At 44.7% G+C, this 71,598-nt stretch overlaps 2 protein-coding genes and 1 long non-coding RNA gene across 9 annotated transcripts in view; all 3 read right to left on the reverse strand.

The window, feature by feature from the left end:
* Nucleotides 1-2,943: 2,943 nt before the first annotated feature.
* Nucleotides 2,944-31,239, reverse strand: VILL (villin like). Its single transcript, XM_026072287.1, has 20 exons — nucleotides 31,160-31,239; nucleotides 28,783-28,864; nucleotides 26,443-26,517; nucleotides 22,944-23,140; nucleotides 20,899-21,007; nucleotides 20,258-20,368; nucleotides 18,597-18,796; nucleotides 18,430-18,508; nucleotides 16,907-17,005; nucleotides 14,556-14,709; nucleotides 13,370-13,470; nucleotides 12,547-12,684; nucleotides 11,786-11,944; nucleotides 10,485-10,664; nucleotides 9,736-9,881; nucleotides 8,872-9,016; nucleotides 8,034-8,222; nucleotides 5,569-5,637; nucleotides 4,391-4,645; nucleotides 2,944-3,123 (listed from the first exon to the last, which is right to left on the reverse strand). Exons 2-20 carry the CDS (start codon nucleotides 28,849-28,851, stop codon nucleotides 3,010-3,012), a joined length of 2,589 nt encoding a protein of 862 aa, XP_025928072.1. The 5' UTR covers nucleotides 28,852-28,864; nucleotides 31,160-31,239; the 3' UTR covers nucleotides 2,944-3,009.
* A 25,949-nt stretch (nucleotides 31,240-57,188) lies between these two features.
* Nucleotides 57,189-59,625, reverse strand: LOC112969318. The gene is made up of 2 exons (XR_003254693.1): nucleotides 58,937-59,625; nucleotides 57,189-58,077 (listed from the first exon to the last, which is right to left on the reverse strand). It is a non-coding gene; the product is annotated as an uncharacterized LOC112969318 (long non-coding RNA).
* Nucleotides 59,626-64,169: 4,544 nt separating this feature from the next.
* CTDSPL (CTD small phosphatase like) overlaps nucleotides 64,170-71,598 on the reverse strand; it is an 84,651-nt gene continuing 77,222 nt past the window's right edge. For 4 of the 7 annotated variants that reach the window (XM_026072484.1, XM_026072448.1, XM_026072474.1 and 1 more), the window contains 3 exons: nucleotides 70,556-70,741; nucleotides 68,535-68,656; nucleotides 64,170-68,464 (listed from right to left, as the gene is read on the reverse strand). In XM_026072484.1, coding sequence (XP_025928269.1) covers nucleotides 68,410-68,464; nucleotides 68,535-68,656; nucleotides 70,556-70,741 — 363 coding nt within the window. In that variant the 3' untranslated portion in view covers nucleotides 64,170-68,409. Of the gene's footprint in view, nucleotides 68,657-70,555; nucleotides 70,742-71,598 lie in introns of all 7 variants that reach the window. The other 3 variants (XM_026072466.1, XM_026072458.1, XM_026072494.1) reach the window with 2 other exon arrangements.

A 71,598-nucleotide genomic window follows, 5' to 3' on the forward strand; every position in this document is an offset into this window, starting at 1 on the left:
TTCATTTTCACTGGATAAAAAGCATGAATAAAGGATACTTAGGACTTCTCTGTACCATGTAGGGAGCACCTGAGCACAGCCATGACTAGCAGCATTTCTGCCCCCTTTCTCATGTTCACGCCCGGGCTTGTGGGATGAGTCAGATCAGTGGGCTGAGTTGGCTGGGAACAGATTGTTTGGGGTTTTTGCATTGCAAGATTATATTTCATTTAGATCAGTGAGCTTAACTGACCCCAACCTACCAGCTGTGTTCCAGCACTGGAAGAGCAGAGGTGCGGGGGACTGGGAGGTGGGGGATAGGTGTGGGCAAAGGCAGGACTACACTACCCAGGCTCAGGGTGGTCTTAGATGGACTACATGGAGAAGCCAGGGTTTCCTCTGCCTGTTGTGTGTTTAAAGGCAGGCAGGCAAGATTGGTGGGAAGAGAGAACACCTCTCATCAGACAGACAGACAGACAGAGTTGGGGGAAAACAACAGGAGCCACAGGTAAACATCTGTGACCAAGCTGGGATCGGACCAGAGCATGAGGGGGCAACACCACAAGGTCTCCTCTCTCCCCAAAGGAACATGGTCCACACTGCTGCTGAGGGACCTCATCTCTGAGCAAATTAGGAAGTGCTGTGGCCCCACGCTAGGGAAGAGATCTAGTGAAAAGAGACACCAGGGCAGCAGCAGAAATGGGACATGGCCCAGTAGACACTGCCGTGCAAAATAGCAAGTGGTATAAAAAGAAGGATGTGGGTGAGAAACTGCCATTTCCTTTATAAATCGGAGGCAGACAGTAAAACAAGCTCTCCCCACGAGGAGCTCCCAAATATCACAGGGATCTATTATTTGTAAAATCCCATGCTGGTTTCTGAGTCCTGGCAGGAGCACCCAGCACACGTTTGCTGGTGAACATTGTGGCAGCAGGAACGAAAGCAACACATCGCGAACCAGCCTAATCTCCCTAATCCAATTGCATTTCCGTTTCTCTCCGTTTGATTGCATGCTACTCTTTAGGTCCACAATCAGGGCTTATAGATGGAATCGCTGAGTTTTATCAAGTGGCACATGCAATTCATTAATTTGGGAGCTGGCAGGAGCATGCCACAGTGGGGCGATATAAATATTGTATGTGGATTGCTGYTTCCAACTGTGGCAAGGCTGGCTGAAACAGAGAAAATGTGCACTGATTGTATCCAGTGTGAACACAACAGGAACAATCATGCAGATAATTTGGCTGATTTGTGTCTCTGCTTGATTCTTACCTTACTCTGCACAGGGTTTCAATGGATTTTGTGCTGGGCCCTCAGGCATAGATGGACAAAACTGCTGCCAGGGAGCATAGAGGTAATGATGTGGTTGCAGCTTGCATAAAGTAGCCCTGAATTCTTAAATGCAATGATTTCTCCAAAAGATCCCATAACCTAGAAGTGTTTGCCTCCAGGCCAGCCAGATGGTGACACTTCACCATTACTGCACTGTCACTGGTCCTGGGTATTGCGTGAGAGCTCTTTGCTCCTAGGTCACCTGCAGCTCCTAAGCATATGAACACCACATCTCTGTAGCAGGGGTGGACAATCAAGCCAACCGCTGAGTGGGAAGGAAGGGCAGCCAAGTAGCCTTGTTCACAGGTRACGGGGGTCTTCAGGAGCAGGGTGAATCGGCACAGGGAGAGAAACAGTGCCAAGGTGCCTGCTATGTGGTGTTTGGGGACAGAGGGGTCCCCAGCTCCTGAGTTTGTCCTTTTCTTTTTAAAACATCCAAAATCCCATTAATGTCCAGCTGTTTGAAGGAGCTGTGGCCCTGCAGAGCTTTTCTCCACCACCATCCTACCCCACCTGCTGATAAAGGACAATTCTCATGTTGCTGTTGGCTGTTTATTTGAAATCACTGATCAGGCTGTAAATGGAATAAAGCTGCAAAACCAAATCTTTTGGGTTTCTTTAAACATACATGTTTCTTCCTTTTGTTTACAGTTATAACCCTTAAACACTGATCACTTGTATTGCCCCCCGCCCCCTTGATCAGATTGAGCTCACGCTGTGGAACATGCCCTCTCAGCCCCACGGAGATCACAGGGATGGAGCCCCGTGACAAAAGCTGCAGTCGGACAAATTCTGCTTCCGGTCATCCCCCAAAACCTCCTGGCTTCTCCAGGCCTCTGGTCTGTGGGCAGAGAGACCATCCTGCCCACCTGCACCTGCTTGTGGTCAGAGAGGCCAGGTGAGAACGGAGATGCCATCTCAATGGAAGGAAAAAAAAATAAGGTCTTGTCTGACACTCAGAATCCTGCATCTAGCCCTAAATCTCATCAGCCTCTTGAAATAAATCAGCTAATAAATATATTCTAAATATGTGGGTTTTTACAAGCCAGTTTCTCATTTGTTTTTCCCACATCAGGTAGTGCATATTAGTCTACAACTGATTTTCTGTGGTGGATATTTCTTCTGCAAGGTGAGAAGGGTTGAACTGGCCAGTCTCACTCCATGGGCTAGCCCATTATGCACCTGGCTACTCCAGTATCTTTTCCTGACCCCAAGGCTCCCCACCATCCCCCTAGAGCTTTCCTCTCCTCTCCCGACCCAGTACTTACACATCAGCTGCAAGTAGCCCTAGTCCTGCCTAATTTTAAATTTCTAATTTCCTAAATTTCCTAATTTAAATTTCAGGAAGCCCCTGACCTTGTGCAAGTGGCAATTTGCAAGGGGGAGAAGAGAGGACAGGCTGCACTATGGCTGTGTGACACACACTTGTCTTTGCGATTATCAGCAATAAAATGTCCAAAAAAGGCAAGAACATCCTGCAAAGTCACTCCTACAAAAAGTTTTGCCTTCTTGGTTTTGGGGTTTGCAAGGAGAAAGGAGCCTTCCCCTGAACAGTGCCTGCTGGAATAACTGCATTGGGGCTTGGCCTGATTGAGATGAGGTTGGGTTCATTGACAAATGTCATCATTCCTTCCCTGCAGCTCCTAAGAGATCGAGGTTGGTCCCAGAGTCATTAGATGCCAGATGGCCCCTGTGGTCTCAGAAGAGTCCATATTGCTTCTTCTCATTCTGTTGCTTCCATTTGGGCATCTGGTAGAACTCATGCTTGGACTTCCCAAAGATATCGTGGAAATCAGTGTCAGAGAGATAGTACTGCAATGGGAAGAGAGAGTAAGGAGACAGTCAGTTTTGGCTTTTGTAGAGGCTGGGATGCCTCCCTAGGCAGCATCCCTATCTTGCTATGCCAGTGCTGGCCCCTGACTTAAGGCAAACATCTCCTGTCCTCCTGTCTGTCCTCATGGTGGGCAGTGGAACATCCCAGTAACTATTCCTCATCCTGCTTCCCAAAGCTCAGAGGGGGTACAAGCCCACCAGCCCAAAGGTACATCACCGTTTTGCGGTTAGTATGTTCTGTCTGGAATTCTGCCCCATTAGTCACACCGAGGCCAGGACAATTAATGTTATTTGGGAGGAGTTCTGCTGGCTAAAATACTGCGTGGTTTCTCAAGCAGCAATTCACAGTGAACGCACTTCTCCCTCGCACAAGTCTCCCAACAGCATTCTGGCTGGAAATGCTCTCTTCAGTTGCCAGAAAGCCAGAATGTTTCATAGATAGCTGGTTTATCAGTGTTACTCAGAAAAATTCTGTGGGAAGCAGAAATTGGGTTTTTGCTGGCATTTTGAGTAAAAAAAAGCACTCATGTACAGACCAGCTGAAATATCATCACTGCTATATGAGGAGAGCTAGCATAGCTGCTGCAGAGCCGCTGGTCCAACTGTAGATCATCTCTCTGGCTACAGATCTTGGCATTTGCCAGGAGATCTGTTGCTGCAAGAAACTGGTCAATCATGGGTTGTAGAGAGTAAAGAGAATCAGCCCCTGTGTCTCTCCCATGTGCTTGCTTGAACTTAGCTACAGATGTTGGCAAAATCCTTGGGCTGAGCAGAAATGTGGCGATTCTCCTTATCCTTACAAATGGTCCTTGCTGAAATTTAAGTTTTCTGGCAAAAAAAGAAAAAAAAAAGAACCTTTTTGGAAGGAGTTTTGAATGGAAACAGAAATCTAGGGCCCAGCCAGAACAAAACTCCTGGTTTCATTCTCAGCTGTCCTCAGTCATTGTGTCTTGCAGGATTTGTAGTTTTGAGTCTCTGTCCCCCAAGGACAGAGGTCAAGTGGCATAATAAAACAATCTTACCAAAGGTAAATATTTTTAAAATCAGCTATTTAAACTTCATTTTTCTCCCCTGAAAAACATTAGTACTTAAAATATTTGGTCCAACATGGAGTCAAAACACAGGTAAAGTTACTACAATTTCCAGTCCTTTGAAGTAGGATTCAATAGCTTAAAGTACTAGTACACTTAGCTAACACTCAGCACCAGATTAAGCTACAAAGACATTAAACCAGCAGTGCTATCACCTCTTTCATAGCAGGATCCACGCCTTCTGGAAGTTCATCCACCGTTTTGTTGATCAGTACCTCTCGGGAGTAAATTCCTTCGCTGTTGGGCATTGGGGAAGGGCTGCTGTTGTTGTAGTTGCTGCTATTGCTGTTGCTGTTGCTGTCACTGTGGTTGAAGTGTGTTTTATACTCAGAGGAAGCTCTTTTTGTACTTGAAACAGTCGAGTTGATCATGCTGATGTTTCTCTTGTTCAGGTTGATGTTGTTAAGATCCTGCCAAGTAGAGGAAACATGTCAAGACAACATGCTCTATCAGTACAACAGACTGGGAGGTTATCCCAGGTCTTTCTCTCTGCTGGGGTTGGAAGGACTGTTCCTGGCATAGGCCACTATTCGGTTTGCTGCTTTGGAGGACTAAAGCTGCAAGGAGAAGGTCCAAACTATAACATTAGTCCGGCACCTCTGTCCAAGGTTATGTCATGACATTAGGATTGCTAAAACCACAGCACTGATTGTACCCCCTAGAATTAACCAGGGGAACTTGTAATAGCCTAGTTTTTCTCAGGATAATGGCAAGGGAAGGCTCACGTGGGAGCAGAAAGGATAAGGATAGATATCTACCCAGCCTAAAGCTTCAGGATTACTTGTGCACCCCTCGCCGACTTGCTTCCTYGCCTGGTTCAAAGTCGCTGCCACTTCCTTCCAGCCTTCCTTCTGATTACATCCAGGGCAGAACCAATCCCTTGTGACAGTCATGTTTGGGACTGTTGGGACCTTGTTCTAGCCATGTTTTGTGGGATCTCCCATTGGGCTGTGCCTTCCCTAGCCTGTGACACCTGTGTGCCCCTTGCCAGAGTCCAGGGTCTCAGGGATCACAGCTCTGCAAACTGCTCATACAAAGATCCTCACTTACACTTTTAATTGCTAGTGTAGTTTAGAAATCAGCTGTCCAATCTCCTGCCCACGGATGCCTCTGTACAGGGCTGGAAGAGTACCAGGAGATCTGGGTATATTTATGGACTACTAATCACATCTCACTCTGCTTTCCTTGGAGGAACACAGCTCTGATCCTGAGAGCCTGAGGTCCCCGTACCTACTCTGATCATTACACCCTCTCCTTCATGTGACCAGGCTGGGGAGCACAGTGGTATTAATACCCTGATGTTTCCCACCCACAGGGTCTAGGAACCACTCACCACTGTGATCTCAGATATAGCTGACACATCTCCCAAGCTGTTCTTCATCTCCTCATAGGACTTGCCATCCTAAAGGTAAAGAGAGTCATGAGAAGCAAAGGACACCTTTAATGAGCACATGGTCCTGTTCTCCAACAGAGTTGGGAGATCACATAAATTTTAAAGCTGCAGGGATGCCAGTTATGGTGACAGCTGGTGTTTCCTTTAATATCCAACTCCTGGAATCAGGAGATTCTGCCAGAATCTGAGCTTTGATTTGAAAACAAAGAAAGAAACAGATTTCAGCCTCTGCAGTTGTACAATACAAGGTGAAAACAGGAAACTTCATAGAGCAGAAGGCAAACCTGGCTACTCCAGTATCTTTTCCTGACCCCAAGGCTCCCCACCATCCCCCTAGAGCTTTCGTCTCCTCTCCCGACCCAGTACTTACRCATCAGCTGCAAACCTTGTTTACCACCAGATTTAAATCTTCTAAATTTTAAACTGATCTTGCAATGCATGAAAGTTTAGGATAAGCTTTTTTTTTCCCCTGTCTTTTCCTCCCATTTAATTTAGCTAAAGCTAATAATTTTTCAAAACCCAAGCATCTGTCCTAGGCTTGTTATAATTTGTGCCACGCATTACCAGATGATACCTCTTATTTCCTAAAAAGCAATATATTGGATAATTAAGCAAAGCTGATGACTGTGTTTTCCTAAACAACCAGGAGATGTCAGTTCTTAACAGCACCATCTAGAAAAGTTCCCCGAAAAGAACAAACAACATAAACACATAGACTGCAGAGCAAACAGATTTAAACCCAAAACTGAGCARGAAAACACACACCAGGTGTTCCTGGGACGTTAACAGTTTGAACTGCTTGTCTCTAGTTGCTGAAGCTGCCTACAAGGGATATTTTTCAGGCCCCTGTATTTTTTGAGCTGTATATTTGTTTTTCAGTGGTTCCTCAAAAAGACCCAAGTTTTTGACCTATGTTTCAAGCATCAACATTGTTTTAAGGTTCAATGCTCTGGGAGTTACTGTCTTATCTGTCCAAATCCTGCTGTTCAGACAGACTTTCTACCACCACACCAGCTGCAAAGAAAGAGGATGCAAGTTCAGCTACAGGAAAAAATAGCTCTATATGAGATTTCCTGCAGTGTGAAGTCCCCCAGGGACCTTCACCCCTGCTGCCTGTCTGTCCCACCTGCAGGCTCCAGCACGGGACTTCATTTGCAGCCCTTTGGGCAACCAGAAAACAGGAGCACTTGTGAATCAGATGAACACCAGCGTTTGCAGAAAAAACGGGACAGAGAAGGGGTGATCAGTGGCAGCCTGCTGGGTAAAGGTCTGGGGACCCTGCACTGTGCTGACTAAGCCTGCTCTGGGAAAACACCACCTACGAGCCGAGATTTTCCCAACTCTCCATCATCGTGTGGCTTTTCATTTCCTATGTCGTGTGCACCAGTGCCATCAGGTGGCAGGCGTATCGGTGCACAGTCTGGCAGTGTTGCTCCCACCTAGTTGTTTGCTACCAACCAAAATCAGGCCCAATACTTTGGGTAGATAAACCAGCAAAGCCCCTGCAGGGTTGTCCTGTATTCCCAGTACGCTCCGTGCTGCAGCACCCAGCGCCCAGGCTGGCTGGTCTGGTTGATGTGAGCTCTGCACGGGGTTAATTACTCCTTCCTTCACCCAACCCTGATATGCACAGCCCAGGTTGGGGAACAGCACCGACAGCGCTTGGCAGGGCACCATGCACCAGCTGTGTGAGCAAATCTCTGCTGGGCTTTAAACTGCTGAAAAGATTTGAAATCTGTGTGTTTTAAAGGAGGGAGGTGGGAATGACTTCTGTCTTTCTCAGGCAGCTCCTGGGGCAGGTTTCCCTTTTTGTATAGCTGGTATTTGTAAATCAGATTTTGAGATGGGTTGTATGTAGGGACCAAAGGTGACGTCTGTCAGGGCATCCAGTGCCAGGGCTCTGATGGACAGTCTGTGAACCTGGAGAAGAGACCTGTCTGTTCGCATCTTTCATTTTACCGGAGTTTGCCCTTAAAGCTGGGTCAGGAATCTTTCTCTGTGACAGTATTTTGAAAAATGAACATTTTTTTATTCTCTTTATGATGTGGGGTGCTTCCACTGAGACTCTGAACTTTATTTTACTATTGGCAGCCCCAAAACGTATTTTTTGGCTGAAATCCCAAACCATCTGATTTGGGCCTTGATATTTTTAAAAGGAAAATGTGAATATTGTGAATTAAAGCACATTTACTTCCATTCACAAAAGCCCTCTGTTTCACCAAATAGGTACTTCTTGCTGGAGAAGGAACAAAAGCTGGACAGGTAGCCCTGCACCAGGAAGCCACAAAGCTCTAGAGATGTCATAGCGAGGTTTTCCTCTGTGCATCATAGTGGATATTGACAGTGACACTCTTTAAGCACTGCTGTGCACACCTGCACACCACAGGGCTTTCTCAGTAACTTACGCTCCATTTGTAGGGGTCCCAAGCATTGAACCATCCTGTGAAGGTGAGGGGTTCGTAGCCCTGCTTCACCAGTATTATTGGAGTCGCCAAATCTCTCCCTGCTGGATGGGCCTTGAGATACTCCTTAGCTGAGGCAATTGCCTCATTCCTCTCGTATGTGTTGGAGGCTTTGCCAATCCAAAGGAAAATCTGCAATGAGAGAAGGTAATGAAGATCTGCAATGAAGATCAGTGAGCAGTTAGGACCTGTGGAGACAGTTATTTGTTCTCCCTTGCCTACTGAAGCAGCGCTAAGACTGGAATTGTTGTTGCCAAATAGTTCCCTGGGATTTTGATCCTAGATTTGCTCCAAACCAAGAAGGATTTTGCTTTTGAGACAGCCCCACAGCATAAACATTTCAGGAAACAGATCTCACATTTCAAGGTAGTTAAACCTAGTCCCTGAGTGATCAAAAACTCAGATATCCTCCGAGCAAACTACTTGGAGTATGTTTCTGACAGGCTAAAGCAATTTCTCATCACTGGTGCTGGGAAATGAGGGGGAGGGTTTCTGGGTGCCACCTTGCTGGTGAAAGAGCTCATGCCGTTGCTTTCTGTGCCTCAGTTTCCCCCTTTCTGAAACAGGGCTAACAATACTACCTCACCGAAGTGTTTTGTAACTGGATGAAAAGGGTTAGACATAGGCCTGCCTATCAGACGGGGCATGGGGAAGGGTTTGGAGATGGGAAAGAAGGTGTTGCCCTCAATTTCACGTTGAATGCTGGATTATAAAACAAATTAAGCCAGATCTGGTTTGAAAACATTTCTAGAGGGAAGGGGAGGGGGGAATTCGTGCTGACCTCTTCCCAAGTGTCTAGCAGCATGACATCATCTTCATCCAAGTCTTCCTGGCAGAAACCCACCACTTCTGTCATGATGAACCGTCCTGTCTGGTTGGAGCACTCGAAGAGGCGAGGCTGGTAGTGGGTGTTCCGCTCTTGAAACCTTCCTCACACGTGGCAGGGAAAGAAAAAGCAAGAGAGATGGAAACCTTTCCATTGTGGTTTACCGCTGGCCCAGCAACTACTAGTTATGACCATGATGGATGAGGTGGGAACATCATCAGGCCTGAAAGTTAGTAATGTCAGTTCTCAAGGAATTCTTGGACAATTTTAACAGTTTTTAAGGTAACTCTTTCTCTACCCAAAGAAAGCAAAAGCAGAATCTTTCCCTACTCATGGAGATGAGCCTGCTGTCAGGTGAAAGCCACATCAGCCCACTGGGTTGCAAAGGAACTTGTCACCTGCCCAGAGGCCTGGGGAAATCCAGGTTGCTCAACAGCAAGTTTAGAATCTCCTGGAACTGCCCATCAGGCTAGTAATGGGTGGAAATGAATATGCCACTCATGTAGCCCTAGGACAGTCATGTCCTAAGACAGACACTGGATGGATTTACTGTAGGGAAAGAACAGCTTAGGGACCTTTGTCTGCTGGGTTTGCTTCTGGAGCTCCTACTTCACAGAAAGTCTGACCCAAAACCTAGACAAGAGACATCTCAGTGGGGTTTCCAGTAAGGATTGTGGCAGGCCAAGATTTTGGGGATATTCTGACCTAGTGTACTCTGGGGTGAGGACATGGTATCAAATTGCTTTCCCACATCCCTCTAGAAGTTTGATCATTTGCTTAGTATTGCTAAAGCCAGAGGAACAATCAGGTCACTATTACCTCTTTTCACTGGCATAAGGGGCTTTGCCTCCCAGGGCTTCCCAGAACTCTGCTGGCTCTTGTCCCTCCAAAACAGTCAGCTTGTCCCGTTTTGAGACGACATCAGCAACCATCTTTGCCATCTCTCTTTCATCTCCGCTGCAACCCTGTATTCAGGACAGAAGATTGAGGTGGAGTTAGGGGCAGACTGGCAAAACTTATCTGTGGGGCAGAGCTGGCCTGACCCTGCATTCTTCTCAAAAGTTTTAGACTTGCTTTAACGCTTTTGAGGGTCTCACCCTCTAATGGGTTGTGTAGGCAGGAGGACTGAGATTCACTGATTACATCTGAGCTGGTCACTAAAACTCCAAACCTAGTCTCTGCAGGGCCATCCAGCRCTGCCAATGGCATCCAGAGCCCAAGTCATCTCATCATAAGGTAGATGCTTAAAATAGGTTAAATGAAAATGCCCTAATTCCAGCTCATTTCCCCCAGTTGGCTGGACAGAGCACCTGGGGTGGTTTGCTCAGGTGAAAGTGATCTGCTGTGTAAACATCTGAAGTAAGGTGAAGTGAACCCCAGGATGGGTTACTTCTGTGAAGAGAAAGCCATGTTCCTGCTAATCATACATAGAAAGGACCATCCCCTGGGTGCACTGGCTGCTTGCCCAAGGATATACCTCCATGGCTCTGAAGGGTAGAAGACTCAAGCCCTGGGTCAGCAATTTTGGCYCCCATCAGCTGCCTCCCCTTAACTCACTGCAATCTCACCTTCCCACACCACAGGTAGCAGACTTGGCTGGTCGTCAGCAGGAAGACATCATTAGAGTTGAGAGAGGAGGCCCGGGCTGGCACCTCTGTGGCCTTGGTGTTCATCTCATCYGTGCCCCTCACCTGGAAGAGGCGGATAGCAGGTTCGGGAGTGCTTGTCTGACCCCGGCTTGTGCCTCCCTGCAAGGAAACAGAGGGAAAGATGGCACTGGGAGATGAGGATGACATGCAAATTCAGAGTGTGTCTGGTTAGAGGAGAAAGACTTTTGAGCTCGGAGCTCCTCACGCTGCTGCAGTGAGGGACCACAGGCCTGTACAGAGTCTGACTGGAGCAAGCGAGTAAATCTGAGTATGTTTTGATTACAGGTCAGAATAAATCCCACATGTCATAACTTTTAAATTTCTCTCTAGTTATTCTAAGTCTCGACAAGCTCCTGCCAAGGCACTCAAGTTCAATGTAAACAGACCTTAGGATCTACTACGCCTTTGCCATGTAAAAAGGACACAACAGCTGGACTCAGATTTTCAGCTGTGGTGAGTTTAGCTGAATGTCTGCTATGGAAGTTGTATGGTTGAGCCACCACCAAGTGTTGAGGGCAATCCTGCCCTTTTCCAGTCATTTATAATGTCTCTACAACAGATGGCAGCAATGAAAGCAGCAAGTGAAGTGGATTAGAATATAACGAGATGAAATTCAGGCAGGGACAATTCAAATAGTGTAACTTTTTGCAGGGTATTTTGGGGGACCCTCTCTGGAGGCCAGACYCTGAAGGATCATGCTATCTGTAACTTACAGCCCAGTCCTTCTATTGTAACTCTGCAAAATATTTTGGGATAGAATTTGAAAGAACATCACATGTAAATGCTGGACTTCAGTGACAGACAGCTGAGTCCAGCTCGGCCCAGGACTGTTCCCTCTTAGGTATTTACTGTGTTCAGCCTACTGGGMAAATTAGTATGGAGAGCTCAGGTTCAGTTCCTGAGATGTCCCCTCTCCACCAGAGACTTCTCAGAGGCTATGGGAAGTCCTTAGCTTCTTTGTGTCTTAGTTACCCATTATTATGGGGAAGTGCACAGAGCTGCTTCACTTAATGAGAAAGGGGATTTTGCAAACACAACACAGCAGTGGTGGTTATATAAGTACCACAAAGAGAGAGCTAGAAATGTTCCATCCTTTCCCCATGCCAGCCCATGCAGGCCTAGCAGACACTTCTCCTTAACATCAGCCCATTACTCTGAACTACTTCCACTGCTCCATCCTCGGCGTTTGCACCTTGCCCACGCACACAAAGCCACGTTACCTCGTAAATGATGAGTTTGCCCTTGAAGATCGCCAGGAAATGTGATGGCTCCTTGCCCATTGTCACGCGCACCTGCACAGCCTCATCCCCATGCTTTTTGTCCAGTTCCACGGCATTGAGGGCACAGGCCGTGATTTCATCCACAGAGGCATGGCGACCCTAGGGGAGAAAGCGATACCACACATAACATGATGAGGTGAAGGGTATAAAGCTCTGCACAGTGTAACTTCCTGCTAGTCCCAGACTTGCTAGAATCACGATCCAGATCTCTGCCTGTGCTATCATGAGATCAGAAGCCAAATTACATGATTTTAAATTTGCATTCTGGTCTTGGAGCCTTTAAACCTCATTTTCAAAGCTTTTCTCTGCAATCTAGAGGAGGAAAATATATTTAAAAATGGAAAGTAGAGATATTCAAATATGCACATGATCCAGGTCCTAGGAACTCAAAGAAAAATCTGAAAGCCTGCAAGGTTTGACTTCAGCACTGTAAGTCCCACAGTCATTCATGCTCTCTGTTTTATATTCCCATCTTTCAATCTGATGGCAGCTTGGGCTCAGAGAGTCCATGCTGCTTACAAGACAGAGCTTGGGATATTTGCAAGCAGACAGCTTATAAGAAAAGGGCACGTGAGTTCTTTGGGATGTATCAGTTGGATTTTGGTGTGCAACTGCTTCCATCAGTTATAGGCTTCTAACAATCACCAGTTTTGGTCTTCTAACAGACACGGCACAGTCCCTTCTGCTTTGGTTTGACCTACCTGCCACATGTAGAGGACATAGTGAGGCCTGCCTGATCTCAGGTAGGTGTACAGGACCAAGTAGCAATCACCCCCATAGAACTGCCCATATTTCTTGGGATCCACCGGCTGCATGTGCAAGTCCTCAATTCTCCACACCTAGCAAGAGAAACGTCTTAGTGAGCAGCAGTGGAGTCAATGTGAAGATAGAGCACAGCCCCTTTGCCAGCAGACCCAGGTCTTCAGCTGGGAAGACAAACCTTCCTCTCTTCCCTCAGATGCCAGCCTATGTTTCCCCACCTTCAGTAAGTGTTTGCCAGAAAACTCAGGTCTCTAGTGACTCCCACAAGATGTGGGCCTTTAACTCGACTTTTGGCAGTTGGTCACCCTCAAGAAGGCGCAGTATTCTGGTGCTTCACAGCCCCAGGGCTCCTCTCTCAACCAGCTCCATCTTCCATGGGAGGCTGCAAGGACAGAGGAGGGCCTCTGCTCTGCATAAATGTCGGTGATATGGACCTAACTATGAGACAGTGCAAAAAGGGAGTTGAATGTATCAGTCTCACGCCCTGTGCCTGTGGCAGGAGAGGGTTAGAGTAAACTCAGTGACTCCTTTGCTCCACTGGCCACAGGCTGGAGGAGAAATGCCCCTGAGCTATAATAAGTTTTGCATTAGTTAGAGTTGGCAAGGAGTTCATTTGGGCTGCAGCCATGCTTCCCTGGGCAGGAGAGATGAGAAAGCTGGGTGTGCTTTCACAGGTCTATAAGCTGCTGCATGTGAAATGACAGGGGGATTTGGAAACACTCTGAGAATTGCATCGTCTGTCAGAGAAAGGAATTCTCTCACCTCTACATCACCAGAAGCATCATCCACCATTCTCTGCTCAGCAGCTAGCTCTGGTCTGGCATGGAGCTGAGTGGTGTCAAACTTCACCTGCTCCACCTTGGCTGGATGCACCACCAGAATAAAAGCATGAACAGAAGACATTCAATGCATGCAGAGYGTATAAACCATGCAAACCCTGTGTACCACCCTCACACACATACACAATTATTATATACATGAGAGAAACATGGTTAAGAGTTACCTGAAGCCAGTCTTGCCACCAGTAAGAAAATGTTCTTTTTAAAATATACAAGAGTGCACACACTCTGATGTTGTTCTGTGTTACGGGCTGGCAACTGGCCATACTGCACATTCCAGTGAAGTTGTGATGATTGGCTAGTAAAAATGTTAGTTACCTCCTGACTGAAAATTCATGATTATTTTCCAGACCTGTACTTATTTCCCTCCTTTTAAAATGTTGCTTTCAGAAATAAAATGGCTACATTTCTCCAGACCATGATAAAGAGAGAGAGAGTATGCATGGAAGGGAGAGAGAAAGACATGGAGAGAAGAGAGAGAATTTGCAAGGAAAAGAGAGATTCATGGCTATGAAGTTATCACTGATGGAGACTTTCAGCAAGTCTGTCACTATCCTCTCATTCATCTGTAAGATCTCTCTCTTCAGTATTGTTTTCCCTCTGGGGTTAATACATTGCAATATTCACTTCAGCAGCATGATAAATTGAGCTACTGTTTACACCGGTGTAAGTACAAAATAATTCTTTTGACGTCAGGAGGGTCCTGGGTGGATGCCAGTGTAAATGAGAGCAGAATGTTGTTCGACACTTCCTTATCASATTCATTATTAGTCCTTTCTAAAGAAAATTTTGTAAAAAGTTCTGTAAGTGTGAATTTTTGCATATTTTTTTTTCAGGAGAGATTGATCTTCTGCCAACATTTACATTTGGAATAACAGCATTTTGGTTCATATAAGAAGCCTCGGCAGTTGTGAAYGTTGCTCAGTTGCTTTGAATCTACTGAATAAGGTGGAAAATATGGGCGTGAGAAGAACGTGCACTACATTTTCAAGATGCTGAAGATAGGAGACAATTAATGTGAATGATGCTCCCTCAGCTGTCACTTAGCACAGGTGAACAAGTAGTAAAGCCAAATCTGGGACAATTCATGGCTCTGAAAATGTACTCACCAATTTTGCCAGTAGTGTAGACTTTGCCCAGCCCTTGCGTTTCATCCTTTTCTGTCCACTTCTGGAAGAGCTGTTTAAACATGGCTGACTCCGCTCCATCATTTATCACTTCAATGTTGGTGGAAGGAGGGTAGCCTTTGGCTTGGATGAAACCCTAGGGGGGTTGCAAAAGGACTTTAGTTGGGACACATCAAAGTTTTTACAGACATGAGAAGAAGGACGTGGAACTGAGCCAGGCCAAAGAGCAAACATCTCCCCACAGCTGAGCACAGCATGACTAAGGACAGGATTCACCTCAAGATTAAGACACTTGCATGTAGACTTATAAATGGAGACGTCTGCAAGCTTCCACTATGGTACCTATGTTTATACCTGTATCTAGGCAACTGAACCCTGCCCTGAAGTTGGTGACCTAGATCACATCCTAAAAYGAATCTCTAAACTTTTCATCTTGAAGAGAATCTCACCCCACGGGTCTAATGAAAATCATCCTCCTCTATCTCACCCAGATTTGCAGAGAGCTTCTGGTGAGGAGGGGAGGGGAAGAAGTGGTGATGGGGTGTGCCCATGACCTGAGAGCACAGTTCAGTTCTTTGCTTCACTCTGACCTTTTTGTCTCTTTAAAAAAATGAGTGTGTCTTCCCTTTTGCATGTTAAAACACGTGACTTGTCAAGATAGTAAAGGGATGGAAGCAGTTAAGTACCATAGAGTGTGACCTGTTCTGAAGAGACAAACACTCACAAATAGGGCAGCTATTGGGGCAGCTAAGAGACTGCTTCAACATAGGTGCTTGATACAGTCTGAGAGGGAAGAAAATTATCTGTTCTGCCACAATGTCAAAGTCATTGCTCAGTTTTCAGTAGCTGCTTTCGTGTTTATCTCAGCAGGCTCCAGGACAACTCAGAGGTACAGTGTTGACAGTTGTGGTTCAGGAAAGGAGCCCAAGTGTGGGCTTCTGAGCATTCATTTTGTGCTGTAAATACCGCAGCCACACACTACCCTCAGGGAAAAGCAGAGCAGATGGTCTTCCCATCCCTCCCACCTGCCATGCTGAAAGAGATATCTTTTGTTCTACATTTGTAGCTCAAGGCCAGAATTTGCAAAGCTGATTGCCTATTAAAAAGCATCTGAGTTAAGCTTTTGAAAGGAGCACAGAGGACTGAAAGACAAGTTCTAAGGCAAGGTTTGTCTAAGCTTTTCTTCCCTGAGACAATAAGTGTGATCAGTATTGAAGTTGGGTATCCCCAGGTAAGATGTCATTGAAGGTGAGGCCATTTATAGTCTTCAAACAAGTCATTAGATAGTCAATAGGAACATAGTTAATAGAGTTAAAAGCCAAGTTCCCTTGTAGTCTTCACTTCAACATCACAACTTGTAAAAAAAAACAAAAACAAATGTCCTACTCACTCAGGCTCTCACAAGGCTAATTTTGTCTGAAAGGATGTGTTGGGGCATGTTAGACTAGAAAATAACTATGATACCTTATTTGAAGGGGTGKCATAAGTGCCAGTGTGCTGTGCTGGTGTGCTCTACCTTAACGTGATCCCTGGTTTTGTCTCAGGCTGGCCAATCTGAGTTCATAACAGATCTCTTTCTACCCAGTGGAAGATCCCCACATCAGCTTCAAATTCACACACAGAACCTGAGCCMAAACCTATTGGCATTATCTTGTTGATTGCAATGGACCTGAGACTTAGCCTGTAGCACCTACACATAAGACCTGTTTTTTTCAGAGAGCAGCCAAGTTCCCCATTGACTTCCCTGAGGTATCACAGTGTTGATTAGGAACGTWAGAGATGCCTTTCTGGAACAGAGCAGTGGTCCATGCTGCCTTGGGCAGTGGCTGTAGGAGATGCTGTTTAGCAAGCATGTGTGAGCCTGCTGACTATCTGCAGTCTGATCCTTTCACTGTCCCCAGCAGCCACAATATTGGGTCATGGCTGTTAATGGGAACAGAAGATCTCAYCTCCTTTAATATCTCTTTATGGACCTGCTGACCATGAATTTGTCTAATCCCTTTCTGAACCTGCTGATATCACCAGCCTCCACCATGTCTTGAAGCAACAAATTCTAGAAGCTCACCATCTGCTGTAAGAAAGTATTTTATTTTGTATTTTCTTTTATTTTCTTTTCTTTAAYTGATTTCCTCCTAGTTTCAATGACAGGTCCCAGTTCTACTGTGATTTGGTGAAAAACAATTTTGCATTTACATCATCTCATCTCCCTTCAAAGTTTAAGTCCTGTTATTACACAGGCCAGTTCCTAAAGACCCACACTTAATTGTAATGAATGGTCAGATTAGTGCTTAGTTACCCTCCCATGACATTGTTTGCACTATATTACAGCTCACCAAAGCTCGGCTGAAGGCTGTTTTCTTCTCTTCCTTGCTGGATAATTTTCCTCTCCAAACATAGATTTTAAAACCGCCTTGATCTAAAATGTGGCAGTCCTGATGTGAAACAGAAAAGAAAAACAGATGTAAAAACCTTTTTTCAGGGAAAGGTTCTCACTTGTAGCATACCTAGGTTGGCTCCTGCTTGGAGTCTAGATCGAGCTTATTTCCTTGCCTTGCAGAGCTGCTAACCCTGGTGTAACTGTTAGCAGAAGCAACAGAGGATGGATTTTCTGTGGTACATGAATGGGCTATGACTATCTCAACTGTGCAGTGCCTGGGTTCTTGGGTACACTGAGCTCATGAGTGCCTCTATCTCAGCAGCTGCTCTTTAACTCTGAAGAAATAAAATACATATTTTTCCTAGGCACYTCTCCAAACTGGCCATTTCAGCCTCATGAGAGCTGCTCCCARACTAACAGGAACACCAGCTCTGAAAGGCTCCAGGAGAAGCAAGTGCCGAATTTCACCCTCAGCTTGCTGTGCTACAGCACTGCTGATGGTGGTGTTTGTTTATGCTGAGCCTCCTATTAAAGGAGCAGAAAAAGCCCAATTTAGACCTCTTCTGCTCCAGTATTTTGCATCCCTGATCTGGAGATACAGGATGAGAGGGCTGCCAGGCAGCCCAGCTGCCGGGCATCCTGTCTCCATCATGGAGATCTGATGGTCCCAATTGACAACATGCTGTGCGACCAAAGGCTTGGTGATGCTGAAATTGAACTTTGACAGGAAAAACATAACCTTCAWATGCCTATAAAAGGAGGCTGAGTTTTAACAGTGCTGACACCAGGGACTAACTGGAGCATGGGTGATGGGTGCAAGGTGAATAAAGGGGCTGGAGCCAGATGACTTGCTTGCAGCACAGCCCCATTTTGGAACAGGCCACTTTGTGCAGCCAAGAAWCGAGGCTGAGCAATTCTCTGCCAAATTTTAGCCAGAAGGATATTAGGAAGGCCTCTGTTTTCTCAGTGCCTTTAGACAGAGGGTCTGTAAGGAATCTCCTTCCGGGAGGGTCACTGAGTCTCGTCACTTGCTACACCTGGAAAACATCTAATCTTCATAATTTTATGAGCAGAGTGACTGTTTGCTCTCATTTCTGMAAATGGAGGGTTGTCCCAGAACATCACTTTGCAGGTATCAAGAAGCCTGATTTYCATCTGGAATTTAATCCTGGCCCATTTCAACCCACCTCGCCTTGACTCTCCTTTTATAATGATTGCCAAGCTAATATATTTCTCAACTGAGAGGGCTGGTTTGCCACCTTTTGTTAAAGCAGCTTCAATCCACTCCTGGCCTCTGGGCACCAAGACTGTAGGTGGAGGCTAAGGTGCCCTATTTTTAGCAGACATCTGACACAGTTTAAAGGATGTAAGGGCTGATAATTTCTGCAAACAGGTATCTCATAGAAATAGGTGCTCAGCTGAAAACAAAGGAGGCCACAGCAACGTTTCTCTCTATAAGGACTGAGGTCTTTCTCTCACCTCGTGCTGGAGCAGGTCCTGCGTCAGGGGCCGAGTAGCTATCTCCTGTACCACCAGGTCATTGTCCTTCTCGTAGACACTGAAAGAAAGAGTCATTGAGCAGAGTCAGGCTGCACAGAGCCCTCCGTGAGAAGGGCTGGGGTTCGGGGACTCAGCCCGAGACTTACTGGTAGAGCCGGACATTTGCTTTCTGCAGCTCATCTGCTTTTGTGTCGGGGATGGCGTCTTGGAGCTCCCCATGCCTCTCACCCAGCACCATCTTCATGATCTGCATGAGGTCTGGAGAGTCCTTCTCGTTGTCAATAATGCCAATTTGAGCACGGCCGCCTCTTTCGCTGTCCCTGATGCTACGAGCCAACGCGAGACCCTACACAAGGATCATAAGGGGATAAATCCAGATTCAGCCGGCGAATTCAGCAAGCATTGCCTCAGACCTATAGTAATGATGGAGAACTAACAGTCTAAACTAGATTACTACAGTTCTCTGAAGCTGCTATTGTCTTGCAAATTTAGCTGTTAAAAAATGTGGATGTGTCCATTATACCTGCTTATTAACTAACTCTTAGGAAAACATTCCTTAGTAGAGTCATTACTGGTGTTTGCTCCTGCAGGGCACAGGCATCACAACAAGCATTGCATATGTGTGACTGTACATAAGCAAATCCAATAACCTTGTGAGACATGGTCTGGAAGCGAGACGCACACATGCTGAGCAGAATAGCAGCCAGAGGCAGCAGAACTGCAGGACCCTGGATGTACCATGATGGCATTTTAAATTTAAATGTTTCAAGTATTCAAAAAACATGGAAGTTTTTCTGTGACAAAAACACTGTGAAATGTCAAACAACTAATTAGGCTGAAATCTCAATTTTCCATAGATAAATGGATGATGTATAATTTTTTCACCATCTCATGACAATAGTTTTGAAAGGGGCCCTCTTTTTTAGGCCTAGGGAATGATTTGTTTGATTGCCAGGCCTGAGGTGAACCATGGCCTGTTCCTCACAGCAACCTCCCATCTTCCTGCTCCCCTTTCTCTGTGTCCTAGTAGTTTCTTTGTCTCTTCTCCACCCTCATCCAGATCTTCACCTCTTCCCCTGTGTCCTGCCAAACTGCCTTCCCTGTGAACATCCCGGCATCCCAGCTCTTCAGGTGCCACCATATGAAGAGCAGCCCCACCTAACTTTTAACATGTGTGATGGCAGGCTATGAGCTCAACCACCAACTCTGCCTATGACCCAGTGGTAGATCTTGCCTTATTAAATCTCTGTATCTCAGTTCCTCTATCAGTAAAATAAAGACAATGACCCTTTTTAAAGTGTTTTGAGAGCTATGGATAAAACTGTCCTACGAAAACTTAGGATATGCATTCCTGCTTGTCTCATACAGGTCAAGCTGGGATTCCCTGTGATGCTGTTTAAAACTAAAAATTCCCCTACCCCTGGGGAAGTTATTGCAGTTAAACCAACTGTTGCTACTGTTTAGGGCCTACCTCATTCAAACTTCAGGGCACAGAGGGCTGGAGATATACCTTTTCAGAGGGAATTAGATGCCTTTCTGGAGCTAGAGTTAGTGACGTGTCCAAGGCCACCTCTGACACCTGATTTGAGGCTTGAGCAGAGCACTTCCTGACCTCTGATATCAGCAGATGGGGAAGCAGAAAATCTACCAGAATTTTCTTTGTTCATATACGTGTCTCTAGTTTTACTGAGATTCTCACTGTGCAAGCATCTTTCACTGTTTCTTTTTCTTTTCTTTGTGTTTTGTCTCGCTCTAGGCATCAGAAAGTACCTCTAATAAACCAAGGGGCTTTTGTGCCTGTACTCACCCTAGATCTCTCAGCAATGCTGCAACTGGGTCCATTCCACTGAATCAGCACTTTCCCGAGGTCCAGCAAGAAAACATCACCCTTATTAAAACTGTTCCAGGAAAGCTCTACCTGTCACGAGAAAATGAAATGACTTGGGTTGGTGGGGACAACGAGAGCCAAAAGGGTCAAGTCACAGTCATAGGGAACTTGCTCCCAGGAATGTAAGAACTGGTCTGCAATGGCGTGCTCATTTTTCTAGCTAGATTCAGCAATGACACTGGGATTGTAAGACCTGTTTTCCTTTTGAATGGATGTGAATAACTCTACTCTTATTAATGCAGGGGTGATAGGGTAGACGTTTGTGCGCTGAAGGTGTGTCCCTTCCCTTTCTCCAAAGATTCCAGTTTTCCAAATTATTTTCTGAGAACAACCACCACCCTGTGAAAGAAAGTGCCCAGGGGTGGTACTCATCTATTCACCGAGCCAAAGGGCTTCTCTCAGGATAATACCAAACCCCACAACAAGTTCTTGAAAACTGTCCCGTAGTAGGGCTGCTCAAGCAGAGATGAGCTATCTAGCAAGTAAATCTGGTGGAAAATGGGTGCAGGAGGAAAGGCAAGGACAAATGATCCATAAGTAGAGAGGGCTCCTGTGCTTACCTCTGTGGCTGATATGTGCTTCTTTCCCTTGACATGAAGAAGACGCTTGATGTTGTACATATTGGTCTCCACGTGCTTGAATCCTGAAGCTACTCCTCCCTTCTTGTAGCTGGTGTGGAGCAGGGAACAAAGAGTTCATGCTGGTTAGAAAGTAATTGTCCAAAGAGTTCATGCTGGTTAGAAAATAGTTGCCCCTCTGTCCTCTGAAAAAAAATCTATTTTTTGGTGACAAGTAAAAACCTTGGGAGAATATCATCTTAGACTCCCCCAAATGGAATGTCAAAAGCTGCTTTGTTGCCTGACTCTACCATTCACAGTCTCCATTCATACCATGACTCCTCATGGTGTCCTGCCACCTGTTATGGGTGTTGTGTTGCTGTCATGCATCTTGGGAGAAGGTGTGTAGCTGAACGGGCAAGTCAGAGAGGGCAATGGAAACATAACACAACCAAATTGAAAATCTCATCAAGCAAGGCAGTGATTTCTCAGAATTGAAATATTCCTCAGACATTCAATTAAGAAACATGCTTTGCAGAAAATACAGATTTTTTTGCTAAAATTTGGTTTTGTTGAAAACAGTTGTTCTATTCAAAGTAGCTGAGACAGAAAGCTGTTGACGTAGGCAGCACAAAATGCTATTGTAAAGGGATGCAGACACCATCTTCTTCTCAGATTTAATCTTCCAGTTTCACTGTGCTTTCATCCTTGAACATGCACTTTGCAATGCCTGCTGTTAGCACAGTGTTGACTTGCTGCATGATGTCATCACTTCCTTTCCATGCAACTTTGCAAGGAAGGTGCGATCACATTGTGAGGGACATGGTCCCCCCAAGAAAGTTCTAGAGCCCTTTTACTGGTTTTTGGACAAGTCTAACCCCCTTCTACATATCCTAGTGCATTTTAGACAAATCAATCCAATGTTCATGCTTCAGGCCTCTCATTAAGTGAAGCAATAAAACTGCAATGTGTGAGAAGGAGAGGGAATTGCTGGGAGTTTTATAATTTTTAGCCATGTGGGTAAGATATATTTCATCATAGTCTGGAAATGATTGGCAAGCATGGTTAGGCTCATGAGTGATTAACTTGTTTGGTCCAGTAGTACCTACCCACAGAAGGAAACTCTGGTGATTAAGCTACCTACTAAGCTGTAGAAGAAGCTTGGTTTAATCTCTAATTCTGCCCCAGACTTTCTGTATGACCTTAGAGATGTGGTTTAGGCCAAGATGAAGCCTAACTCATATTGATTTTTGGGGCAGATAGGTTTCTAAATAGACTTCTAAACCTCCATGCTTTTGAAAGTCTGAATCTTAGTCCTCCTTTGCCCCTTACTTATCATTAAGGTGAGGATAAAAACACTTCACTGTCTCACAAAGGTTCTGAAGAAACTCATAAGATATAGGGGTGCACAGTACAGTGGTATTGGAAGCCAGACTAGGATATAGGATAGAGACCAAGGATGGATTTTCATCTGACTTTTCTTCAGCTGTTTAAAAGTGAGGCACTTAAACTGTTTATTGYCAGTGGAGAGAGACAGGTCCTCTTGGAGGGCAACTATTGGAGTCACCTTCCAAAGACTCTGAAGGGGGCCAAGACCACACAGTTGGACAAGACGATATCTTTTAGATGTCTGAAGTTCAGTGAGCCAAATTTCCTTTCACTACAGGAAAATTACTCCTAGCGTGAGCCAAATCATCACTTCTCTTCTAAGTGGATATTAGTCTAAAGTGCCGTGAATGGACCTACTGATCTAAAGTGTGTGGAGGAGTGGAAAGAAGACCCTAGAGTGAACAAAATGGATGTTAAGATGCATTTACAGCAAACATCTTGAAAAACGATCAGTGGAACAAAACAATATGGTTCCAATCTCAGTAATTAAAACTAAGGTTTTTTTAAATAGGAAATTTTTCTTTTGCATTTTGACCAACTACAGAACTGGTCCATGTTTTTCAGATTTTTGAAATGTTGATGCTTCTGGGATAGAGAGAAGCTGAAGGAACCCCAGGGACTGTGACTTGCATCATTGTGGGGTATTTTACGCTACTCACATAATGCCGTTCCGGAAATAGCTTTGGAAGGTCTCAGATTCATGTCCCTGCACTTCCCGGTGCTGCACAGGGTTTCCCCCAAGTGCATCATCCATCTGGATGACATACAGGGCCACAGCACCTTGTTCATCCTGGGATGAATCCTTGCCAATCCAGTAATGCAAGTCTGTAGAGGAGCCACGAGAGGTTCTTTTGTGCTGGAAGAGGTGGGAAAGAGGAGATTCAGGATGCATTTTCCCTCACCGGGAAGATGCAGCACATACAGGTTTGGCAAAAAACACCACTGGTCAGGGAGACCTGGCAGGAACAAGCGATCATGGAGCCCTTTCCCAGGGGCTTTTTCACTCCTGCCTTTCTCCTGGGCAAGAGGAGGCAGGACTGAGCCCTACGACGCTCCTTGGGAGCTCAGCCTGGGGTCTGGCTGTCCCTCTGGTGCCTTGGCCTCTGTTACCATCACCCTGACCGTTATGTCGCTGCTTTCAAAGGAGTGGCATTAGGGACATGAAGAGCTGTGTCAGCACAAGGGGGTTCAGAGCGGACCAAAGCTTGGGTGGCGCAGTGACTCCCAGGCAAGGTAGAGTGGAGAGTCAGCTCAGCCCCCAGGGTCCTGATTCGGGAGAGCACCTATGGGGCTTGCATACATACTGCACTGAAGCATGTTTCTGTCTTAGGTACTTTTATGACTCTTGTTATTATGGAAATGGAGCACCTGTGAAATTCCAAAAAATCATGCATTCAACCTGTCCTAYTTTTGTGGAGTTTAATATCAAAACTTAAAGGATATTCTTCTCATAGATCACTTTTTTGAATGTAATATACACTCGTATGTATTTGCCTGGAGGTACTCTCCTTTCTTTCCCTTTCTATGACACCATTAAGTAACACAAACTGCCTCTGAATTCCTGCTGACTTGCAAAACAGACATAACTCCAAATGAAGCTGAACCTATGTGTGCATGCTGTGATTCATCTTATTACAGAAAAACCCAATAGCCTAGAAAGAAGAGGCAAGCGGTCTGAGAAGAGGTGTGCTTATTGTTATGTGAGTTGTGCCAGCTATTTTTCATCACCTACTGTGTTAAACCCTATCATCCATGCCTGTGAAAGATAATAAAAGCTCATTTTATAAACTGGATTTGACACTAAGTTCTGTTTATTTGCTTTGTCTAGTGGTATCTAGTGGTACCACAATGAAAAACACTCGAACTTGAATAAAATACAACTCAGTTTCCTTCAGCACAACTGATTAATTTGTGGCAAAATCACTCTATTGAATTGACTGTCACTGAATACCATCAAAGTCCCATTGTCCTGCAGACAGCCTTTGTTTGGAGTGCCCCCGGTCAAGAAGCAGAAAGATGAGTATTTGTACCCTCTTTTATGCAAGGGGGAGGGAGAGATGTGGAGTGATTAAGGGCTTTTCTACCTGGGGAAGCTTTTGCAACATAAGCTGAGTCTGTGAGCATCAAAATCTATAGTGATTATGTTCAGCCCCTTGCAAGGGCACTCCTATTCTGCTCTAAGCATGTCTTTGGGTGGCTGCTACCAAATCAGTTCCCCCAAAGCATTTGAAAGGTAACGTAAAGGCATCTGCATGGTGAATTACTGCAGGAGAGTCATTCTGCATAGCTATCTCAGCCTGCTTTCCCAGCTTGACACACAGTGGATTCAGCTTGCAGAGAAAGATACATACAGGAGAATTCATTTGCTTAAAAATTGGCATTTACGAGCTTTTTGAGACTTCCAAGGCTATCCAAGACTTCTGCACTGGGCAGATGTGACTTAGGACTTATAGGGCATGTGTGCTCCTATGAAGTAGCAGCTGCAAGGCGGATGAGACACTCATAGCATGTATTTAGGCATCTCAACCCTGCCCCTAAATTTAGGTGTTTGCATGTGAGAAAGGTCTAAGCTCCCACTATAGTAAATGGAGATCTAAGACCCAGCTCAGTAGCTGTCAGAGACGGCCTAGATTGTCTGGGTACCCACATGGGGATGGTGGAGATGACATAATACTGGCAGGTTTTCTGTGTTTTCACCTGTGCCTGGAGGTCAGGTGGGACACACACCCTACAGCAAGTGCAGGAAATTGAATCAAACCCATAGAATTAAGAAAAGGGGATTCTTCAAGAAATCTTCCAAAAATTGTTGTCTGTGGCACAGTTAAACACCAGGGGGTCAATTCAGTTGCCTCAGCCAGGACCCTAGGGACATTTGAGGTGTTTTGGGTCACCTAGGATGGGCTTCAGGTGCTACCCCAGAAGGGTGCAGGTCTCATGTGTCATATCTGCTGGCCCTGTGTGGACATCTTGGATATTCCAGCGCCTATAAAATGGCACAAAACTCTTGTGTTTGTGGCTGAATCCATCCCTAGAGGCATACGGACAACCATTTCTCTATCCTGTAAACATTTCTGAGGGTTAAAAGTAGGTACCCTACCCAAATAATCTGGGCACGAACTTGGGGTCTGGAGGAGATCTACGTTCAAATCTCCTACCTAAAAAATTCACACAAAGAACATAAATCTAGCTCACACACATCCTCACTGAATATCCTACCCAATGATCTTCTCAGTGGTTAGATATTTCATGAGGTATAGGAAACCCAGGTTGCTTCATATGATTCAAGCACTGCATGAACTGGGCTCTGCCTTTGTTGCATTGCAGACGTGCGCTTATGTATCTTTGGTTATTGTGGGACAGCRGAGGCTTTGCTGTCACTTGACTAATGGGAATGTTTGCAGAAGGAACGCTCTGACCCAGGAAGTGGGAAATGCTTCTGGTTTCCACAGTGTGGACATCGCTTGATGCAATGGGGCCTGGATTGCTCTGTGCAGATGAAGAGATTTGGAAGGAGGTACAGGAGCCCAGYGAGACACATCATCCTCCCAGAGGGCTTTAGGAACGCAAGGCACTTTGTACAGCCCAGACTGTAGAGTTATTCTCAGAAGCTCCTCATGCTTCTGGCTAGACTGGGTTCAGCTGGCTGTAAGTAGATCTGGAGCAAATTTGGGTGGGATGGATGAGGTGTCCTAACAGGGAGATGGAGAAGGACTACAAAGCCTCTCTGTTGCTCATGTGTCACAGAGTAAGTGGCACACCTCCATAACCCACATCATCCACTGAAAACAAGGCCCTCCAGCTGGCCACCTCTCACACTCCCAAACTACTCCCATGAGTCATACAAATTTAGGCCTTGCTTTGGTTTGTCAGGAATATACTGGCCATTTTGCCATCTRTGTGCATGATTCAATTGATTAGAAGATGAATCATTTTAATAAATTGCTGATTTAATGGCTCTTATGGCCTTCTGATTATACAAACACAAAATATTGTTGCAACGATGACAATGTTAAATTCRGGTGCATGATTAGATGACAGTGAACACAGAGGCACAACCATTTTTATCCCACAGTGCTTCTCTCATCTGTGAGAGTATCTGGGGGTAAAGTCTGAGGTAAAGAACCTGTTTGCCTACCGATGCTTGTTTGCCTTACTTACGTGTAGAATTATGTAACAGTCCCCTTCAAAAAAAGTCCCATAAGCCTTTTCAGGAACAGGAACCATCTTCATATTCTGTAAAAAAATGAGCGTTTATGTCATTGCTAGAACTCCAAGATCCAGAAGAAGATGAGTGTGAAACAGGGAAGCTGGGATGCATGAAACACTAGGGTGACAATTAAAGTTTGGAGAAGGAAGGACCAAGGACCTCAAGTTGAAGTTACATGTTCCATGGCCCCCAGCCAATATCAGGGAGTTTCCTGGGGCAGAGAGCTTGTGTGTCATTTTGGAGAAGGAACTAATAATCACACTTAATTGCTATTAGGGTGACAGATAGGGTTTGAGGATACAAATACTGCTTTGCCTCATCATATTCGTTGACAGTTTTTTGAAGGCTATTTATTTAGAGGGGGATGAATCATGGTTTAGTTTGGCAGCCATACGCCAAAATGCTATACTGGCACCTCAAACATCTCTATGTCAGATTTGCAACATGTCATGCTAAGGAAACTCCTAACTTCCCACTTCCACCTCTATGTATAACTAGGAGTAATTGGAAGAGTTCAGACAGGAAGGACCGAGTGTGGAAATGAGGAGGTGCCCGGATAAGGTCACTCATTAGTGTTTGTGGAATAAGTCGTAGAGGGAAACCATGCACACGCATACTGGCTGGGACTCCTTAGACCAGAGTGAATGAAGATTAAGTGCATTGCTGCAACATTCTGGCAAGGGAGATTAGAGGGAGACCAGGATGACTTCAAAGATCAGCAATGGCACCAACTGGGAGCTGGGCTGGTGCTGTCACCACCAGGGTTATTGCTTTTTTTTGGGKTTTTTTTTCCAACACACTGGATGACAGATGCCAAAGCAGTTTGCCCTTGCTCATCTTGATCCTTGGTGGCACTGCCAGGGCTGTGTTCACGGGCTGGGAAAAGTCACTTCTCCTGGGGGAAGTTCTGAAAGTGCTAAGGGTTGAGAAGAAGCAAATGAGAGCACTGTATGCTCAGACTGACAAGGATTTTCACTCTCCTTGCTCCTCTGCAATCCTGTAGATCTAGCRCTTGAAGACCAGTAGGTCAGGCTGAAGTGCACCAGAGCTTGGGTTTGTGTGGGAATTGTCTGGGGGATTGAGCATGTCTTATCCTAGGTTTAGTTTTGGGGTATGTTTTTTACTCAGCACCCATCAATTCAAGGACCCCTTTCAGCAGCTTTAACCAAYTATAACTGCTTTGTTAGGGATACATAGCAATTAGCAGTGCAGAGAAAAGATAGACTTGAGGACACTGATATGTCTCTCACCCTTCTAAACCGTAATTGCACACTGCACTTGGTGCACATCACAGTTAACCAGCCATGCCTGCCCAGCGTGCCTGGGTGTGCCACACATCAATATACACATGGCTCCTGGGCCTGATATGTCTCTGTGGCTCCCTAGAATAGATACACACATTCTTCTGGTGGCCTAACTTGTTTCCCGGCTTACCAGCCTGGCCTTTGTGAAACTATGGTTCTCTAATTACAGATCCACTAGAAAGAAGCTTAATACAGCGTTTGGGAGAGAAAAGCAAAGGTAAAGACCCTGGACTACTTGGAACATAATTTGAATTTGTAGAGGACCACCACCATTTTGAGACACATGTAGGAGACCCTTCCCACTGCTCCCCTGGGCTGGCTCTGGACCTTAGTCTATGTCCCCCTCTTGTTGCAGGGGAACCTCCTCTGTGAAACTGGCCAGAAAGAAGAGGCAGGATTGAGCCCTGCTCCAAATCACAAAGAAAGATCACCCCAAGCAGGAGGTGATCTCACTTGCTGCAGTATCTCTCCCTGCAATGACCTATYAATCAGAGTGGACAAGGTGGGGGTGAGATGCATATAGACACTGTGGGAATACCTTCCCTGCAAAATTGTGTGCCTTCCTCATGGCAGCTTCCCCACTGCTGGTACAGATTAAAGTTACTAACCCATAACACCTCTTCTTGATGCAACAGGCAATTAACTTTAAATGTGCTAAAACAGCTATGCAACAATTCCCAAAGTGGGTAAGAGAGCCTCCAGTGCTGGAGGAATGCGCTGCCAGAACATATTCAGTCCCACCAAAATTAATGTTTCCTTAGTCACTATTATCCCTGTTATACAGAGGAGGGAACCAAAGCACCAAGCAATAACATGATGAAAGTTGCATAGGGAGGAAGGCAAAGCCAGAAATTGGGTCTCCTGTTTCCCACAGCTGCATCTTTCCTGTAGGACCATCTTTTGCTACCCAGACTGCTTCGAGAATATCTCTTTCTTGAAACACACACACACACACACAGTGTATCACATCACTCTTTCTTGTCGTACCTCTATGCCCCATATCTGGAGTCCCAGCTTTCTCTCGATGATTGGAAGATTTGAGTCACCGTCTGTCATCCTGTCCCCTGAGCTGGAAGGGAAAGTAAGAACAGAAAAACAGCATAACTATAAATAACTACATAATTGGATACAACAGTAAGTGAACTGAGACTGAAGCTTGTTTGTTTTGGACATTCTTGCCAAACCAGTTTGATATAGACACTTATGATTCCCAATTAGCGCTGCAGCCCAAGGACTGGGATCATCAAGGTGGGAATCATCTGACCAAGTGCAGACATCTACATCTGAGCTAGTCACCTGGATTCCTCTCACAGTCAGTGGAGACTTAGATATTGGAGGCAAACTACAGCATGAAATGTCTCCATCTCTCCACTGACTACAAAAAGAGGACAGATCAGCTCAGCTGTAGTTAGCAAGAGTTAAGCAGGATGAACTCCCACTCCCAGTGTATCCATGCTCATGGTAGAGAACAAGCAAAGTGTGGGATCGCAGCCCAGGAAAACATGGTTAGGACACCATTGTTCAGGTATGGGATTATTTTACATGCGTTTAAACAGGTGGAAAGGATACAGCAAGGTGCTGAGCCTGGCATGAGTACTGCTTTGTTCCCACAGTTGCACAAGAGGTGGCAGGGACAGTGCAGGACCTACAGGAGACCCATGCCATCCTAGAGCAGCCGCTGGAGGTCACACCAGGTACCCCGAGCCACTGGGGGCCTAGTGAATGGAGCCTTTCCATTTCAGGGTGAGATTCAGCTCTAGATTAAGACACCTACATCTAGGTGTCTCAGGACAGGCAGATCCAGGCTTTAAGCTCCGTTAAAACCAATGGAGACCTAGCCAGTGCAGTCAGCAGAGCATAGGGAGTGATTCAGCTGATGACCCAGGCATCTACTTTACACATAGCTGAGCAGTTCCCTAGGCTCCACTGCCTGTATGAGGAAGAGGTAGGTTTCAGTTGCCTGTACAGAGGTCTCTAGGGACATTTGAGATGCTCTGGATATCTCCAGCTGCCACTCTTGAAGGGTGAAGGTCTCCTATCCATCCTTTATCATATCTGCCAGCTGTGAAAAGAGAATGGGACTACCCTTAGTTATGTTCCCCATTCCTACAGCTTGAATAACAGGTTTTGCTTGAGAAGTGACTCTCAAACACAGCTGTTTACACCACAACCTTCTGAAGCAAATCAAAACCAAAACCAGCTTATATAAAAAGACTGGGCTATATACTAGCAGAGCTGGCTGGCCCATGGGGCCCAACAGGTGCCTCCTGAGCAGCTTGGCTCCCCTGCAGTGGCCACGGCACAGACCATTTGTGTAGGGGCAACTACCGTATCAGCCATTCTAGTATGAGTCAATCCTGCTCACAAATCAAGGCCCAGCTTTGAGAGAAAACATGGCTCACTGATTTCTGTGTTTTGCATTCATTTGCTTTACCAGTATGCTCCTCTGAGTTACATTTGTTTATAACAGATCTATTGTACTTTGTTAAAAACAACAACAATTTGATTGACTGCATTTTTTTTTTTCTGCTGCTGGATGACAAAGCTGCACTGATTGTAGGCCATGGCCTCTCCTGCATGCTTCTGTTCAGCTGTAAGAAAGTGCCTGTCAGAAGGAACTATTGCTGAACATGAACTTGGCAGAATACCTGAGCCACAATAAGATGAAAAATAAAAGAAGCCACAAAAAAAAAAAAAAAAAAACACACATGAAAGACGCTCCTTCTGAGGGAGAAAAGCACAAATACAGGTGAACCCATGCCAGAAGGCATGTTTATTGCTTGTGTTATGCATGAAAAGATACACTGCCCTTGGTACCACTAAGACATGAGAAGGGATGATTCTTCTCCTGAAAAGTCTGCACATCAAGTAAGAGCACAAAACCTGTGGATCCAGGCAGGACCTTTGGTCCATCTGGGTCTTCCACAGTCCAGAGTTGCCAGACCCTGGCTCCTTGCACAGGCAGCAGAGAGAAGCAGGTACCTATCATGGTGGTGGACCACAGCTCCAACACCTCTCCACTAACTGGGCAGGCATCCACAGTCTGGCAACCTTGGATAGTAGGAGTCAGAAGTGCTCATTGCCCTTTTGAACATAGATATATCTGAAGAACCATGGAAGATTGACCCCTTATGGCTTCATGTATCTCCCAAGAGTGCATTTGTCAACCTGCATCTCCCTTTCGGTTTCTCTAAATAGCTTCCAGTCAAGAAGAGAAACAGCAAGGGGAAAAAAGACATTTTTCATCTCAATTTCCAGAAAGGCAAATTGAGTCCCACACAGACTAAAAAAACAGATCCCAAAAGATATTTCCATGTCTAGCAGGAGCTAGACACTTTTCTGAGTGGAGGCCTTAGTGGCTCACCTCCTGTGGAGTCTGTGGCTGTCAGGAACTGAATCCAGAAATGTAGCCTCAGTTCAGATCCTTAACCTTCCTTTCATTCCAATATGGCACTTGAAAGGTCCCTGTCAAAGAAAAACCCAAGTGAAAGCTCCTTCCCTCAGCCATCTTTGTCATTTATTTAGGGCACTATTTTTCTTTTCAGTCTAGTATTAAAGCAGGAACAACTTGAAAATAAAGCTAGTAAAGATGCTTGTGGCTGTGTATGAAGGAGAATTCAGGGCGTGAAGTTTTTCAGTAAAACCAATACTGCTCCCTGCGGAAGCCAGCGGGAGTCTTGTCCACCTCCTAGCAGCACAGGAAACCAGCAGCCGGCCAGCTGTGAAACGCAGCTGGCTTYGTGCTTCTCCCAATACCCCGACCTCTCCCGTAAAAGAAGTTAACCCAGAGGATCCACAGATTCCTCTGAGCTCAGGCAATCTTGTTGGATAAAGTCATCCGGAAGTCAGTTACACTTTACAGATTCTCATGCAAACCACTGATTCAAAACAGGGATTCTCACTCTCTTCCACTCCTGGGGTTCCTTTCTCTGTTGGAAACCTCCCTGTTAGCTTTGGTCCACACTTTTCTGGGAAATGCTGTCGCTCCCCTTCTCCTTAGTCATTAAACTGGGGAAAGAGTGTGAAACACAGACAAAGTCAGTTCTTTCTTTGGACTTTCTTTCGGTTTGTGGCCAAGTTAGAAATAAAAGGAATGTGATTTATATAATCAGACAGCTCATTTCTTTAACTATTTAATGTAGATTTTTAATCAAATGATCCCATAAGTCAACTCCTTCCCAGACACAAAATCCAGTATTTATGGAGTGCAAAATTCTCATCTGTGCTGGTATCAGGAAGGGTAGAAACTTGTCTAAATTAAAAAGAAAAAAGATTTTAAGAGGCTTGGGTTCCCTGTAAGGTTTGAACAGTGATGTTCAGGCCAGTTCCTCTCTCAACCAAACTGGTTTTGTCTGGTACTAGGTGAAGCGTGAACCGACAAGAAGCATGAGTCAGTAGCCTCAGGGGCGGGAATCCACTGAAAAAGGCCAGCACCACTTCAAAGGAAAAAAGTTGGTTATGGGAAAGATTATTTGCTTCCTCATACATAGGAATGGTTTTACCATGAAAGGGGTGAAGAGAGGCACTAGAGGCATTAGAGTAGCTGTAGCCTCCCCACCTTATCCTTCCCATGCAACTACCCTATTCCACCTCCATGGCCAGCTACTCTATTTCCACCACTTCCAGGTTCTCTTGAGCCCTTGGAAAGGACAAGTTCACACTGGGAGCACAGGCTGAGGCAGGACCAGACAGGGGAGCTCTGTCTTGGAGCTGCTCTGCTTGGTCAACATCACTTGATTAAGATGCTATCAATTAAACTGCAAAGAGCCAAACACTTCTGGCCGGTGAGGACCCTAGAACCAAACAGAGGTGGCTAGCATCTTGGCAGGATGTCACAGCTGGGACTGAATCTGGAGCTTTCAGAGATAAAAGCAAAGTCTTCCACAGCTTCACCTAAATAATGAAGCTTGTGGATCTGGGCAGATAGGTCTTATCTCCGTACCTGCTTGCTAAATCTGATTCCCATTCCCTCACTAACCAACATGGTGCAGGGAAGAGCTTTTGCTCCAGGGAGGACTAGATGACTAACTAAATGTCAAAGTCACTCCCAAGTTTAGTTATTAAATAACAATTGGGGTGGAAATGCCAGCAATCACTATTTCATTTTGGTCAGCCTGGTAGGTGTTGAGAAAGAGGCCTTAGTAGGAYGACTAGATGATCTCCAGAGGTCCCTTCCAACCTCAGCAATTCTGTGATTCTGTGATTTCTTCAGGCAGATTCAGGCTGTTTGGGTGGGGAGGGAAAATAAGGACTCAGAAGGGGGATAGAAGATCATTTCAAACTCCTGAAGGACATTCTGAATTAAATCTGATTTGGCTTGTCTGGATTTTGGCGGCATGCTTACTCGGTTGCAGCCATGGTAATAAAAAAGCCCCAGTGAGATGACTAATGTTCTGTACAGCCTTGGGAAAATTGGAAGCAGCTGTGCTCCAGCCTTAAAGGCTGAAAGGCCTAATTATTGGGAATACTTGGACTGGCATTGGATGAGGTAAACCAGGGCTGTTGAATTGCTTTCATTGTCTCCATTGTAGTTGGGCATCTGGGTCCAACTAGGTGCCATTTTTTGTTTGCATAAAGGACAGCAGTTACTCCTTGTTTTGTCCATAGGAATGAAATTTAAGGTTGAGTTACCTTGTGCGGCTCATCAGCTACAGGCTGGGACTGTTGCTTTCAATGTTTAACATTAGTGAGTGACTGTCCAGAAGTATAGTACTCAAGAAATCTAATCTATCTTTTATTTTACTACTACAGCAGGAGAAAAAGTAGCTTTCATCTCACATGGAAATGATTGGTATAGAAGTTCAGCAATGGGGTTTGTCTTCTATCTCATGTTGTCATGTGATCAGTCACGTTATCAAATATCCTCCTCCAGTTTCTTGGCAGAAAGGCAAAGTTTAAGTAGGTGAGAGCTCCTAGAACATACATGTGCATACGTATACACCATTGTGCGTGTGTTGGTGGCAGCTCCTCATCTCTCGCACAGTCACAGGAAGGTTTGCAATCAGAGGAGCTGAATGGCATTACCCACATTGGATATGCTGGGACATGGCGACTAGGCAGGGATTAGGAAACATGCTTTGGGCTATGGTAGAAAGGAAAATGTACAGCTCATATCACCCTTCTTCTTTAGATCCCATAAAGTCCAGATTCAGGAGCTCGGTGTGTCCAGCATGTCAAAGAGAGAGCTATGCACAGGCACCTATGGCTGCAGGAGAAATCTGATCACAGAGAGCATTTCAACCTTCTTGAAAAGAGCTGTTGCCTGGCAGCTAAAATTAGGTAAAATAAGCCTTGAAATAAGATGCTATTTCTGATTGTGGTGGGTAATTAAATATTGGAACAGCTTATTAGGGAAGCTGGCAGGCTCGCCATTGCTTAATGTCTTTAAAATGAGATGGCTAAATGGTGAGGGTGTGCTCTCTGGCCTTGGATCCACAAGGTCTGCGAAAGTGTGAGCCTCCACTCACATGCTTCCCTAACGGGGCCTCTGGGGAACAGCAAGCTGTGCTGCCCCGGCTCATCCACAACCCTTTCAGTTTGGCGTTAAGGTGGATTAAACCTCATGCTTCAGGGCTTTGCCTGGCCACCTCCATAGGTCAAAAAAAGATCCTCCTGTCCCTGATACCAAATCATCTGGATGGATTAGGCAGGGTTTGAAGGGTTTTTTTAAGTCTTCTCATAAGTAGAGATGGACCAAAACTTCAGATGGGGCATCAGGCAGGGTGAACTAATGTTATGAAGAAACTTCTTGCTCCCCTCCTCAGGACACTGAGTCTGGAGCTAAGAATGAATTTTCCCTGAGCTCAGACTGGCAGGTTTTCATCTTTCTCCATGAATGGCTGTCAGGGATCAGCAGAACAAATCTCATCCAAGCAGCTACCTGCCATCCCAAGAGACTAATCTTTTCTGTTTTTTGCTCATGGGGAAAAGCTGGGGATGGTGAGGACTGGGATGAATTTTCTGAACTGAAATCTGGTCAGGGTTAATGTGAGGGAAAACCTAGTATCTTCTCAGGTTTTCCTTGAGCAATAACCAATTTGGTCAGCCCGACACGAGCTCTGGGACCCAGCTGTTGTATCTCTGGATAAGCCTGGGAATTTAACCCCTGTCCAAGAGCAGCCCTGAGAAGCAGATCTTTGGCTCAGTGTCCCTTCCTATAACCAGTGCCTTCACCCCCAACCATTTCTGACACCTCTGTCTTTATAGCTTAAACACAGTTTTTCCCAGAAATTCACTGATGCTGTGAGCCCCTTGTGAGCCACACACTGCAGATGGGCTTTGCACCAATCCTCTGAACATACTATTGCTTCTTACTTAAAAGGAAGGAGCCCAAGAAGTAACATGTTACTAGGAAACAACCACCTTCCCAGTTGCAACAGCTCTCAATGTGTACCTCATCTGTCCCTTCAAATCCCTTGGAAGACATCTCATTTAGAAGGGCAGGCAACTCACAATTTATCTCCTATGACTTTGACTAGCCCCTGCAGCTGCCTCATTTCCACCTGCCATAAATTCTAGCTCAACACTTTGCTCCATCCAGAAATTCTTGCTCATCTCTGCATGCTTCCCTTTATGACCTCCTTTGTCCTCTGTATTGATCTTACTGCTGGTAGCTTTCCAGGACTCTGATCTTCAAGCAGATGGTCTTGGGAAACTGGTTTCTATGAGCAGATTTTCCCAAACTGCTTCCATTTCAGAATCCTCCCTTTAAAATTTTAACAACTGACTATTTTCCCTACTCTACTGGGAACATGCTGTATTGTCCAAACAAACTTCTCAACAGTATAAGAACTGTTTAACGACGATTAAATCAAGAAGTCTTAATAACAGCCACAGCTCTCAAGTCATGCAGACTGAGTTTCCACATTCATAATATTGAAGGGAGAGACCATAATGCTCAGCAGCAACTGGCACTAAAAAAGGGAGATCAAATTGACTAAACATGGAGGCAGATAGTCTTTGCCTTGGTGTCCTATGGAGGTCTGAGCACCCACCCTGCTCTTGGTTGACTGTTTTCCCAAGAAGTCATTCTCCTCTGGCTTTCTTTAAGGATGTCTTTGAAAGCTGCAGGATCTTTGAGGAAGGCAACATCTCTGCACGGTGAAGGGGATTTCCCCCTTAAGTCACTCCCAGTGACCAATACTGAATTCTTTTAGTGCAAACCTACCAGCTCTCTCTGAGACATGGGGAAAAAAAATAGCAGCACTAGAAGCTCCTAAAAGCCTGCTGTGTGCAAGTGTCTCRCAGCAGCGTTGCCCTTGGCAGGGTGCCAGGTGCACTACTTTTGAATAATAAAACGAAGGTTGACTCAAGCCTGCTTCAAAGGTATCCATTCCACCTTCGGCTTCTCACGATGAGGTTAGCGAGTCAGTAAGGGTACGAAGCCATCCCAAGGGAATGGAAAGCATGAAGTTTGCCAATTCTTTATGGACAAATCTCTCCTTTCTTTCAGATCTTCCTCCTCTGGTGAAAGGGAAAGATCACTGGCTCGGSACCAACACTACTCCAAAAGCAGGGCTTCATGCCACAGTGAGGGCAAGAGATGCATACAGAAGGAAGACAAAGCTGGAGCCATTTTAATTCCTTTTTCTGGTTTCCAGAGAAGCAGCTCAGGTTAGAAACATGCTCAGAAACTTCTAATTATTCACCACCTCCAGGAAAAAAGTTACGATCCTCTCCCACATCAGCATTTGAATGGAGCATTATTTAACCTATTGGCTGCAGGGAAGTACAACTGAGTGCTGACACATCCAGGAAAAAGGCATGTTTGGTCATGTGTACAAGAGCTTCCTGAGCCCCGTGCAGCRCCTGAATTTCAGAGGTTTATGGGGAGGGTACTGCTGCTGGATAGTTGAGGAGAGACCCTCAAAACAAGGCATTTTCCCATCTGAAATGGAGGACCCGGTTCTTCTTCAGCTAACAACTGCCACTCAACTTTTGAAGATGCATAAAAAAAATAAACACAAAACCTTGGGGAAAAGAAATCAGGCCACTGCTTCCTATGGAGGGTTAGAAGAGTCTGGCCAAAGCAGGAGAACTACACCCCTTTGGAGAAAGACTAGAATAGGGGTCAAGGGCTGGGATTCATCCACCCTCAGTCAGATATCTTGGGTGCTTTAGTCTGAGGGAGACTCTTCCAGGGTGGTTCCTCTCATCCTCAYGCAGGATCTAAGGCAGGTCTGCTGAATCTCAGTCAAGCAGGACTCAGTGTCTCCTCAGTCTCCCAGAGAAAGCCTTGGATGGTGGGCTCAGCTTTCCTGCTCTGCCCCTCATCTCTCTCATGGGAGCTCAACCCCATCTGTGGTGCCCAATGACCCTGCTTGCAAGTTCTGCCAGAGCGAACTGAACCAAATAACATGAAGTATGGTTAAACTCAGGCTTTGCAAACTGAAACCTTCAGAAGGTTTCATCAAACCTGAAGAGTGCTTCTCCTACAGGGCTTTCTGTTTTGCCATGTTTTCCTAAGGCAGCTCCTGCCATGGGTTCCTTCACTCTGGAACCGGTGCTTTAGTGACATGCCTAATTATCTGTCAGGGTCTTATTGGTTTTGGTTATCTAGGTATCTGTGAGATTCCAAAATTAAGAGCCATTTTTTCAGACAGCAAGCACCAGTGCTCACCTGGCCCATCATCTTTGAAAACTGGGTCTAAGAGTTATGACCTTTGCTTACTGAATATAAGATTCTATATGTATTGTGTGTGTGTACATATATGTGCATACACACACATACGTGTGTGTGTGTGTGTATGCAAGATAAAAAAACAGGTTTTCCCTGCTGCACTCTTTAAAAAGCTCTGTTGAATAGCCCCTGTTATCAGGACCTTTGTCTGGCTGCGGTGCAGAAGGGGTGGCTGTTGTGGCTCTGTTCAGACCAGCTGGAGAACTAGTTCCCAGAGCATTAGCTTGCAAGTGGGAGGTGGCAAGATTAATATTAACTATCAAAAGGAAGGGACCGTTCCGGTCTTGCGCCAGTTTAGACCTGCAAGCAACATGTCAAACTAGTACAGGAGGACCCAGGACTTCTGGATAAAAGAGGTTGACATTTTGGATTGCAAATGAAATTACCTGGACCCAAGTGGGGCACTCTGTAGGTAAGTCTGCACTTTCCTCGCTGGCATGGCACAAAACAATGGATTTATTCAGGAGGCAGTTTCATTTCTTCAGCTGCAAAGGAGAGCTCGTCCTTTGTCTCATGGGCATTTGTGTCATTGGGTGTAAACACCTCGCTTGTGTCCAGGCAAGCAGATACCAACCAACCCAATGCAGGCTTCCACGTTCAGAACACCAGGAACAACCTCCTCTTCATCTTTTCAGTGGCCAGTGCTAGCGTTATCCGCTAGGCTTGTGCGAAACCAGAGGAACATCTGGCACCTTGTATACAGTGTGTTTATTACTGTTTCATTCAGCTCTTGCAACACAGGGTGGTTTGCGAGATCATACTTGGGTCTCCTCAGTGAGTTGTGGTTGCCACTCTCAGTCTGTACCTGCACCACCTCACTTTAAGTGACTGCTCCTTGAGGAGACATCTTCCCACCATCCTACTCTCCTGTTGTGTCTCCTTCCCAAGATGGCTGACCCACCTTTCAKTGGCTATTCCCTGTCATGGTAGGAAGGGGGTCAGGGAGAAAAGAGGGCAAATAGAGATGGGATGGATTATGAGGAGCAAAGGGCAGATAGATACGGGACAATGAAGGTACGTAGCTTTGTCCCTGTGGTCCCACCAGCTGCATGACGGATGGTGCTGGTGCATCACAATTTTGTGAGCCTGGGTGCTCTGCGCTCCCAACCACTGCTCTCAGCAGATGCTGCAGGGCAAGAAGCAAAGCCCCAGCTGATGGGGCTGTCCATCTGTGTCTGCCCACTGGCATTCATCTGGCATACAAAGGGAAATCCAGCCCATGCAGGACCCAGTATGTAAATGCAACAGGAAACTGCAGTCCCATCTTGCAAAATGAAGGCCAGCTTCGAGAGAGTAGCAAGCTAACTGCATAAGGCCGAACGAATAAAACATCCCTACTGGAAATAGTGCAAACAAAACTCTCACCAAACGACCCTGCTCAGCACTGCTGATATTACAGCATGTTGATTGAGTGCACTCAAGCTCACCTTCCCTCACACTCTGAACAGCCCCAGGTCCTGTACCCAGATGGGAGACCACCTGGGAACTGAGTTGTGGCTGAACACTTGGTGAATATTAGCCCACAGAAACACACTGAAGGGACCCATCAGGTCCCATTGCAATTGCTGAGCTGAGACACAGGAAAAAAAAAAATCTCAAAGAGGGCTTTTCAGATTAAAATGTCTGAAAGAGCCTTAGAAGGAGTTCTCCTCCAGGACCTCCTTCGGCACCCAGAACTGCCAGCAGGAGTTTTGTCTGAGCACAGAGAAGGGTATCAGACATCTGAAAGATTCAGGATGGGTGGGATTTGTTCAAACTAAGACAGTTATTTTGTAGACAGCAACAAAATACAGTAATTCAGGCTCTACCACCCTCCCAAAGAGAAGGTGGATATCTCTATGGTCTCAATTACCCAAAATAGAATATGATTTCTGCCTGTTTCCTACCCTGTTCAGCTGTTTTTGTAAGAGCAGTTTTATATAACGGACCATCCAGAAACCTGTTCTTTCTTTCCAGGGCACAGCAACAGGACATTTTTAGGCAGGAGAGGTCGGTTGCTCTGAATAGCGCATTCCACAGGAACTGCCGAGAATGGAGCTCAACCATGCAATTTAGCATCCCCTGTCTTGTGTCTTTGACGTGGCTATAGAGTAATAATGAGTTTCACTGTTACTCTACCAAGCACTGCACCAGATAAGCATGAATAGGCTTAGATAAGGATGGAAAAAAAAAAAAAGGTAGGATTTCTGTTTCAAGCAAAGGTCTTTGGAAATCAAGGCAACTGGAGTAAATGCGTAACATTCTATGTTGAAAATTAACATTACATCTGGGAGGACATTTCAGACTGAAGGTTGTCAAAGACTTACAGACAATATTCACCCCTTCCTGCATTCTTTTAACTCGCAAAATAGTCAGTGGAAATGTATAATCACGCAAGATAAATTGTAATTAGGCCCATTTCCAGGGCAGTATTATGTGGAAAGGGAGAACATGAAAAAAGAAGCTTTAATGAGTCTTAGGAGCACATATCCCCACGTGACTGTGCAGTGTATATTTGTCTGAGAGGCCAACAGAAGCTGAAGAATATCTGTGAATAAACAAAGAGCTGGAGCAGAGATATTTTAGGTATGGGATGTCCATATTTAAAGTCTTTGCTTCCTTGCATGGCTGGATATTTCATGCATAGTAGAGCAGCTTCTAGAGCAGACATTGAAACCCATGAATTTGTTTCAGTTCGGTCACACAGAACAAATTTCAGAAGGTTGAAAAAGCAAGAGAGCCCTGCGATGAACAAGGGACCTCGAGGAGGGCTAATTATGACACGCTTATTTTCTAGGAGTGACTAAAACAGAGCTTGGTTAGGTAGCACAAAGGCTTTCACTACGCCCCTGAGCTACCCTTCGTTGCACAGAGCTCTGGATCAAAAAGGGGTACAGTATATCCAGCTCCATCAAAACTGAGGGAAGGGTTTTGGCCCAGCAGGATATGGCTGGCACAAAGCTGAGCATCTGCCCCAGGAGGCAGAGCTTCACTTGGAAATAGTGGGGTCTTAACCTGGTCAACAGCACAGTTCCCTTCCAAGCACAAGGCAGATGTTGAAGCTGGTCACTTCCCTGGCTGGGGATGAAGAAGCACTGCAAGGGGAGTGCTGGAGAGACAGACTCTAGAATGGATCCATCCACCCATGAAAGCGAGCCTGAAATCAGGAAGGTCACAGAAGGTCTACTCCATGCATACGAGTCCCAGACCCCCCCGGCCCTCCAGAACAGATAGTAACAGCCTTAATGCCTAAAGTCCAATAAAACATGCACAGCTCCGGGAAATGATCAGCAGGGACTGTGAGCATCTTCAGCACCCTTGGCCAGTCAAGAGCAGGAATTTGTTGTCTCAACCCAACCAGGAGCTCCAAGATCCCAGGAAGGCAAAAGACTGGGGTGACATCATCTGCAGCCATGGCATGAAACCTTTGCTCCCAGCTGGGAGACCTTGGCAACCGTTGCCACAAAGTCCTGCCTGGGAAATAACGTCATGAGACCTACATTGCCGCTGGTGGAAAGGGAGTCGGAGCAGGAAAAGGGCAGCTTGTTTGTGCAGGGAGGAGGAGGGGGAGGCTCACCTGGCTCGGCCAGAGCAAGGTGGGGGAACAGCCAGCGCTTCCCTGATCTGGACTGTGCTAGCTGGTGCCGATCCTTGCGTTTTGCAAGCAGCGAGCTCCCACCTCACACTGCGCCCGAGCGATGGGGTGTTGTAAAACCCTGCTGAAGAGGAAGGCGGATGCACTCCGATTGTCTAATCTCTACTTTGCAGGCTCTAATCTACCCATTTAGCTGCGGTGTGTAAAGAGTACCTGGATGATTCACCACCTAAGTACTGCTCTTGTGGGGCCAGTTTGCTCCAGCTGCTGTAACATTTGTTTACATCTGCGTTAGGGTAGCCTTGAATAAATGTGAACCTCCTACAGATGCTAATTCATATCGTTTCTCCTTTGTGTTAAATGTTTATGTTCTTAACAGACACGCCTAAGAAAAATACTGGCAGGAAAGCCTCAAGCTTAACTCCATTACAATTCAATTTTCTCTTAGCACAATTTGCATCTCAAATGAACAGGATGAGAAACACCCTGCACTTATAGAGCAAAACAGCCCAGTTCAGCCATTAGCAGATTTATCGATTAGACCTATCAATAAGAACTTCCAATGACTTTTTTTTTTGCTGTCCGCATACATGACCACATTACAAAGGCATTCAAGCTTTAAGCAAATCCCCATGGCAGCAAAACATAAAACAAACCGGGTTAAAACCAAATGACTTGCTTGTTGTGTGAAATCAAAGCTGTTCTCTGCAGAGAACTAAACGAAAAGCATGTGTCCTTGGAGCAGCTTACGCTGATATATAGACTGGCCAGATTTTCAGAGATCTGAGATATCTACTTATTCCAAACCCAAATGCAGTACTAGACATGGTGAAATCAAGATGGCCTCATTCTTTTCAGTAAAGAGATCCTGGTGATTTTTTTTTTTTAATTTAAACTTACTCTTTTTTTTTTTTTTTTTTTTACTATCTTACAGAGTAAAAGTAGTCATAAAACAGTTCTGGCCTTTAGAAATAAAACTACAGTTTTACAGGGCTACAGTAAAGCTGCTTACCTTACTAGAAAGTGCGCGGTGTCCTCGCAGGTCCCTCCTCCTCTGCTAAACTCACAGCCTTCTCTCCTCTTTGGCGAGCTAGTTTCAAGGCACTTTTGTTTGCTGTTCTGCTACCTTGTCAGCTAGGAAACAGCAGCGTTGAGTAATTCAATCCTCTACTTAACTGCAGAGACACTCCTACTTGGAGATCACACCCATTCCCAGGCTCGCAGAGGGACAAAGAGGGAGCCAGTACGAGAGAGTTTCAACCAACTCACTCTTCGCATCCAATATCCACCAGCTCTCAGTCCATGGAGGGCTGCTTTAATTAGAAACCTGTTTGGTCCAGTTTTAAAAGAGCAGGAGAGTATTTTTTCCCTTTTCTCTCTCTCTGTTGGACAAAGCAAGGCGCAGTGACGGTCAGGGCTACATTAAAAGTTGGGCCCAGGAGTCCCAGCTCCAGTCCCTGACTTTGAAGGGGAAAGATCTAGCAGCCAGCTGCTGAAACGCAGTTTGTCTGAGGTGAGACAACCTGCTCCTGTGCTCCCTGCGACGCAGAGGTCAGCCTCCCCATGCCCGCACACTGGAGTCCTCTGCGCAGCCCTGGGAAACGTGGAGCAGGGGTGAGGACTGCTGGAAGATTATTGGCTGAAATGGGCACATAGCAGAGTATTAGAGCATGCAATTGGGCTGCCCTCCCAGGAGAAAAATAATGATTATCCAGAACATCCCGGCAAGGCTGTCAATGTTTGCTACAGTCACCTCCCACAGCAGAAAGCTCTCCTCTTTGCTGGGAAAGACTGTAGCTGATGGTTCAGAAGCGGTGCTAGATAATGCACAAGGGCTCTGTGTGTCCCTGTCTGGTGTAAGGGAAAAACACCCTTGTGAAGCCAAATGTGATTAGAGGCCAAAATATCACATCACAGCAGGATAGTCAGGACGCTCAGCCAGGGAGGGGTTTCTAATTCTGGTTCTGTTCTTTTCCTTCCCTCCAGCTCAGCCCATTCAGGTGTCAGCACACGTTAACAGAAACGGGATGTTTACCTCCTTTGTAAGGTACTTGGAGATACATATGCAGATACGCGTAGTGATATCATAGCTCCTCATTAAGAAAAGTCGAACAGCATCTGCAAGGGCAAAATGCAGTTGCCCCCTCCAAAAACTGCCCCGATGCCACTGACTGTGGGCTAATTGAGACAAACCATGTCCTCTCAGTCCCAACCATTCCTGCCTGACATCTGCATTGCACTGCTCATYGCCGGTGGAGGGAACATCCTTCGCTGGAGAGGGGTCCAGATACCACTTCCTACTCTGTCGTCATCAGGTGGCTCTTCCTTCAGGGGTCAAGGCACAGCTATGGCCAGACAGAACCTGTGGAGATGGGACTGCTGGTTCAGAGAAGGCATTTGCCCTTCATGCAGGCCCCTCTTCTCAAGTCTCGCACCATTGATTTCCTGTGTGCTTTCAGGCAGACTGCTCAGACTTAGATCTTCAGAGAAATTCAGAGACCATTTCCCTGGAAAATGAGACTTTGAACATCAATTCTTTCTGTCTCCAGTGCTCATCTATGAAACAAGCATACCAACTCTGCCCCACCTTTTGGAGCAGAGGAAAACGGTCACCAGGACATCTCACATGTAAGAATGAAGATCATGTATGTGTCAGAGATATGTGGGAAGGGCTGAGTTTGGAAGGGACCTCTGGAGATCGTCTAGTCCAGTCCAACCCCATCCTGCAGGATCAGCTAGAGCAGGTTGTCAAGGACCATGTCGAATCAGGTTTTGAATATCTCCAAGAATGGAGACTCCACAATCTCTCTCAAGTAGGAACTATCCAAGTTCTTCCTTTCCTACCTATGAAGTTTCTCATGCCTTATTCTTAATTTTTTGAGCAACCCACAGCAACTAGAGGTGGGTATGGGTCAGCTTCTTGGCTAAACCCCAGCCAGATATCAAAATGGGATTAAGCAAACACAGAGTTGCCGCAGATCTCAGGTCTTCTTGGGCCTGAGAGACCTGTAATGTGAGGAATTTTGAAAATACCTACTGGCTGGTGTGCCACTATTCCCCACTCTTCTTCATTTTCACAGTGAAAAAGTAGCAATTAATCCTGGTGAGCTTTTAAGGAGACCAAGTCTGTGGAAATATCTGTAAAGCAATTTAGAACAATCAGTGCCAAGGGAAAAAAAGATCAATTTTTCAAAATTGATCAAAACAGGGGCTCATTTAGTGCTCAGCTGTAGACACTTGTTTTCTGATAATTCTGGTCATGCCATGCAGTTACAGAGAAGACAACGTTATTTCCAAGCAGTTTAACTCAGTACTGGTGGAAAACAGAATGGCCGACTTTCATAATTGAGACATGATCTGAGATGTTCCTGTTCAGGTCTTCATTTCCAGCTATTTTTCCACATGCATGACATTATGCATTCATATTCTGGTCCTGGACCTTGGCTTAGTATTCCCAGAGCTTAGAGACCTTGTAGTTTAAGAATTTTTTTCGTGTGTACAGATGGCAGATGAAAGCCGGTTTCAGTGACCCAGTGCAATGCTAAGACATTGAAGACGTTGTTACAAGGAGATACTGGGGTAAACCAGAAGTTACTGGAAGGAAGATTCTGCCAAAGTGCAAAATAAAGAGGCCCCCATCTGCCTCAGTCTTGGCCATCCCACATGCCTGTGGACAAGGTTAACATTGTGTATGGGGAAACAGGCTCTGGCAAAGACAAGTTTGCAAAATGACACATTGCAAAGGTATTTCCACTCTGTATTCTGGTTTGGAGCTCATGGGGAAAGAGAGAAGGGCCAAACCCTGTGGAGTGAGATAACACAGCAGGGGCCTCACACTTTGGAAAAGCAAGGAAAGGAAGCAGAATCGTCGAAAACGTAGAAGCTGCTCAAGAGACCAACGCAAAGACCTGCCGCTGCTTATGAGAGGTTAAATGCCCTGACTTGTAACTGCCAAAGGATTGCATGAATTTCTGAGAATACTTCAGGAGAACTTTCCTTGATCCAAAAACAAATCATATGACACTTTACTATGTGTTCCTCATTAACGCTCCCTAAGGCACTTCTCTACTCTACAAAATCATCATGGCCAAATGAAAATTCTACACAGAGACTTTTACGGGCCTGCCGACAGATCTGTACATACAAAGACTGGGGGCTTTTAACTTGCTGAAGTTATTCCCCCAGAAGTACATCTGGGCCAGCCATGGCATCTAACAGTGAACAAGGCAGTGGAGACCAACAGCCACGAGGGGCTGAGCACCATTTGCAGGATTTGGGCCAGCTCTCTTCAAGGGGAGTTTTGCTGAGGGAAGATTCTTTGCCGTAGGGAAAAGCAACCATGGCTTTGCTCTCTGGCTTTGCCTAGGCCTGGGCCAGCTGAGGACTGGGTTTGGCATGGAAACCGTTTTGTAGGGGAGCGTTCTGCAAGCATCACCTCGCTGGGCAGCACATAGCTGCATCTGACAGGCAATTGTGTTCTGGTTAATGTTTAACTGCAGAAAATGGAAATGTCTTGAGACAGAGGAAGGTGCCCGAACACCTGAGTGAGCAGTGCTCCTGCGCCGCAGAGCCCGTGGTGCAAAGCTGTGCTGTACGGGCCAAACCACAGTCATCTTTAGCTGCCCTGAGTCATCACATCCCTCCTCCAGTCTGCTCAGGTCAATAGCTGATAGCTGTTAGCACACAGAGGCGCCTCGGTTCCACAGAAGAGCTGTTTCATCACAGCTCTTGAGTAACGATCACTGCTTTGCATGGAGCTGTGCGAATGGCAAATCTAGCTGAGCCAGGGCAGGACAGGCCAATGCCTCTCTTCCCAGTTCTGCAGAAAGGAATGGCCTTGGCAAGCCAAGGACACAAGGGTAAATGCAGATTTCAGGCTAGAATAGCTAGATTTCAGGCTAGAATAGATCCAGTTTGCCTTCCTGGAGTCAACAGCTTGCAGCAGGTTAAGACAGGAGCAGTCTCCCCAGCAAAGAGGTTATAGCACTGAGGCAGAAGAAACCTGTACCTGTTGCTCCAGTTCATTGCTTGGCAATCTTAGTGCAACCCCTATTTTAAGCTGACTATGGTGGGCTGTGAGCTGGGGGTATTAGGCTCATGTTTCCTCAGGCCTATGGGGAAAGGTGCATCTTATAGTGCCATAGCATGATTTGCCAGGGCTTCTTGCCTTTCTATATCCTAAAATATCCATATTCTTGAAGATGAGAGGCCCAACTGTAATCTCTACCCACTCTCAATTTTAAGCATTTCATTTAAAAACAACACCAAAATTACCCCTTTTTGGAAGGGAGTATACCACACAAATTCCCAAGTGTTTTCCAGCACATGAGTGATTCCTCCCTCCCCAGGATAGTTCTTGGTCTTTCTGCATGAGCTCTGGCTGATACTGAAGACTTTGTCCGGTTTCGAACCCTGTGTAGCGGTTGCCTGAGAAGATCCATTGCAGTGGTAAGGTACGGATAGTAAGACCAGTAGTGCCAGCCCTAAAAAGTCAGGTTGCCAGACAAGAAAGACTGATGCATGGCTCACTGAGTATAAAATTGTAGCCCAAAAGGGGAAATACCTCAGTGAATATAACAGCACTGACAACAACGATGGGATGTAACAACAATGATGGAAATGGCCATACTATGCCAGACCTCGCTTGGTCTTTCTGCATGAGCTCTGGCTGATACTGAAGACTTTGTGGAGTGTTATGCTGCAGCATATTTTGTTTTCCAAAATTGTATTTGAGGGAATGCCGAGGGAAATCCTCAGGGAAGGATTTCTTCTGCTGGTGAGAGACTCCTGCCTTGAAGCAAAAGACCTTTCAGGATGTTAATTGCTACTCACCTGAGTGCAGAGGCAGCTCAGGAGTCTCTAATCTCTGGGGAAGGCTGGCTGTGCGTGTGTGCACTGCGGGTGTGGGTTCCTCCGTGCCCCTCTCCGTTTGTTCATTCACACTGCGGCCAAGAAGTAGCAGGTGCAGTGAGAAAACCAGATAGCCAAGGTGGGACAGTGACGTGGCATGGGCAAACAACAACGCTGGCTTTCTTCCAAAGAGATAAAGAAAGAAGGACTGTGGCARAAGGGCCCAGCTTGGATCAAGCCATGTTCAGACCGTTCTTTTACATGGGGAGATTCCCAAAAGCACCCAAGTCCAACAGATCCTTCTCCCCAGGTCATCTTTGGATCCAGTGCCCAACCCCTGAAACTGAAGCCAGAGCTTGGGCAGTTGATATTTCACCAGCTGTGTTCTTGTGTTATTGGCTGACTGTCTGATAAGATGTTTGTGCTAGAAAAATTTCCATTTTCTACTGCTTCAGAAAATGGGCCTGGCTTTCTAGAGTGCCAAGAAGCTTTAAGGAAGTAGCTGGTGTCAATGAAGATTCACCAGGACTGAGCCCTTTAGGTAAAGAGATAGAGTCTGATGGGATGAACTTCAAGGCAATGTGGTGGACTTCACAGAATCTAACCCTGGGTAAATGACGTGCAAGAGAACAAAATTCCCTCTGTGCTGAGTGTATTTCTGTTTTTCATAAGCTACAATGCACTGAGACGAAGATCTGGACTGTCAGATGCTTATTACTATTATAAAATTACAGCCTTATTCTAGAGATCTTAAATCCTGATTCAGCCCTTTCCAAAACAAATGTTGATGACTTACAGACACCTAAATTCATAATCCCATGATAAGCTATCACAGGACCCTACATCTAGAGTATGCAGAGATGGTCTGCACAATATTCTTTATACCAAAAGGTTAGGTGGAAAAAGGGTAGTTACCTAGTGAGGGCTTAGCTAGACAATTAATAATATCAGCTAAATGCAACCAACACTAGCCTTGCACTACACAGAGCTGTCATTACTATTAACATGGTGTCATCTAAAAGTTTCAGCAGAGTAAGACAGAGATAGGCCTAGTGCTGAGCCGTTTACCCATCTCATGTCAGTCTTAGAGGTGGTAACAGAGATTACCAGTTGCTGCTAGAGGAATCACATCATGGAGGGAGCACAGGCTACAGGTGGATAAGGTGTCCTGACCTGTCACTACAAGCACTGGGTATTAAAGAAAAGAATAAACTCAGATGACCCAAGAACCAACCTGGTGACTTGGTCATGAAGACTAACCTCCTTTTGAGCATCCTGTCACCACCCTGTCTTCAGTCCTCAGTCACAGTACAAAACAGATGTTTCCCCTAGGTAGAGAAGCACATCTACCTTGAAGAGGAAGACAAAGAGGAGAGGAAGACAAAAAGCAGAGAAGAACAGTACAAACATCATTACAAACGGGACAGTTTTGCAAACTGCTGTATAGATAGTTTAGGAGTTTCATAAAACCTCAGGGACTCTCTCTGAACCCTAATGAAAACCTTATGAAACCCAGCGAATTCCAGCACGCTTTGGTCAGGGTCATCAAGCAGAGCCTTTGCAATTTACAGAGTCAGCTGAATCCAGCAGCAAGGCTACATTTCATAGCACAGGCTGCACAGCCAGGGAAGATTCAGCAGCACAGTCGCTAGTTAATGGGTGTTCGAGCCTGGCAAAGGTTAGCGCGCAGTAGGCCTTGCACGGCAAAGGAGTCGCTTGTCCTGTGGCAGTGACCCCCTCCTGAAGTCCAGGCCTCTTGGGACTGTCCTTCCGTGGGAATCGCACCGCGCACAAGCAAGACAAAGGATTAGTGAGTTGTTCTCATGTGTCATATGTGAAGTGAAGCAAAGGGAGATTATGCCATTTTGTCCAGAAGTACAGATGGATTGCACACAAGAACCAGAAAGTCGGCTCAGGTCCCCAACAGGGAATCTACACCCTGCAGGAAGTGTGACCCAGCTTTGCCTCCCGCGGGATATAAGACCAGTCCCAGAGAAACCAATTAATCCCAATGGATTTAATGGGAGTTAAATAATTTGGACACCAGAAGGTCTAGTTAGAGGACACACCAGCTTCGGTGGTGAAGACTGCTGGAGTCTCCACCCTTATTATTTTTCTTTTCTTTGGCATTCAGACAGACCAGCAGTATTCACCCCTGTGGTTACTTGGTTGCTCACACTTGGTGACTATACCTGAGTGCCCACAAAATAACTCCACCCTCTCTTTCAAGCTTAATTTTTAACCCCTGTCATTTCAGTGACCTGGCTATATGTGTGACTGCACAAAGTCATTCCCCGCAAAGTCATGGGGGAAGGTAATGAAATCTTGGAGCCCTGATCTGCTGCCAACACACATGAGGGCCACCCCATGAAATCAGAGTCGTAGCAGCTGCCTGTCTTCCTTGAAACTGTGGTGCCCAGACATGGCAAGTGTGGCACTGTCCATGTAGCCACATCACATTGGAGCTCTGCTCTGAGAGAGGCAGTGAGGAGACCTGGGGCTTTGTTCAGGGACTTCTGAGTCTGCTCCCCATGTCTTTCCTTGAAACAGGGCAAAAATTTCTAGGGCACACGRGTAGTCGGATAGCTGAGCCAAGTTTATCAACTCCTGTTGTTCAAACCTACCAAATGGAGCTAATGAATTTTAAATCTTTGGGGGTCCAGGGACAAATCGTGTGAGTCACTGAGCCTTGGGACCAAAAGGCAGAGCCAAGATCGTGCCTACAGGTCTCTGCTTACAGAAGGTGGCCGAGGCTGGAGGCCAGCCTGGCGGTGAGCTATTGTTCGCAGGAATGCAGCCCTGAATGCGCCAACCAGGAAAGACCAAGAAAAATCAATCACAGTAAATGCTGAGAAATTGTCATCTCGTTGTATCTTGCCACTCCCTGTTTTTCAGAGTCCCCAAAGGGTACAGAGCACCTTCAACTCCTGATGCACACTCTTGCTTCATTACCCCCACGTTACATGTTAGTCACGTTGTGCTCCTGGAAGGGACTCAAATACTGCTGCAGCAAGTATGATGCGGGCACTGATATTCAAAACAGCTTCAATTCGGCTGATGAATGAAAATCAGTCACTTTGCTGGGCACTGTACACGCTTCTCTGTGCTGCCTGCAGCCTTCTTCGCCTTGCCTCCGTATACCTCTTGCAGAACACCCCATGGATCTAAACAGGAGAGCAGATGCAGTGTGGGCTGGAGCAGGTGGTGTCACCAGGACCCACAGAGCTTGTCTGCTTCTCTGAGAAAATGGGGAACAAGGGTCATGAAAACTGTTCAAGGGAAACACAACTTGGTTTGTGTAATTATAGCTGCTTCAACAGTTGAAGAATTCATGCAGCCAGGTTTTAGGCAATGTCATAGTCTAGAGTTAAGTCTCCTGTCAGGAAAGGGCCTCAGAAGTCTAAGCCAGAACTGAAACCTGGTCTCCTGTGTCCCCTATACCACCCACTGGGCCATACCTCACTACCTTGTTGCGCTTGGACTTGCAAAGCTGGTCACAAGCTCGGGTGCCAAAGAGYGATGGTCTCCCTCAGCTTCCATCACGTTCTGCGTTAGAGGTCAGTGAGGAGCTGTGGTATACTCCAAAATCCTCTCATTTTCAGCAAAAATCTCCCCCTGAGAATGATGCACCTAATTCCTTTTGAGAGTTTTTCGATTATTAGTCAGCACAAATATTGACACGGCCCGTTGTTAGCGGGTCAGAGCACTAACACTGTGTGAGGAGCTCACATGAGCTGAAAGCATTTTTCTGGGCAGTTCTGGTTACCGTGTTTAAACACTAAGCAACAGACTCGTGTTACGCTGGTAAGAGACTGCAGTCTTTCTGCTAGGAGGGAGAGGTCACATTTGGGGCATCTTTGTCCCACTTCCCAACAGAAAGAGGCCAGTTTAGTGTTTCTCCTTCCTATGTTTCCTGGCTTTTCTGAACAGCAGCCAGCAGCACTTGCATAAAGAGCCCATTCTGCAAATCACAATATTTTCTTAGTAGCTCTGGCAGAAATGGAAGGCCTCGGAAGTCACAAAACTGCCTCTTTTAGACGTATGGCTTCACTTATTTGGATTATATATGTTGTCCAACAGAGCTCACAGCCAGCAGCTAATGGCACAGGCTCTGATCTGTAGGTGACTGTACAATACAATTAGCATTTCCATTTCTTACCACAATTGCTTGGAGACAGAGGATAAAGAGATGCCAGGGAAATCACAGAGCACGTGAATAAGAGATCGCGTCAACATGCACACAAACATTGGCTTCCTGGCCATTTTTTGTGCAGGTGCTAGCTCTGGTTTTGTCTCGCCGGGAATCAGAAGCGTCACCCCCTTCACAAATAGGAAGGAGGAAGATGATGCTACGACTCACCAGCATCCAAGTGCTGGAAGGGCAGGTCATTCCCACCTCCACCAGGAAGCTGCTCTTTGGCTCTCAGGGCAGGTCTGCTGTACTGACAGTTTGGGGAGGTTTTCTCGGTGGTTTTCTCTTTCCAGCAAGGACCTGAATGAGGCAGGGAATTGACTCCTCTTTACTTAAATGTACTGGAGCAAACTTTTCCAGGCCACATTCCTTCCACCACGGCGTACAGAAATCCAACTCCAGAGAGCATTTTGGGAGACAACCGCAAGCAATGCCTTCAGGGTTGCATTCCTGGGCTGGTAGATGAATCATTTTCCAATCACGCAGGGGAAAAGTCCATCGCTAACAGACGAAGGCCAGGAACCAGTGTCAGAAGGGGATTTAAACAGGATGGACTGGTTTCCAGCTTTCGGGCCATGTCAGCGAAGCAGAGCAGTTAACACCCCACAACATCCGTGTTTGCAGCTCTCAGACAAACCAGTTGTGTCAGTCGCACTCTTGGGTTCCTCTGCGGGAGGCTGCATGCAGCACAGCGCTTGCTGGTCAAATAACCCGACTTGCCAGAGAAGAAATAAGCTTCCTGCCTTTTTAAAAGGATCGCAGTGTGTCCAGAGGAAATGCAGAAAGGGGAGCAGCCCTCCAGAATTGCTTTTTTGCCTCAATTAGAGACAAATTGATCAAGCTGAGGAAGCAAGCTCTCTCAGGAACATTTTCTACTTTACACAGAAATCGTTGATTTTTCAGTAAAAAGACACACCCCGGCTCTCAGCCGTTCCAGCCAAACTTCAAAATGCTTCAAATCTCTGATGACGCAAATTTAAAGCTATTTCCTTACATTCCCCTTCTCCTCTCCTCAGCCAGGCTTCCCAGCTGGATTACATATCCCAAAGATACCTCTAAAGCTGCTTCACCGTGATGCTTTGCACCTCACACTTTCTGGAAACCAAGCAGCTGCAGATTCACATTCTGCTCAGTTGTTCGGAGCAGGGAGCTTTCACAATACCTGCTTTTGACGATTATTATTGGTCCGGATGCATTCCTGCCTGTCCAGAAAAGATGGACAGGCACGTATCTGCAGCTGGGACAATAAACAGCATTAGGTGTTTTTTTCCAGCAGAAATGCATGGTGCCCTGTGGCCCTGGAGACTGGCGTGGCCAAGGGAGAGAAGTATCACTTGCAGCACTGTGGTGTGGGCAGGGTGTGTACTGCATTTATCCAGATAAGGCGTGTTTCCACTTAAACCAGGGAAATTTTAAGTACTGTTCATGCCTGGCCACATTCAGAGTCTGGGGAGATTTAAACACTTCCGGATTATGATAGCTGGATTTGTTCTTCCGTATCTCCACTAAAAGAGACGTTGAATAAAGGATGCATGACCACTGAAGCAGGATACCTAGAGTAGTTATGAACATACTCCAGGTATCCTGCTTCAGTGGTCAATACATCCTTACAGCCAGGACATAGCTATATGTATTAGTGTCCTAWTGTGTTGATGAAATCTTTCTTTTTGCTAAAAATGAAGCTGTTTTTTTCTTCTAGACATGACACAAATTCGACTGACATCCTGCTTAAAACAAAGTATTTATCCTGACAACTGACCTTCATTTTCCTCTCATCTAGAAGAAATTCTCTCTCTGTGCTGCTTTCCTTTCACATGGGTCATATTTTCCAAACCGTCACTTTTGTAGCACTGTCAGTCCAGTTTATCAATATTTTTTGCCTTAGAGTGCACTGGTCAAAACTGAACACAACTCCAACTGAAATCCCTCTGGCAATTATTTCCCAGAACTTATTGGACCTTCTTATTGAATATATTCCCAGAAATAAACTTTTTTTTTTTTTTTTGAGGTGGTGGTTTGCTTTTTTTGAACTTGTGGCTATTTTTCTTCAGAAGCATCACATAAGTGATCCAAGCTTTGCTTGCCATCCACTGCCTCTCCCAGCTTTTCTTCTGCAGTGTGGCTCCCTTCCAAACAGTCTCCTGGTTTCTATTCGTGTATTTGATCCACTTGTACTTTTCGTGCAGGCGAGACAAATGCAATCTTTCTGTTCGCATCTCTAATTTTAATCACTGCTGGGAAATCTCACCTCTGCTCTCGAAATACCTGAAGGCAAGACCGGTGAAGATGAGTCCAGCACATCCGCTGAATGCTACTCCACCCTCTGATTTCTAGATACCAGCACTGCATAAAACCAGATACTATATAGGGAAACGCACATGAAACTCCTCGCGGCCTGTCCTTAGGGTAGTTATCAAACAAGGCAAAACACTCACCCACTTCATGGGAATTTCATTGGGCCCAGCAGTTTCAAAATGTTGCTGGATTAACTGGTCCCCATCAGCCCTTGGCCCTCGGTTGCAGGCATCCTTGCCCTGTTTTATCTGGAGAGACTGGCCTGCGGCAGCTTGCTTACCTGCGGCTTCGGAGACCCCTCGCCTGGACTGTTTTCCTGGTTTGACGGTGAGAACTGATCCACATGACCTCATCAACAGCCCCACTGGCAAAAATTCAACTGYGTAAGCAACTTCCCCCAAAGGACAACAGTATTTAAAATCGTGCCTCTATTTTATCTACCTCTAGCAAGATAACTCGATTCACTAAACACAGCGGCCAAAACAATCCAGGAGAGAGTTCTCCCTGTGGGAGACAGTACTGAAAAATGGATACTTCGAAAGCCCCATAAAGCCCACCGAGCTTAAAGWGGAGACTGCAGAACAGGGCAGTTTGGTCCCTTTCCGCAGGGCTCCAGGCACGACYGAAGCCATTTCTGTTCAGATTTCCCGCTGAGCAGTGCCATTTGGATCAGGATGGGGGAGCTGAAGGATGACCAAAGCCACATTACCTACCTCTGGACGTGCGGTAACGGGAGCCAGCAGAGGAAAAGGGAAACAGCATTGGGAACAGATAACAGCAGGGAAAACGCTGACCTCAAGAATGCACGACTTTTGGCCATCGCCACCCAATGACTTGGGTCCACCTGCGCTGCGAGAGAATTCTCCCACGATCATTTTTTCTCAGCAAAAAGCATCTGGCTTCATTGTTCCTGATCTTGTGCGTTTTCCAACTCAAACAGCAAGCTTTTTATCGAAATGCTTTGAAGTTGCTGCTTCTGTTTTAGGTCTGAAGGCAAGCGTAGGTACCTGAAAGCTTGTGCTTCCCCTTCTCCTCCCACCAATATTAGCCTGCTAAAGACACTATCTCTTTCTACCATGCCATCGGGCGTATTTAATTAGAGCCATCAGGATAACCTCTGAACAGATATTTAAGAAAACAAGACTATCTAGAGAACAGGTCTCCAGATTGTTAGAAAATAAAAGCAATTAGACTACAGTTGTTGTTCATTTGAGAACAAAAGAAATAATCATAGAACTGTTTGAAACTGAAAATGCAATAAAAAAATCAGACATTTTCTGATTGCTCTACAACTGGCCATAAAAATAGGAGAGGTGAACGGAAAATTCATAGGGATTGGTAAGTTTTCAGTTTATTTTGCCAAAAGGCTGGCATTAAGAAAAGCAACTCCAAACACTTTCAATCGGCTCTATTTGTCACGATAAAAAAAGGAATAGAAAAAGAACCTCTCTAGAGCATTAAACACACAGTTGGACGGACACAGCGCGGAAACCTTGCTCCGTGCCACACCTTCCACTGGCACGGGCTTCTCAGCACACTTGATTTGTCCTTCCCAAGTGAAACCTCTGACTTCCCGGACTGGTTTCAGTTCATTGTTTAATGTTATCTGTTGCGCTCAAGCCTCCCCAGCCCAAGGGCTGCAGGCTTTGGTTCGGGTGCTTTTTGCTTTCGTGCAGGTGCCCGTGAAAGAGATCCCTCAAGCTGAAACTCACCAGGAGCAAACACGCGTCCCTACCCCACCGAAACAACCTGCATGGTGCTCACCACGCACTTGTTAATCCTCTCCTCGTGCTGGAGATACCCTTCCCCAAGGCGAGCTTCACCACAGCCATCATACCGCATCAAGACGATCATATATGCTACAGCCTCAGCAGCTACCCTGATTTACTCCTGACATTGCACTGCTCTCCAGATTGCCAGCTCAGCTAAGAGGACTTCTGCTGAAAATAATTCATCAAGAGCAGGTCCCTACCACGAGACAGGAGGTGGGAGGTTTGCAAACGGTGGTACACGAGCCACCTTGAGGTGACACGCAGCATCTGGAGTCGATACCTGTGGGGAAGCAGAGACAGGAGCTGGTTTACAATTTTCTATCAGGATGTAGAGGATTTATTTTGATCAGTGAACCCAAGCTCTGTCACAGCTTGGGTGATTTAGATTCATTAGATTCAAACCAAAGTYGATGAAAATGTAGGATGTAGAGATATAAGCAAGATTAAGCTTTTAATAATCTTCTTCCCTCATGATGTAAGCCCTTGAATTTTACCAAGACACAGGCCACTGAACTGGACGTGATTTCTTTCATTCAGTCTGGTCCCACAGCAAAGCAAGCTTCACGAGGGCAGGAGAGGCATGACACAGAGCTTAAAGGGTAATGCTCTCCTATGAAGGTGGAGAAAGGCTGCCTAAGATTAGAAGTGTCCTTTCCTCACCTCCTGGGTGAGGAAAGGAAGCCATYCAGGTTTCGGTGGTTTGGACCGCAAGCTTATACGAATTTTTCTCAATTACCTGTAAATCAAGCATGCCTCAGCTTCTGCTGACAGAAAGACTGACAATGACCTACACAGAGGCCAAAGCTGTTCAAGTTTCTAGCACATGGCTAGTTCACTGGGAAAAAGAGAGAGCAAAGGAGCACTATCAGCTATTTGGCAGTTCTGCCTCAAAACTGAGTTTGGAAAATTGCAGTCAGCTGTGAATCTGAAGCAGCTTTTCGGACAGCACAGGCCTGGGAGACCAGTTGCCAGGAGCTCAACTCTGTCACCTAGTGACCCAACACCGAAAGCACTTGAGGGTGTTTCATCGCAAACAGCCTTTGCAGAGGGAGAGCTTGGGTGGAAAGCCCATGGACTCACGAGATATGAGAGGGGACAACATCGTGGGCGAGCTGCAGAGCAGGACATGAGAGATCCCGGTCCAATGTCCTAGCTCTGCTGCAGGTCGCCTATGTGGTCTGGGACAGCCTCTCCTCTTCCCTGCTGTACCTCCACTTCCCCATCTGTAAAATGGGTACGTTGGCTTCCCTCCTAACACGCCCTCAATAGACGACTCCCCCTTTGAACACTGCATTTCTTATAAGACTGTTGAAGACTATGAAGCTGTGACCATCTTCTGCTGATAAGGCAGAGACACCTACAAACCATTTTGATTTCTCACCACAGACCAGACCCGGAGCTAACCGGTGTTTCACTTCCCCCTGGGCTAAGTTTCACTAAATTCTGAATTACTTCACTTGCTGGAGCTGTTCTACACATTTATCAAGCCAATTGTCTTACCAGAGGATGAACTGTCATTCTCTTTAATTATGGAGGTTCATAATGAACCAATTTCTGCTTCGCTAACATCACACAATAGTTCTCAGGGGATAGCTGCTCTAAAACTGAAGAAGATATTAGAAAAGGGAACTTGCTATTATGACAAATCAGTCACTCTGCTTAAACATTTCCAACCCTCTCCAAAACCAAGATGCACATCCATTTTAGTGGTGACATCCCTAAAAATGTAGGAGAAGGTACAAAAATGGTGACTGTGCATTCTGGCCTGTCAGAAAGCACATCAACTGTGTTATTTTAAAAACATAAGAAAGCATCAGAGCTGACAGTCTGGTTAAAAAGGACTTTGTTTTCTCTTTAAAGTTTAATTTAAAGAAATCTAAAAAAGCTAGCAAAATTGGTTTCTGGTGTCACCTTATAGCTGACTCACTCAGGCATCTGAAAAGCATTTATTCCCTCAACACCTGAATCATGGATTTTCAGAAGGTACCACAGTGATACAGAATCAAATGAGACAAGGCTGCAACCTTCACAAAAGATACAAGAAATTACTTTATTTTTTTGATTTTTTTCCCTTTTTTACCCTTCAGACAATGGCGTTTCAGACAATTAAATTCTCTGTAAAGGTAAGAAAAGAAAATGCCTGCAAGCATCCAAGCAACTGAAACAATTCAAGAGGAAATAGTGTCTTGGAGAAACCAGGGCCAAATTTAACATCGAGTCATTAACTGGAACCTGACCTTTCCCTGCTGTACATTATTCACTGTAAACTTTGGGAGATGCATCTCAAGGAGTTTTGCTCGTTTTAATTTAAATTCTCCATATTGGTTGGATTACATTAATTGAGTTTGACCTTAATTCTGTGTGTCAGGGGGAATATGCATTTGCAGATAATCTAAGGCTTGGAGCACAGAGAATTTCTTTATGTTGCTAATGGCCATGAAGGCATTATCTGCATTACAGCAGCGTGTCCGTATTGCCATCACCATCAGGGATCCACAGTGGTAGAGGCTGCGCCTGGCAAAAATCAAAGTTGCCATCTGTGAAAGGCAGGAATTCAGTCCGGAACTGAATCCCAGCCTAGAATTTAATTTCAAGGCAGCCTCCCCCTCACCATGGAAAGGCACGAAAACCTGTAGTGTTTATAGCTGAATTTACACAAATGTCCTTCTTCACTTTTTGCAAGGGCAGCTTACGTTAATAAGCACAGTTCAGGGCTGGAGCTGTAGGAGAATGAATGGACCTTCAGACTGAAGGCAAGGGATTTGCCTCACGGTGGACAGCGTTCCCCAGAGAAGCAAAACTCCTCTTTTTTTCTGGCCGGCACACTTCTCCCATATACGTCTCGAAACACCCATCGGCGTCTCGTGGTTCCACTTTGTTTCGTCAGCGAACGTCGTCTTCACTTCCAGTAAGGCTGTTTCTATAAATCAAATGGCAACACACACAAAATATAATATTCTTACCGAAAGAGCCTGGAACGCAAAACCCGGCTTCCCTTCTCAGAATTAGCGAGGAACAGATCTGCAGGGAGTTTAACGGGACAAAGCGAGCGCAAAAGTATCTGCAAAGAAGTTTGCAGACCTGGAGTAGCCCAGAGCGCGATTACACACAGCGCCGGATTTATTGCCTGCTGCCGAGTCCCACCTCCGTTCCCCTTCCCCGTCCCCTATCAGCCATCCGAATGCAGCCGTTTGGGAACACCCAGCCCAAATGACCTGAATTCACGGCTTGACTCCATACTTGCCCAGCTTCTCCCACTCAAGCACCTGCTAGYGCTCGCGTGGCTAATGTTGCACCATTGTTAAAAGCAAAGAGAGGGGGAAAAAGCTGCCCTAGTGGCGGAGAAGGGTGAACTTGCTATTCTGCAGAGCGGCAGGCACCGCTGCAATTTAAAGGCTGCCTTATTTCAGGATGGGGGGAATCCAGTTCAGGCAGAGAAGATCAGCAGACCACCCTTCTGTATTAACTCAAAAGTCAGATGCAAGGAGAGGTGTGTAATTCTTGGCTTTCCAGCAACTGGTATTTTTCAGGCMAGATTAAATCCCCTATGCTAGACCCCAAGCAGTGAGGGATGGTTTCTAATCTAGAGAATTTGCACTTGGGGAAAAAAAATAAGTGCTTAGGCAGGGAAGTATCTTAATTCTTCTAAAACATGGCTCAAAGGAGAGGGGGGAAACAACCAGGTGAGAGCAAGCAAGGAAGCAGCTCGTCCAAGGTAACTCGGGGCGCCTGCAGCAGAGCTGGGCATGGTGCCCAGACCTGATGAATCCTAAACCCACCGCTTTCGYCCCGAAGCCCTCCTGCTCCGAGGGGTACGGCCCCACGTTTCCCGTCCGCGCCGCCTCGCAGGGCGAGGGAGCGAAGCTATCCATGGCGTGAAAGAGGATGCRCGCCGAGGAGCATGCAACTGCAGAAACGAGAGCAAAACGTCAGGGAAAGGTACCGCGAGCGGGATTGATGGCTTTAAAACCACCTTCTCACAGGAAAAGAGAGATTTCCCAGCTTGTTGGGGGGTTAAAAACAAGAYGATGCGCTAGCAGGGACAAGCGCGGGGGCTGATGCCCCAGACCTCCGTTCCCTTCCATGCTCTGACCACAGTTCGTTCACGCAGGGAGCCCAGATACGGCCTCCTTGGCAGCACCTACCTCACCCAGCATCTGCACGAACCAGCTCAGCTGCCTCCCTCTGCACCGAAATGCGTATTTTTTTGCAAACCTGACAGCCCAAACAGCGCCTGGTCCGAGGCTCCGGGCACAGGTGCAATATTTAGCCTCGCTTCTGCAAGAGATCTCCTCAGCCTCCCGTCCCTCGCTGCCCCAAAGCTTTGGCGGACGCCTTGGCCCCACGCAGCCAAGCCCCCGCAGATCAATGCACGCGGAGCGGTGGGGAAGCGGAAGAGGTGCTGGGGGCGCTGCCTCCTCCCACATCTGCTAGTTTGGCACCAGATTTGTCCCCCCCCCGCCGCAAATCAACATTTGTCTACAATTCTTGTTATGTTCCTCAGCCAAATCCCAAACAATTTGAAGTTCTCCTGCTTAAAAAAAAAAAAAAAGGTCAACAGCAAAGCTTTGGGGGGGGGGGGAATCATGCTAGAGAAGGTATAGCAAAATCATTTTAAACTCAAGTATTCAAGAAATACTGATTTCCCCCTTTATTTTCATGCACTGATGCGATGATTCTGCATTTTCATGGAAGAAACAGAAAGCAGTAAATAAAATGAGTACGAATGCTTATCTATCTTGTATTCAGTTGTGGAGATACCAGTTCCTTTTGGAAAAGGAACTCAGCATTCATTAAGCAAATGAAGAAGTTACCTTTGAAATTCTGAGGAAGATTTTCAGCTGAAGGAAGGCACTATCCATGGACTTGTGGCGTTCAGTCCAAACAGGAGACTAAGATACCGAAGTTTTGGTGACGTTCTTACTTGAGATAATGACTTTTCTTTTTACGGCGCCTTTAAAAGGCAACGCTGCACAGCTGCACCATCTCGTGGTCCGACCAAGCCCTGCACGGACAAGGCCTTTAAACCCTCTTCATGTCAGCAAATCATCAAACATGGATGAGAATAAAAGCCAAGCGCTGCCAGGCTGTACGGCAGCTTGTGGCACCGCAGTCCAGCACCACATAATCACCCTGCACCTTCAGCCATCTCCAGTACCTTCCAGCAGCTAATCCCTCTTCTCTGGGATGTAATATTCCAACCTTTCTCAGTTTCAGATTGCAACCAGCGTCCCCCCCTCAAATGCTTGCCATTCCCCAGTTATTATTTCAAGACCTATTCAGCAAGTTAGAGACCAGGCCCAGTGAAGCATTACTGATCTAAGTCTACCTTAACGGAATTGCTAAGATGTCTATAGAGGTTTCAGATACGATCAAGGCTCCATCGAGCTAGGTGCGTATACACAGTAAGCCTCTGTAGGCCTCACTACTTAGAAAAAAACATCAGAAGACTAATGGGTACAAAGCTACRTACCCACGCTATACAGAGCCAAGGAAAGATTTTGTACATCCTGAAGCTTAGCCCAACTGTTTTACATAGCAAGTGGCCCTACTAAGCTAAAAATGGGTTCAGCTCTTGACAAAAATCTTCTTCATTTCATAAATGCATTTGCTCATGAAGAAACAAAATGGCCCAAAACACCAGATGTGTCTGACAATTTTAGTTGCATAAAAATACATGTAAATTTTACATACATCCATGGTTCTGAACCTTTCACAGTTTGGCATGTAATAAACAGGTCATTAAGCAGAGACTAGGAAAAAAAAACTTCCAAAAATATTCTTAGAATGATTTCCCTGGGAAAAACATGCATGAAAATATTATGTCAGTGTCACCAGCACTCCTGTGGGATAACCTGCTAGCATACGCCTAATTCATACCAGCAAATGTCATCAGCATAACATCTCTTATTTTCAGACTCTTCCACATGCTACTCTCTATCCAAAGACTTTTTCTTTGCAATATTAAGATGCTAGTATTCTTATTCATACTAAAGATTTAGCTCAAAGATGTTTGCCAAATGAAAAGCAACTTCTCACCATCATCTTGTTCCAAATGAAACTCATAAAACACTGCTCCACCACTTCCCTCCAGTTTGCTTAGGGTATAAATGTGGTTCAACTGTAAACTGGTAGTCACCAGTTAACCTAGGACCAGTATCAGGTCCCCTGTTCAAAATCACCACTGATGGAAGTTTTTAGAAACAGGAATTTCCGTGCTTTTTGCCAAGCGCTGCAGAGACAGATGCCACTGCAGCCTGCAAGGGAAGTGGAACAAAATATAGTGATGCGTCCCCTGATCCATATTCAGGCACATGCTAAGCAGGCAAATCCATGGCCACCACCTGAAGAATTAACTGTCTGCTTCAGGGGGTGCCCTTGAATGCAATATGAGGGATTGCTGCACCCAGGAGCTAAAACAGTTGCATGGGAAACCAACACACTCTGCATCACTTCCGTTTTATTCTTAGCACCTTAATCCCCACAGAAGAATCCACTATCTTATTCCCTTCTCATCTCCAACTTATCTACAAGGCTTAGGTGGCTTTGGAAGCAGAAAGATTGTTTTTTATTCAAATTTGCAGCAAATTATCAAAAAAAACCCCACCCAAAACAAAAAAACCCACCCTACTGCCAAACACGCTTCCAGAGGAAGAACACTTTGATGCTTAGCAGTCAAAGCTTTAATTTTTATTAAAGCCTAGCAAGTCAAAAGACTCCRACAGGAATGGAACAAGGAGAACTTTCTGCTTTGACTACGTGAAGTCTTTGTTTTTCTCCCCAATATTTCCCCTAAGCAGAATGGTGYGGGGAGGAGAAGGGGATTCCTGGGGGGATTTTAACTATACACATTATCAGACATGAAGATGATGAAAAAAAACCATACATTGTTTATTAGCAAACTTAATTCAAAGCATGGAAAAAAAAAAGTTATAGTTACACTGTAAATGAATTTTGTTTTCATCACAGAAGCTTATAAAAACACGACAAAAGAAACAGATCTTTGAAGCCATTAACCCCTGAAACAAACCTCAAAATCCTTGAGTATAATGTTTATTGAAATGCTGGGAATTCATAGGTGTTGTACAATTGCATTTGTTAGGATGAAATAATCAGCCTTAATTATCTGGAAGAACAGTGCTTCTCAGAGGGGAGTGAGAAATGATTCTGGCTTAGAGGTGAATCATCCACGCGCCTTCAAGTAGCGACGGTCTTGTCCTAGCTGGAGTCCAACCCAAGATGATTGCTAAGGTTGACAGGGGCTTGATGAGTTGGGKTTTTTTTGGCCAGCTAACATGAAACAAATTTCTGTGCAAGATAAACAAACACTACTTTTTCCAGCATTTTCATGCAATTTACATCCTGATCAAATGTGTCAAACATTACTAAATCAAGGATGGTTGCAAAATTAAATGATGACAATCACAGAGATAAGAGCAGTGGAAGATAACTGTAAGACAGGTTTCACCAAGGTCCAGGGGATACGACTAAGCTGACACAACCATCCCCTCCAAAAATCAGTTCACTGCTGATCTAAACAATGACCAAACCTTACCTTTTTAAATGGCTATATGGGGAAGATGTGTAATTGCAGATGCAGATCTATTTTACTGAGTCAAATCAATTCTCTATTAAGTCTAYGACGTTACTAGTGTATGTCCTATGCTTCAGAAATGCTGGTTGACAAGGCATTAGGCAATTACARGACAACCTGCTCTTTCACACAGCTCCCTTCTAATTAGCACCTGAGGAGGCTTTAAACCAAACATGCTTGGAAGCTGCCCAGGTTTGAGTTTGCCAACCTGTCAAAACCAATATATTACCCAAGGATCATTTMTTTTCCAGTAGCTCCTGTAGAACTAGCAGAGGAGCCCCAAAGAACTTTGCCTGGTTGCCTGCCAGCCTAGCTGGGCTGGTAGAAAACCTGGATTGAGCAGGTCTGCAGCACGAGGATTGCTTGCCAGGGAAACTGCTGGAGACTGCAGAGGCCCCGGAGCTGCAGCCCACCTGGAAGGGCCCCATCCCTTCTTGGAGGGAATTTCAGAACGGCTGGCTTTCCTTCGGAGCCGGAACACAATAAAAAGTGTTAAAAAAAAAAAAGATTGGAAGGCATATGTACGTACAGACTATGGCGGATTCAATTTTGCAGGCACTGATTTTTAATTAGCCAGGACAGAACAGTATCTTTTTCTTACCTACATAAAAGAGCTAACTGTTTATGAATTTTGAAATACTTGCTTTACTGAAAGAAAGGAATCTTAATGCTAAGCAGCAGCTATGGAGGTTGGTACAATTATTTAAAAACAAACCAAAAAAATCAAAAAAAGACCCACCAATATGAAGTAAAGGCAGTTTACCTCATTCCAACTGATCATAGGAATAACAAGCAGAAGTAAGAAAAAAAAGAGTCTTGGGTTTTATTTTTAATTGCCACCTTGAGCCAACTGCTTAGTCTAACAGGCTTAAGGTTTTCTGCTCATAAAGCACTAATATGTGCCTTTTCCTAGAAAGGAAGGGTCTGCCTAAGTCTTACTATGTCAGATTAAAAAGTCCCAAAATAGATTTTTCAACCAAATAAAGTGTTGTATTCAGATATTCATTTGGATACAGCAATGATTTTAAGAACAGCTATTCAAGTAGCTGAAGTGAGCCCTTCAAAAGAAGTCACACAGCTTTGAGACTTGAACAAATTATGGTATGATCTCATCCAAGAGATCTAAATAGCTGGAACATCTGCCAGAGTCACCACCAATTTATTTAGCAGAGTTCATCAGTAGTTCATCAGCTCTGTTTGCACAAGCAGGTGCCAGGGCAGTCAATGAGGAGACCTATACATGATTTAAAAAGAGGAAAGGGGGAGGGAGAGTGGAATAGAGATGGGTGATTTTACTATCTAACATGGATGTGCACACAGCAGGAATAAAGTCCCTGTCAAATTACGGCAGTGGTTATTACTGAAAGGAGAGGGGCAGAAATTCTTTTTCCCAGAGAAGTATTACATGCACAAGTAACTATATTGTTAAAAATTTTTATTCGTGACAGTAAAGAAACCATTCAATACCTGATTGACAACACTTCTCTCTCCTGAAAACACTCATATGGTATCTGTAGTGTTTCTCAAGTATCGCTGGATTGTTCATTGCATTAAAGTGTAAACAGCTCCATTATTAGAGGAAAAAAAAAAACAAAACAAAAAACAAGAAACATATCCATTGCTTACTCCTCTGTTAAGTAGTTCCCAACAGATCTTTAACAAGAAAGAAAGAAAGAAAAAAAAGTCAGCTGGATTTTTACAATATCATGTGAAACAGAAGACTGACAGCTGGTTTTGCATAGTTAGCCCAGAGATTTTTAAGCAATTCCCCCACGCAAGTCTCACCTGCCCTCCTTGCCGCACAAAGGCATACATCACAGCACCTTGGAAATCAGAGGCACAAACTTGTTTTTGTTTTACAAATAGGGCTGTGCGGTACTGTGTTTTATTAGTAAAAAGAATCCGTAAAACATAGGATTATGTGTTTGTAAATTATATAGCTACAGATATTTTACACTGAAATTTCAAAAGCTGCAACATCAGTACACACCAGTGTCATTTAGATACTTTATTGTCCCCGACCACTCTAATCAAAATCATGCTGTGATAAAGTGATTGCACACACTGATAACCAAACCTCTTCAGGTGTTGAGTTTCTTCAATGTATAACTTTGCTGTTTAAAAAAGGTTAAAGGGCAAAACAATAGACAAATTATTCTTCCAAAGCTACCCAGATGAACACAGCAATATCGTACATTTGCCAAGATCTTCCATTCAAAACTTGCCACATTTCCTGGTGTTTAACAAATATTTTGCGCACAGCCCTAGTTTACAAATGGCAATTTAATCATAACACTTCAGTTGAATTTCAAGAATCTAAGGCATTCTGCCTTACAGCTTAATTTAAAAAATACCTATACAGGCAAAAAACCTTTTTTAACCCAACATAAAACGGACAACAGAACTTCAGCTCAGGCAGCATTTCTTTAGCTGAATAGAACGATCAACTGGAAAAGACTTTTTAATACTTCTATGATAATATCCAGAAATATATCTGAAAACCAAGGTTTATAACAGCCCTGGTGACCTGCATGCATTAACTGCACTTTAAAATATGCAAGAGACTTAGGAAATAATATTTTTTCCTATTTTGATTTTCAAAATCTTGTATTTAAAATACAATCAAATACCCGTATTGTAAATTTTACAAACATTCCATTCATTTATCTGGCTTTATTGTTAGAACTATATTGCTTTGTTAAAATCTAGATATTCTAAATATATAGTGTACATATAACCAAGCAAGCTTAAAACTTGAAATTTTAGGTATGACAAATAGAGCCAAAATAAACATAGTCTGATAGTTCGATTCCCTGCCCAAATTAGGGATACTAAGGAAAGCCAAAATTTGATCTTAGAAGAACGCTCCCAGTTTTATGTCAATGGGAATCAGACACTTTTTTTTTTAACCTTCATTCTGCAGTGAGAATTAACATGATTAGAAATCTACAACAGAAACTATAGAAAATACTCTTAAAATAGTAGCACGAATCATAACTGTTGCTAGGTTTGACCCCTCTGTGTTGTCACCAAGTATCATTTTAATGCTTTACTCAGTTAAAAAACAAGTCTTTTCTGAAATTTGGAGTATTTCAAGAGCCAAAACAAACAATACAGAATATGGTTGTACAGAGTGTCACCAAAACAGTTCTTCCAGATGTCGGAATGAAGTTCAGTTGTCCATTATATGTGGATTTTAAAACAATACAGGACACTTTAATAATCAACATTCATTCACAGACTTAAGGCAACTGGTTCATGAAATCGCCGCTTTCATAAATGCAAACTAATGACATGGTTTGTCTCATGTACAACAGGTCACAACCGTGAAATGGTAACGTCTCAATGGGATTATTTATTGTCTAATCAAAATATTGTTTGGTCTAATGCTAGTGAGAAAAATCTTTGAGTTTTTTCAGCCATTCCTATCATACCTGCACAGCTAACTACAACCTGAATACTTCCCTGCAAACTGTATTTGAAGCCTAGAAGCGACAAACACAGTTGAAAATACTGCTCAGAGAACAACTTTTTGGCAGCTTATAGTTTCATTACTCTGAACAAAAACAAAATCAAAGAATCTTAAACTGAACCTAAATGTTGATGGACTAACCAGAATCCATACTTTTTTTTTTTTTTTCTTTAAACAATGTATGGTTGGGTTGTTTTTTTTTGTCAGTTCTATCTTCTGTCGTGGCACAGAAATATACAGTACTAAGGTAATGCCAACTGGTAAGAAAACACGATGGCGATGCTGTACAGACTCATGAGCGTCATGGAACTGCCTGCAACACCCTCCTCACCACGAGACCCAGCAAGCACTTGGTGCAAAGCTGCCCTGCAAGGGGCCAAGTCATCTTTCCGTTTTGTACTGCACCTATGACAACCTACTCGCTGCCTGCGTAGGCTGGCCTGCCCTTCTATGAATGAATTTGTTAAGCTGCTTCACCAATGCTTTAAGACAGGGGTTACACCCCAAGTCCAGCACAAATTGTGTTGTTGGTTTTTTTTTCCCCCCAAGTCATCAAGACTTTTTCAAGAAAAAAAGGCAAAGGGGATCGGCTATTCAGAATTTAACAGGAGGCCAGTTAGAAGCACCGATTACTCCGTTTAACTTTCTTTGATGATAGCCAAACGTAGCTGCAATTTTTATGTTTGTAGATTTCTGGTGCGAAAAAATAATTAAAAGGTGACACTGGAAAGGAAGAAAAAAAAGAATGTGTGCCTTTTCCTTCAAAATGCTTAAAATAGTTAAAAGTTACACTAGGGTACCAATGACACCACAAAAGAGTAAATGCTAAGCAGACTGAGAAAAGGTTTCAGTTAGAATTTTAAACCTCTCGGAATCAGAGACAACATCTGTTCAACTCCGAAAACAGAGGATGACTTTAGAGAAAAATCCTGCCCTTTTAGCAAGAGTTGATACAGCTCCCAGTCTGCACCTCACACCTTAGGAAAAAGAAGAAAAACAGAGAAGATGGAAAAACACTTTCTGCATTTTTACTTACAAAAGAAAGGAGAAGGCTTTATCCCAATTGAAAAAAAATACAACAATAAAAAACATCCTTTGCAGGTCACCTTTAACTGAATTCTCTGGTATATCAGGTACCATCGGATTAATACATAAGGGTGGGGAATGAAGCCTGCATTTTATTTATTGCCCAAGTTTGCAGCTTACAGAAAATGTTTCATAGCACAGGCACAGTGGCAAAAACAGTATAACAGCCGATGGTCAACTCCATTTGGTGAGTAAACAGTAGCAGCAATTAAAAGAAAAAAGTACTCCAACCAGCTCAATACAGATCCAGCTTACCCAGATGGGTTATTTTGTAAGAAAAGAATTTTAAACTAATAAATAGATCTCCTCCCCGTTCTCCCAGGATAACCATTTTCCAAATAACGATATGGCATGGCAGTTGTGCGTAAGCAGAGACAATAGAACTTCATCTGTCTAGAATAAAAGGTGCGTTAGATCTATTTGCCACCCTGTTTTCTCAATTACATCATTCCCTAATACTCGAACAACTGCAGATATGTTCAAAACGATGTCCAAAATCATATCAGTGAAACAAACATGTAACGCAAATCACCCCTCCCACAAACTCTTAAACCTTCTGAGCATGACAAAATGTAATACAACTTAATGTCAATGTGGAGACAAGAACCCAGCATCTTTGTTTCAACTTTTTCCTTTGTTATATATTACAGTGCTCTATAAAATTTTTCCTTTTTCCTTTTAAAGCATTTAGACAATACAAGACTAAAAGATGTCTGGAAATACGTCTTATACAAAAATGAATTTTTATCTTAAAATAACATTCAAAAAGGCACTTCATTCTGTAAGAAAAAATTCAGAGTCAGGTCAACTGCTCTAAGCAGGGGGGGGTAACATTGTCTGCATAGTGGGAGGGGAAGAAAGGGAGAGAAATTAACTGCTGAAATACAAGCTTCTTTTTTTGGCATGTTTTAAGAAAAGCTGATCCAGTAAAAGGTGTCCATTTATGAAATTCATTAAAAGAGTCCCATTTAAAATAGCTTCTTTTTTTTTTTTTTTCCTTTAAAAAAAAGTAGTCTGAACACATGACCTTAGGAGTCAGGCTTCTGAAGGCTTAATAGCATCACTCATGATTGTCCTTCGTGTCCAATGTAACAGGAAGATCAAGAGTAGCACTTCTGATAGGAGTGACCTCCCCAAAGCTTACGCTTGAAAGAGCTGAAAAAGATGGAGACAGCCTCTAGCAACTGCAATCTAGTAGCAGAAGTCAGTCAAAGTTAAGGGCTACCTGTTGCAGAGTTTATGAAGCATACTGTAAACTTCTTCCTCTTTGCTTAGTCCTTCAAAGAAAGGAATAAGATCTAGCAGCTCCGTGTCTGTCATGTCATCAAACCAGGACTGCACAGGCACCTGCAACAAAGCAAGCAACAAATGCTAAGACGGCTTCGTGACGTCAAGAAAGCACGCGAGCTTTGCCTGCGCAGACGTCCCATAACGCTCACTGCCACCGCAGTAAGGCAAATTGCTAGTCATTAGAATTCGAGTGCAGCGCCAGGTTCAGGCTCATATTCTCTCGTAGGCAGCTACACACAGTGCGTTAACCCCAGATGCAGCGTTCAACCAGCAAGACATGCAGCTGACCTTCTCCTACATGGAATACTCCAGGTAACCTACAGGAGACAACACCAGGCAGCTCAGTTTGTTCTGTCTCCTTGATATTCAGAATAGACTGGGAGGAAGATAGAGATTATGAAGCTGTATTGACACTCCGTTTGGGAAGAATTATTTACGGGCAAGTCATTTTTTCCTTTAAGTATTATCAGCGTGAGTCACTGAACATAGGCATGCAGCAACAAATCCCTCTGGCAAATGAGACTGAGGAGGAAATATTTAAACAGTTAGTGCAGAGGATTAAAATCTAAGGCCTTGAAAGTGGGTTCAGAGAAAAACGCATATAACAACACTCCTTAAATGTGCGGGCTGAATTTGGTGATGGAGTTCTGTGTATCTTCACTATGTAAGTATACTGAGGACTTTTAAAGACTACTTTGGATCTAGTTACATGCTCTGGTTTCTGCAGAGACTCAAATATCAGTTAGCTAGCAGCACTTTTCTGTACATGACTAAACCATTCTGACAAGGCCCTTGATTTCATCTCCCGACCTTCTACAGCTCATTATTTTCTTGGCCCTGAATTCTGAGACACCAAATGACGATCTGGATCAGGTTTTTAATTGTAACCACAAAGATAACCAAGAGCTGTAACTCTAAGTTATTATAAATAGCAACTTTAAACCATGTGTGGCACCAACCAGAAACATGTTTTCCCCTAATCATTTAGGGCATCAGAGTATTAAGATCTGAATTTAAAAGCTGATTGCTGTAAGACAAAAAAGCTTACTTAAAATGCTATTTCTGTAAGAGGYAGGACCATGCAAACGGTGTTCCTAATAAAAACTTCCTATGTTAGTTTTAACAGTTCACAAAAAAAGCCTGAAAATATCAAAGAAAACATTACACAGCCTGGTTGTCTGAAAGTCAGTAGATCTAAGGGGAGTTCCAGCTTGCTATCCTGGCAGCTACAAAACAGATGTGAACATCTGTACTGATTTGTAGCAATTGATGGAGCAAGTACCAGGCCATTCCATTACAGGTTCTGGAGCTAATATGAAATACATAATGAAAGTGTGCACTGCTCCTCATTATTTTCTCTTTAAGTACTGTTGACTGCATTTTATCCTTACTTCTAAAACTCGATGAACTTGTTGACTAACATTTCTAATCATGAAGTGAGCTATCATAAAAATACTTAAAAGGAGAAGCATAAAAATGCAACAGGACCTTGATTTTTTCCCCCTAAGCCATGAATAGAGAAGAGATAGTAACTAGTAAAAAATTCATTCACACAATGAAGGAGATGGAGTACCAAAAGCAGTTCAAATAAGCCATCCTTACTGTAATCACCACTCTGAAGAACAAAAACTGTGCCGGAGGGCAACCTCACTACTTAGAGCTAGGCTAGTTATGCAGGTTCTACACTGCTTGGTAATTTTCACAGCTGATAGACTTCTCACACCAAAAGCTAAGATTGAAAACAGATGAACAGTCATGAATTGTGACACACTGCCAAGGTGGGTTTGCTCTAGTCCTTTCACCATTTGACAGTGAACACTAGAATCTACCTGCAGTCTGAATGCTAAAACTAACATAAATAGCATTTTGAAAGTGTATTTTCTGAATCAGAAAGTCTGGGCAAAGACCAGAAAGATAAAGTTACATGCGAGTACCTTAAGTACTGAGAATACTTACTGCATTTTCAGGATGGAAGATGTAAGATGCAGGAGAATTATCTACTATAATAACTTTACTCAGCTCACGTCCCAGTCGACTCAGATCCTTCACATAATTTCCTCGGTGGAAAACACAGGATTCTCTAAAGAGCCTTGCCCTGAACACACCCCAGCGATCCAGTAAGTCTGCTACTGGGTCTGCATACTTAAAAATAGAAGTTAGAAACCTGAAGTTAGCAATCTGCAGATAAGACTATTTCACAGAACTAAACAGAGAAGGGACAGAAAGTAATTTCAGATAAATGTTTTCTCTTCATTTTGTTCCTTCCTTTTTATTAACTACCAGCAAACTTGAAGTGTTTAGTACAATGATAACACAAAAGTAGAACAGTTATCTTTCTAAAGAACGTAATTTGCACGCTAATGTTTTCTGCGATTTATTGATTTGCTTTTATTTTTAGGGTCACCTTACAGTTGTCCTTTCACACCTAAAAGATGGTGGATCCAGAGACCTCACCTAACATTACCATAAAACCAATGAACACTAATAGAAAATCAGTATGAAGCCAATTCCACAGCAGATTCATTTCCCTGTACCTCTGAAGATAAAATGCAATGAAGGCATCTGACCTTGWTGTAGCTTTCTCAGATGATGCCGATGGAATGACTGGGTCAGTAAGAATCTTARGATTATTGAACTATGTAATTGGGCCATAAAAGATCAGATAAAGATACCATTAGGAAAAATGCCCATGTACAATACTGGAAAATTCTCAAAAGGACAGCATCGCATCTCAAATACATACATYTTTCTCTATATAAAATGATACTTTAAGGGAGGCATGACTTAGGATCCAAAATCTGACAAAAATTGTTCAAGAAAAAGTATCTAAATAAGAAACCAGAGCATGAGTGACTATATACTTGAAAATTGTAGTTAGAACTTATTTTTGCAGGATAGGAGTTACTGTTTTTCCAATTTTTTAAACTGAGAAACAAAATGAGCATTGAGGTCAACCATCTCTTGACTATGAAAGCTGTTACACAGATAACTGCAGTAAG

This window comes from Apteryx rowi, unplaced genomic scaffold, assembly GCF_003343035.1.
Source record: "Apteryx rowi isolate R43461 unplaced genomic scaffold, aptRow1 scaffold_109, whole genome shotgun sequence".
In the NCBI taxonomy this organism is placed as follows: Eukaryota; Metazoa; Chordata; class Aves; order Apterygiformes; family Apterygidae; genus Apteryx; species Apteryx rowi.